Source organism: Silurus meridionalis, chromosome 10 (assembly GCF_014805685.1).
Source record: "Silurus meridionalis isolate SWU-2019-XX chromosome 10, ASM1480568v1, whole genome shotgun sequence".
Classification (NCBI taxonomy): Eukaryota; Metazoa; Chordata; class Actinopteri; order Siluriformes; family Siluridae; genus Silurus; species Silurus meridionalis.
The window spans coordinates 2,472,442-2,528,802 of record NC_060893.1 but is presented as its reverse complement, the minus strand read 5'-3'; the positions used below and the strand labels follow the sequence as shown (position 1 = coordinate 2,528,802).

At 38.7% G+C, this 56,361-nt stretch overlaps 1 protein-coding gene across 2 annotated transcripts; it reads right to left on the bottom strand.

Moving 5' to 3' along the window:
- Positions 1–18,827: 18,827 nt before the first annotated feature.
- On the bottom strand, positions 18,828–44,224 carry lrrc17 (leucine rich repeat containing 17). Of its 2 annotated transcripts, none has more exons than XM_046860239.1 (4): positions 44,061–44,224; positions 36,228–37,047; positions 22,844–22,999; positions 18,828–19,506 (listed from the first exon to the last, which is right to left on the bottom strand). In XM_046860239.1, exons 2-4 carry the CDS (start codon positions 36,946–36,948, stop codon positions 19,076–19,078), a joined length of 1,308 nt encoding a protein of 435 aa, XP_046716195.1. In that variant the 5' UTR covers positions 36,949–37,047; positions 44,061–44,224; the 3' UTR covers positions 18,828–19,075. The 2 variants fall into 2 exon arrangements, with proteins under 2 accessions (XP_046716195.1, XP_046716194.1); XM_046860238.1 differs by having other exon boundaries at positions 36,228–37,031.
- Between the last annotated feature and the right edge of the window lie 12,137 nt (positions 44,225–56,361).

The window sequence follows — 56,361 nt, the reverse complement described above, 5'->3', positions numbered from 1 at the left end:
TCCCCAGATGTTTGCAGACTGTTATAAAAAGAAGAGGGGACACCACACAGTGGTAAACATGGCCTTGTCCTAACTTTTTGGAGATGTGTTAAGGTCAAGAAATTTAAAATCAACTTATTTTTCTCTTAGCTCACATAGCCAATTCACGAGCTGCCCTTTCTTTGCATGCCTGTTTAGCTTCTCGCTTAGCAGCCTTCAGGGGACACATTCATTTCAGTGCCATCATGTCAGAATGCAGAAAAGTTGGATTTTGTTTATCAGTATGTAGACTCTTCATGCTTTCAAGAGGGTGGGGACCCACATTTAAACACTGATAATAACTGGTTCCACTTCTGGTAAGTGACAGTTTTTTATATCCAATGGACAAAGAGCCTTGTTTTACGCTGCCTGTCTATTTGCTTGCTCTGCCTATAGCTAGCGCTGGCCCTGTTAGTACTGTTATGTGCCCAAAGTGAGAGTGAATCAGTGATTTTTAGAGCTGCAATATTTCAGGGCATTACTTAGACCTACTACTTGCACTAGATGGGGGTGTCACTCTTCAAAACTCCAGACCATTCTGGAGGACCAAGATGATGCTGTGTATTAGGAAGAAAATTCATCAACACACACGAAAAAAGATTGATAACAGAGTAGTTTAATGAACCATCTCCAATGATCACCATGTTTCCTCATATCTGAATTACTAAACCACTCTCAATTATTTTAGAAGAGTGGGTTAAGAAACAATTTCTTACATTTATATTATGTAGTGATCTGGCCACTGATCTGATCCAATTTTTTCACTATTCAGAATGTTCAAGATGTATCTCTTCCATTTGGTCATGAGTTCTATTTGACAGTTTGAATGGTTCTTTTCACTTTTCCCCTTATTTATATGTTTGCAAACATATTTTAAGTTTCTCTTGGTGCTTTGCTCAAAAGAGTTGATGTGTATTTCAATGGTTCTTCTGTGATTATGCCATCAAGTGTAACAAAAGTATCTAGCGTAAAAAAGTTATATGAACATGAAGGATGAACTACATCTGACAAAAGTAAACATTAAAGTGAAGGGGGAAAAAAACAGCTCCTTTTCACTCCTGTTCCAACTAAGAAGGTTGACCTGGGTGGATCAGTGGTGGTATAGAAAGTGTACTCATCTGCTATTGGATGTTTAAAACAACTTTCCTCACCTGATATTGTGTTCCTTTCATTCCAGTCACATGACCAGACAGGCACTTTTAAATACACCCTAGTTTTGTAGAAAAATTTAAGAATGATGTTCCTCAACATCAATATCATAGACTTTAAATATTTCATTACCTACAGTACATAATATCATCAAAAGATAAATAAAAATAAACCTCTGTGTACAAGGTATACATTATTTAGAATTGGAATTTATAAACATTTATGTTTAGTTAGATGTAGGATTAGTTAAGCCTTTAATCGAGGCTAGTTTTGTGGTGCAACATGCTGCCCCTTTTAATGGCTTCATGAACTACAGTAGAAAAATGTATTATAATCATCTTAGAGCTTAAAGTGTAGTTACAGTATGTGTCTCATATGACTAGGAGAGCAAGTCTTTGTGGTGTAGTAACAGCCACATGTTTTTCAAGATCATGTCTAAGTACTAACCCAGGTTTATCTGAAATACGAAAACCACAGCTGCCGAACATGTTGCCTCCCCTGTTTTCACCTAAACTGTTCACTGTAAGCTTTACAGGGTCAGTGTTTATTTACAGGCTGCTGTAGTAAACTCTTGAGTACTCTTGTCAACATTAATTACTTCAGCTGCAGAAATCTTAAACTGTAGTCATTGAGAAACATGTATTGTTCTTTAAAAATCACTTTTGCTGTCTTTCCCATATTCAAGAAAGACTGTGTGCAAAAAAATAAACTCCCAGTTAGATTGTTGTGTGCCCAGAGTGAAGAACAAGGGTGGATCTGTGATGGTTAGAGATACAATATAATTTCATTCTTTAGGGCCATTACTTGTGTTAGATGAGCACATTACTGCCAGAGGCTTCTAAACCCCAATTCTGGAGTTCCTTTCTCGAGTGGTTTAAACAACTCAAAATCCATCTGGCCACTAGGCATTCCCAAGACAGATAACCAGGATTTGCAGGATTTGACATTTACCAGTTTTAAACTGGTGTAGTATAATAACTGGTATAGTTTTAACTACCATTACTTGTACTAGATGGACTTTGACTGGAAACCCATTTTATTTGCAATATAACAAAGAAAACAGCAAATGTTTAAATGTAGGAATGTACCATTTAACATAAATATATAATGTCATTTTGAATTTTTCGCTCATACAAAGATTGGAGGAGGCAAATAAAATGTTTGTAGGTTGGGTGGTACTAAAGAAATAAACAGCTAAAGGCTCATTTGCCAAAGGTGAGTAACATAATTTGGTAGAAAAAGAGCATCTTAGGGAGGCAGAGTCTCTCAGGACTAAAGATGATTTCAATAAGATGTTTCTCAACATCTAAATACTGAGATATTTCTTCATCAATAGTACATTATATCATCAAAGGTTTCCAAGAATCTGGACACATTATGTTGGATTGGGAATTTATTTATTTTTATCTTCAGTTAAGATTAGTTTTGTGGTACAAACTGCTGCCCCACTTCTTGGTCTCATGAACTAGTTCAGAAGAACTAGTTCCATTTAGTCATTGGTTGTATTAAACCACTGAAATTGTTTCTTTCTTTTTATGGCTTCTTTATTTGTTGATTTTCTTGTTTTTTGGCAGATTTCAAGTATCATGGGGTCCTTTACAATTTTTTTTTAACAAAAGCTAGAGCATGTATTTGGGGTGAGGCTACATGTTCAAAACTGCTTTCTCTGAGTGAAATGACTAGTTCCCAATCACTTTAGAGGCAGGTCTAGATTTTTCCATGGATAAATGTTGAGTTTCAGGTGATGGCTAATATAATTTACAGAGGTTGAATTACCTGTTGTTGAAGTGCATTAAGAGCCATGGCATCTGTGGTAATTATGCGCTTACCCACTGGCACTGCAGTCGTCCAGAGTGAAACATGAGGGTGAATCAGCAATGGTTAGGGGTGCAATATCCAACAAATTGGTTAAGAAACTATTCTGGAGGACCATATGCACCCATTAGTTAATTGTACTCTAAAGGTGGTGCCATGTATCTGGATGATAATGTGCTAATACAAAGATGGATAGTAGAGTAGTTTAATGAATGTTTAAGTGATGCTGACCATTGTCCATGGCCTACAGAGTCACCATATCTAAATATCATTGTGCCAGGGGTGGGTATGTTGGAGGCAGGAGAAACAAAAAACATTGTCTTCCACTAACATCATGCACTGACCTGACCCATGTTGTGCAATGGGGATGGTTAATAATCCCCCTAGCCTTGTATTTATCATTCCTAAGACAAAAAACTGATGCTGTATTTAAATGCAAAAGAAGGTCCTACACTATATTAATAAATTATTGTTGTCTAAGACCATGTATTTCAGTTTCATTGTCTAACTCCTGTTTCTGTAATTGTAAGTGTGGATGTTCAAAAGCCTGGATCTCTTATAATATGGGGTTGCATTATAGTTGCATCCACAAGGTTTGGAAGTGTGTTAATGGGAATTTTTACCATTCTTCCAGACGAGAAGGCCTGGATCACAGTCTCCACAGTAATTTATTCCAAAGGTGTTCTATAGTGTTGTGTGATGTAGCTTCCTGTTACGCCGGGACAAACAAGGGCGGAAGCTGTTAATGTATGTATATGGTTTTTTTTTATTCCTTGTTTAAAAGCAGTGAGTAGGGGTCATTCTCATCAGAACTACAAACACACACTTTAGTAACCACATTAAGGTAATTTCTCTGATATGGCGAGCATCCAGCTCATTCAGTGTTTGAAGTGAGACATAGTAAAGTCAGACCTTCTCTTTTGCTATTGATAATTATATATGTGAGAAGTGTACGTTAGTTTGCTCTTTGACGGAGATCCCAACATTAGAGCAGCATATCCAGAGTATAGAGAAAATTAGTGAGTGTGAGAGCAGTCCAGCTTCTGCAGGAGAAAGTCTGGATGCCCTAGGTGAAATTAGCATTCCCTTGAATCTGGCATTAGAGTCCTCACAGCAGGGAGAGTGGATGACGACTCTGCGGCATACTCGAAAAGCCAAAGCTAACGCTAAGGCTCATCCATGGGAGCACCATTCCTCTCCGCTTCACGTGTCCAACAGGTTTGATCTCCTCAGTGAAGCACCCGCCAAGAAACCTGAAAAAGCTCTGCTTATATGAGACTCTATTCTGAGGCATGTGAAAATTAGCGAGACCTTTAGGGGCACCAGCAGCACAGGTCAGGTGTATGCCAGGGTGCCAGACATAGCAGGTCAGCTTAGGTTTTTAGGAAAGCACAGGTTCTCTAAGATATGCAGTCTAATAATATACGCCTTCGACAGTCAAAGTTGCTAAGAGTAACATTATAGAGGTGTGTAAATTAGCACAGGCAATGTCCGATGCAGTCATATGCTTTGGCCCCATCCCAATGCGGCATGGCGATGTAGCCTACAGCAGGTTATAGTCACTGAACTGCTGGATGTCTGAGTGGTGCTCTAAAAACAATGTGGGCTTCATAGATAATTGGAGCAATTTTTAGGGCAAGGCTCTTCCCACTCCCACTCGGGGAGGTGCTTCTCTCATTTTTTGTAGTATAGGTCATAGTCTCAGAACAGCACTAGTTACCCAGTGACTGTCCAGAGCCAAGGCCAGAGAGCAGACAGCCAGGCTAAACCAACCATCTGCTAGCTGCATGGAGCCATCACTCAGGGTCCACCAAAGACTGTGTCTGTCTCCTGAGCAAAACCAATATGTAGAAATTCTCCTAATTCCTAAAGAAAGTAACCTAATTAACATTAAATTAAATAAGAATGAATGCACAGACAGCACCTCTGATCTAAAGATAGAATTGTTGAATATAAGATCTCTCACTTTAAAAGCGCTGACTATAATCGGAATTATTACCGACCAGGAGTTTAATGTAATGTGTTTGAAATAAACGTGGATTAAACAAATATCTAGCATTAAATGAAGCGAGTGCTCCTGGGTATAGCCCTGCCCTGTCTAAATAGCTATTTATAATAATAATCTAAGCGTCACACAAAAAACTAAAACACATGTTCTTTACACCAACATAAAATATTTAGTGTCTGAAAGCAGGTCTAGTCAGTAAATTCCAATCATTATTATTTATAGACCCCCAGGGGCCCTACTCTGATTTTCTCGTAGAATTTGCAGGTTTCATCACAAATCCAGCTACTTCTTGAGACAAAGCATTAATTGTTGGTGACTTTAATATTCATTTTGATAATCAGGAAGACTCCTTAAGAAAAGCAGTTGTGTCCATTCTAGATTCAGTTGGAATTAATCAGGATTTTATAGGACCCACTCATAATGGTGGACACACTTGATTTAATATTAACATTTGGATTAAATAAAAATATTGTAATAATTTAACAGTCTGAAGATATTTCAGATAATTAGCTTATCTCTATTAATTAAAATATTTTAAATAAATACTAACTATTGAAATTGTGTTAAGCATACATTCACTTCAACTACAGCAGCGAGTGTAATCAATAATCTTCCGGAGTTGTCAACATTAGATCTCTGTCTGACCTTGCAGAGCTTGACTGGGCCACTGAATGCCTAGAATCAACGTTCTGTTACACTCTAGATCAGGGGTGCCCAATACATCGTGTGGTTAGATCGCATAACATTAAAAAATTATAATAATTTATGCATTTTTATTGTAGATAGATAATTTTGACTTGGTTATTTTATAAGTAGCTCGCATGCTAAAAAAGTGTGTTCACCAAATCGACAGCATTTCATATTGCATGGAAGGAGTTATAGAAAAGCTCTTACATTAGCATATTTCTCCACCCCTTATAGAAAATAACAAGCATAATCCTAGAATTTTATTCCGCACGGTAGCAAAATTAACAGGAAATAAAAGCACTGCACTAACAAGCACACCATCAATAAGGAGTAATGATTTCATTAAGTTTTTTAATAATAAAGTTGTAAACATCAGGCAAAAAATCCAGACGATTAATATAAATCTAAACTATTTTAAAAAATAACCCTGTAGACAGCAGTGTAATTATAACAATCAATTACAAAGTTTTACCCAATTCAAGAGAATGGCTCAATTATTTATTTTCTCATCAAAATCATCAACCTGCATTCTCGATCCCTTACCTACAAGTTTCTTTAAACAGATAATTCCAGAGGTGATTGAACCAGTTTTAAAATTGATAAACTCTTCCATTAACATTGTTTATGTACCTTAATCCTTCAAATTGGCAGTTATTAACCCCCTAATCAAGAAACCTGACCTTTACCCTGTCAGCTGTCCAACTACAGGTCAAAATCAAACCTCCCCTTTGTCTCTTTTCCTGGTTTGCTTGAACAGCTGTCTCCTATCTTAGGTCTTATCTGACTGATCACTATTAGTTTGTTAATGTAAATGGTGAGTTATCCACACATTCTGAGGTATTTGTCTTAGGCCCACTGCTTTTCTCTTTATATATGCTGCCTGTGTGTAAAATTATACATTAACATGGTATTCAACTCCATTGCTATGTTGGAAAATCTCTTGTATATTTCTGCAAAGCCAGATGAGAGAGATATTAGGAGATTAGGAGTCAAGATGGCGCCACGGTCAAGACTGCTTTGACTGCACTGATTGGAGTGTCTTTGAGGCTGGAACTGACAGCCTGGATGAGCTGACTGACACTGTGACATCCTACATCAGTTTTGTGAAGACATGTGTGCCAACCAAAACCTTCTGCAAGTTCAGTAACAACAAGCCATGGTTCACAGCCAAACTGAAAAAACTTCGACATGCCAAGGAAGATGCATACAGAGGGGAGGACAAAGCTCTGTACAAGCAGGCCAGGAACCAACTGACAAAGGAGATCAGAATAGCCAAAAGAAGCTACTCTGAAAAGCAGAAAAGCAGGTTTTCAGCTAACGACCCTGCATCAGTGTGGAAAGGCCTGCAAAATATCACAAACTACAGGAGACCACCCTCCCACTGAAGCAAACAAAGACCTGGCTGACGACCTCAACACCTTCTACTGCAGGTTTGAGGACAATATCTTCACACCTCTCATCCAACCCAGCCCAATGTCTGCCCCATCACACCTCTGGATTCCTCTCTTACAACTCCTTCCAGCACTCAAGTTGCGCTCACGATTTGTGAAAAGGATGTGTATCGGCTCTTTCAGAGACAGAAGACAAGGAAGGCTCCCGGCCCAGATGGTGTCTCCCCCTCCTGTCTCAAAGCATGTGCTGACCAACTGGCTCCCATTTTCACCTCTATCTTCAACAGATCACTGGAGTTGTGTGAGGTCCCCTCTTGCTTTAAACTCTCCACAATCATCCCAGTCCCCAAGAAACCCTCCATTACTGGACTGAATGACTACAGGCCTGTCGCTCTGACATCTGTCGTCATGAAGACCTTTGAAAAGCTGGTATTGGCCCATCTAAAGAAGGTGACAGAACAGCTGCTGGATCCCCTACAGTTTGCATACCGAGCAAACAGATCGGTGGATGACGCAGTCAACATGGGGCTAAACTACATTCTGCAACACCTTGACTGCCCAGGAACATATGCCCGGATTTTGTTTGTTGACTTTAGTTCGGCTTTCAATACAATAATTCCGGGAATCCTCCACTCCAAACTCCTAAACCTTACTATACCCCCTGCCATCTGTCAATGGATCACCAGCTTCCTGACAGGCAGGAAACAACAGGTGAGACTGGGAGGTGTTACCTCCGGTATTCGGACAGTCAGCACTGGTGCTCCTCAGGGGTGTGTCCTTTCCCCACTGCTATTCTCCCTTTATACGAATGACTGCATATCAAGTGACCCAACTGTCAAACTCCTGAAATTTGCAGATGACACCACGCTCATTGGACTAATCCAAGATGGTGACGAGTCTGCATATAAGCAGGAGGTGAAGCAGCTGGTGCTATGGTGCAGTCAGAACAACCTTGAGCTAAACACACTCAAAACTGTGGAGATGATAGTGGACTTTAGGAAACATCCTTCAACACTACTCCCCCTCACAATATTCAACAACCTTGTGTCCCCTGTGGAGAACGTCAAGTTTCTGGGCACTACCATTTCCCAAGACCTGAAATGGGAATCAAACATAAACTCGATTCTGAAAAAGGCCCAGCAGAGGATGTACTTTCTAAGGCAATTAAGGAAGTACAGTCTGCCACAGGAGCTGTTGATACAGTTCTACACTGCAGTCATTGAATCTGTCCTGTGCTCATCAATCACCATCTGGTTTGGAGCAGCAACAAAACAGGACAGAAACAGACTGCAGAAAACTGTTAAAACAGCTGAAAAAATCATTGGTGCCCCCCTGCCCACTCTCCAGGACTTGTACCATACAAGAACCAGAAACCGGGCAGGAAAAATCATTAATGACCCTTCACACCCTGGACACAACATCTTTCAGCTCCTCCCTTCTGGCAGGCGCTACAGAACTTTGTTCACTAAAACTGCCAGACACAGGAACAGTTTCTTTCCCCAAGCAATCACCCTCACTAACAACTGACCATAATTATATTCCTGCTCATATCTATGAGTACTGCACAGAACTGTCACTCATCACATTATCTGTATATGTTGCACACACTATTGCTTCTATATACTGTACAAAGTTTTATAGTAAACTATCTCATCATACCTGGCACACAATACTGTCATTTGCACCACCATGCACTCCCACACTTTATGTACATTACTGGTCTGTATCCCTATTTATTACCCACACTGTCTATACTGTCTCATATTGTCTGTATTGTCTTGTATAGTCTGTTTTTGTCTTGTTGTGTCTGTTTTGTCATGTATAGGTTTTTATTTATGTCTGTACTTTTGAGAGTAACAAACAGCTGGAACCAAATTCCTTGTGTGTGTCAACACACTTGGCCAATAAACCTGATTTTGATTCTGATTCTGATATGAGAGCTTTATAACTTTGAAAAGTGTGTAAATGACATTAGACAGTGGATGCTTGATAACCTCATTCTGCTCAACTCAGATAAGACGGAAATACTTTTACTAGGACCACATGCAGCTAGAAGTAAATTTTCAGATTACGTAGCATCTCTGGATTGTTTTTCTATCTCAGTGTGTACAGCAGTCAAAAACCTTGGTGTGATTATTGATCCGAGACTTTCCTTTGAGGCTCACATGAATAATATTACCAGGATCGCCTTCTTTCACCTTAGAAATATTGCTAAAATTAGAAATTTGGTTTTAGAACATTTGAACCTAGATTTCCCACAACATCGCATTGTTTTTTGGAATTGGGGTTTTGTATTTAAACGCTATTGTGTTGGTCGTTGTGATGTCGTTTTGGTTCAATGCCATTTTGCCCTGTTCATTTTTACCACTACAGTAAACTGAAATCAAATAAAGGAGGAAGCAAGAAGTGTAGTGTGTTTAATATCTAATGATGTCACAATAAAGTTTTTTGTTAAATGTAGTGTTTGTTTAGCCTTTAATACAGACTGGTTTTGTAAAACAACGTGCTGTTTAAATCTTGTTTTCACCATCTAGGGCAGGACTTTTTTGTTATGATCGTCTGTTCCATTAAGTCATTTATTGTATTTAATCATTTAAATGGTCTGTTTGTTTGTTTGTTTTTCTTATTTACTTGTTGGTTGCTTGCTTATTTACTTGTAACCACAAGTCTCTCCACTGACTGCTTTATTTGATTTCAGCAGACTGCCTCATGTGAGATTAGACAATACTGCATCTTTGTTTTCACAGAGTTGTGGATCAGTGACAGAAGATTCAGGAAGACTGGTTTGCTTTCATTTGTACCGACAGAAATATAGCTGTGTAACGCATGTGGTGGAGGCTTGTGTGTTTTTCATTACACATCAAATAGTGAAAAGACTAATAGTTTCTGAATACTGATCATCACTGAAGGAGTTTTTTATTTACCACAGAAATTCACCACTATCATTAGAGTTGGGGTGTGAAATTACAATGAAGCCAAATGACTTGACTTGTTTTGAGTAGCAAAAGCAATACTATTGTTCAGGAAGGTCTATATTCCTAAGTAAGTCTTCAATTTATAGCAGGGCAAATATAAAAAGACTAGACATTCAAGGAGCAGATCTGCAGGGATCATTAATATAAAGTGTTTTGATGAACTGGGACATTTGTATGCTTAACAGTTTGCATAAACAATTTTGCATTTAAGCAATTACTGCACATTTCAACAATGATGGACCTGAAATGTTTAGACATGAGGCCGATGAGGATGGGTTTCCTTTTGATGTCCAATATTAAAAGTGCTCTACAAAAAAATTTAATTGAATTTAAACTGTCTTTAATTAGGGAAAATTAGAAAAAACTGTTGAAAATTGCCTTGAAACAAGTGACTTAATTCAATGAAATGTAAAAATTAGTTAGGTCTACAGGCCCACAAGAATTAGGGTGCATACTAATCCAAGGGTTTTAGCAAAGCTTATTAAATATGCATTTGGTAACCACATGGGAAATAACCAATGCTATCAGTATAGAAGTATGCAAATTAGCAAGACCATACATTGATGCCATGATAAGCTTATAGTAGTTTATAGTCACTGATCTACTGAATCATTTAAAACAGTAATTTTTGGTCTGAAAAGTGCTGCTATCATATCTTAATTCATAATCTTGTGACAGGCCTAGATTTTGTCTATTCTTGGAACAGGAAACCATTGATGCCACTGACTGGCCCACAAGTTTCACTGAATCTAGTAAAGAAACTCAGGGACATGATGTATCAGAGTATCCAAAGCCACCTGGTAGCACCACAGACTGTCCAGAAGTTCACTTATGCCGAGATCCAGGTCTAGGAAAAGATCCCCCAGGACACTGTTTCATCAGGATCATGCCCAGATGTTTTTGGAAGTGAATACAAGGATATTAAGGCCATACACCCAATTGATTTACATTATGAGCTGCTGTGATGTAATTCATGCAAGCTGGATCAGCCTGTAGTTAAACATTTTCACTTTGATTTTTAGTGAGAGTTTGAATCCAGCCCTCAGTGGGTTGATTTTGGTTTCTATTGACCATTGTCATATCAGTATATCCAGTATATCCTTTACTAGATACTAGACTAGACACTATTAGAATACAGCATGACCCAGTAATTGCAGTGGACACACACTTCAAATAAATGTATGCCAACATAATGACAATGTGAAAGAAGTGTGTTTCAAATTTGTAAAAAATAATCCAACTAAAATATCACATGTAGATAAGTATGCACAGCCTTTGCCATGACACTGAAAAGTGAACTCAGGTGCATCCTGTTTCCACTGATCATCTTTGAGATGTTTCTACTTGATTGGAGTCCACTTGTGGTAAATCATTGGACATGGCCCACACGTGTCTATATAAGTTCCCAAAGTTAACAGTTCATGTCAGAGCACAAACCAAGCCATGGAGTCACTATACTATACTATACTATACTATACATTCATATGCACTACACTATACTATACTATACTATACTATACATTCATATGCACTACACTATACTATACTATACTATACTATACTATACATTCATATGCACTACACTATACTATACTATACATTCATATGCACTACACTATACTATACTATACATTCATATGCACTACACTATACTATACTATACTATACTATACTATACTATACTATACTATACTATACATTCATATGCACTACACTATACTATACTATACATTCATATGCACTACACTATACTATACTATACTATACATTCATATGCACTACACTATACTATACTATACATTCATATGCACTACACTATACTATACTATACATTCATATGCACTACACTATACTATACTATACTATACTATACATTCATATGCACTACACTATACTATACTATACTATACTATACATTCATATGCACTACACTATACTATACTATACATTCATATGCACTATACTATACTTTACTATACTATACTTTACTATACTATACACTATACAACACTATACTGTACATTTATATACACTATACTTTACTATACTCTACATTCATATGCACTATACTATACACTATACTATACATTCATATGCACTATACTATACTATAATATACACTATACTTTACTATACTCTACATTCATATGCACTACACTATACTATACATTCATATGCACTACACTATACTATACTATAATATACACTATACTATACTATAATATACTATACCATACACTATACTATATCATACACTATACTATACTATACCATACATTCATATGCACTACACTATACTATACACTATACTTTACTATACTATACCATACATTCATATGCACTATACTATACTATACCATACACTATACTATATCATACACTATACTATACACCCATATATACTATACAATCATATATAGGAGGAGGAAAGAAGAGAGGATTTATGGTATTGTATGAGGAAGTCAGGTGTATCAGAGAAGTGTGTTAGGGTGGTGCAGGACATGTATGAGGACAGTGTGACAGCAGTAAAGTGTGCAGTAGGAACGACAGACTGGTTCAAGGTGGCGGTTGGACTGCAAAGATCGGCTCTAAGCCCTTTCCTGTTTGCAGTGGTGATGGATAGGTTGACGGACAGGGTCAGACAGGAGTCTCCGTGTACTATGATTTTTGTGGATGATATTGTTATTTGTGGTAAAGGTAGGGAGCAGGTTGAAAAGAGTCTGGAGAGGTGGAGGTACGTGCTGGAGAGAACGACGCCTTTGGTGAAGCTCAAAGACCGAGTGACGCCCTCCGCAGGGTTTATAGGCGTGAGATCGTCCTCCGGGAGCTCAGAGGCGAGACATCACCTTGAGTGGAGCTTGGTTGTGTGATGTCGTCTTTAGAGGGACTTGGAGGCGAGGCATCGCCTTGGAGAAGCTCGGGAGCAAAACGTGGCCTTGGGAGGTGCTCAGGAGCGAGACATCGCCTGGAGAGGGGCTCTGAGACGTGACTTCCCCGAGAGGAGCACAGTGCCGTGGCCGTAACGTGGCTTTGCCTTCAGAGAGATTGTGAGGCGATCCGTCGCCTTCAGGGAGACTGTGTGGCGAGCCGTCGCCTTTAGAGAGACTGTGGGCGACCCGTTGCCTTCACTTACGCGGCCAGGCGGCAGTTCGACTTCACCTGGATACCGTGGAGCGGAACTGAGCTCGCCTGGAGACCTTGGAGCGGAACTGAGCTAGCCTGGATACTGTGGAGCGGAACTGAGCTAGCCTGGATACTGTGGAGCGGAACTGAGCTAGCCTGGATACTGTGGAGCGGAACTGAGCTAGCCTGGATACTGTGGAGCGGAACTGAGCTAGCCTGGATACTGTGGAGCGGAACTGAGCTAGCCTGGATACTGTGGAGCGGAACTGAGCTAGCCTGGATACTGTGGAGCGGAACTGAGCTAGCCTGGATACTGTGGAGCGGAACTGAGCTAGCCTGGATACTGTGGAGCGGAACTGAGCTAGCCTGGATACTGTGGAGCGGAACTGAGCTAGCCTGGATACTGTGGAGCGGAACTGAGCTAGCCTGGATACTGTGGAGCGGAACTGAGCTAGCCTGGATACTGTGGAGCGGAACTGAGCTAGCCTGGATACTGTGGAGCGGAACTGAGCTAGCCTGGATACTGTGGAGCGGAACTGAGCTAGCCTGGATACTGTGGAGCGGAACTGAGCTAGCCTGGATACTGTGGAGCGGAACTGAGCTAGCCTGGATACTGTGGAGCGGAACTGAGCTAGCCTGGATACTGTGGAGCGGAACTGAGCTAGCCTGGATACTGTGGAGCGGAACTGAGCTAGCCTGGATACTGTGGAGCGGAACTGAGCTAGCCTGGATACTGTGGAGCGGAACTGAGCTAGCCTGGATACTGTGGAGCGGAACTGAGCTAGCCTGGATACTGTGGAGCGGAACTGAGCTAGCCTGGATACTGTGGAGCGGAACTGAGCTAGCCTGGATACTGTGGAGCGGAACTGAGCTAGCCTGGATACTGTGGAGCGGAACTGAGCTAGCCTGGATACTGTGGAGCGGAACTGAGCTAGCCTGGATACTGTGGAGCGGAACTGAGCTAGCCTGGATACTGTGGAGCGGAACTGAGCTAGCCTGGATACTGTGGAGCGGAACTGAGCTAGCCTGGATACTGTGGAGCGGAACTGAGCTAGCCTGGATACTGTGGAGCGGAACTGAGCTAGCCTGGATACTGTGGAGCGGAACTGAGCTAGCCTGGATACTGTCATATCAGTATATCCAGTATATCCTTTACTAGATACTAGACTAGACACTATTAGAATACAGCATGACCCAGTAATTGCAGTGGACACACACTTCAAATAAATGTATGCCAACATAATGACAATGTGAAAGAAGTGTGTTTCAAATTTGTAAAAATAATCCAACTAAAATATCACATGTAGATAAGTATGCACAGCCTTTGCCATGACACTGAAAAGTGAACTCAGGTGCATCCTGTTTCCACTGATCATCTTTGAGATGTTTCTACTTGATTGGAGTCCACTTGTGGTAAATCATTGGACATGGCCCACACGTGTCTATATAAGTTCCCAAAGTTAACAGTTCATGTCAGAGCACAAACCAAGCCATGGAGTCACTATACTATACTATACTATACTATACTATACTATACTATACTATACTATACTATACTATACATTCATATGCACTACACTATACTATACTATACACTATACAACACTATACTGTACATTTATATACACTATACTATACATTCATATGCACTATACTATACTATACTTTACTATACTCTACATTCATATGCACTACACTATACTATACTATAATATACACTATACTTTACTATACTATACATTCATATGCACTATACTATACTATAATATACTATACCATACACTATACTATACTATACTATACTATACATTCATATGCACTATACTATACTATACTATACACTATACTTTACTATACTATACATTCATATGCACTATACTATACTATACTATATCATACACTATACTATACTATACTATACTATACTATACTATACTATACTATACTATACATTCATATGCACTATACTATACTATATCATACACTATACTATACTATACTATACTATACTATACATTCATATGCACTATACTATACTATACTATACTATACTATACTATACTATACTATACTATACACCCATATATACTATACTATATAATCATATATACTATACAATCATATATAGGAGGGAGGAAAGAAGAGAGGATTTATGGTATTGTATGAGGAAGTCAGGTGTATCAGAGAAGTGTGTTAGGGTGCAGGACATGTATGAGGACAGTGTGACAGCAGTAAAGTGTGCAGTAGGAACGACAGACTGGTTCAAGGTGGCGGTTGGACTGCAAAGATCGGCTCTAAGCCCTTTCCTGTTTGCAGTGGTGATGGATAGGTTGACGGACAGGGTCAGACAGGAGTCTCCGTGTACTATGATGTTTGTGGATGATATTGTTATTTGTGGTAAAGGTAGGGAGCAGGTTGAAAAGAGTCTGGAGAGGTGGAGGTACGTGCTGGAGAGAACGACGCCTTTGGTGAAGCTCAAAGACCGAGTGACGCCCTCCGCAGGGTTTATAGGCGTGAGATCGCCCTCCGGGGAGCTCAGAGGCGAGACATCACCTTGAGTGGAGCTTGGTTGTGTGATGTCGTCTTTAGAGGGACTTGGAGGCGAGGCATCGCCTTGGAGAAGCTCGGGAGCAAAACGTGGCCTTGGGAGGTGCTCAGGAGCGAGACGTCACCTTGAGAGGAGCTCGTGAGCGAGACGTCGCCTTGAGAGGAGCTCACGGGCCTTCTGTCACTCTCCGGATATGGGACGTCGTCCGCAGAGGGTCTTGGACGGCGATAAAGCTCTCACAGGGTCTCCACCCACTACTTTATTCTCGGAGAAGTCCAGTAGAGCGATGGTGCCTCCACCAAGACCTGGGCTGGTGTCTTCACTCTCTGAAGGCCTTGAGACTGCCAGGCCGTTCTTACATGCACCTGGAGGCTTGGTGTCACTTTCAGCGTGACTTGTGGACGGGACATCGCCGTTGGAGGAGCTCAGGAGCGAGACATCGCCTGGAGAGGGGCTCTGAGACGTGACTTCCCCCCGAGAGGAGCACAGTGCCGTGGCCGTAACGTGGCTTTGCCTTCAGAGAGATTGTGAGGCGATCCGTCGCCTTCAGGGAGACTGTGTGGCGAGCCGTCGCCTTTAGAGAGACTGTGGGGCGACCCGTTGCCTTCACTTACGCGGCCAGGCGGCAGTTCGACTTCACCTGGATACCGTGGAGCGGAACTGAGCTCACCTGGATACCGTGGAGCGGAACTGAGCTAGCCTGGATACTGTGGAGCGGAACTGAGCTCGCCTGAGATCTTGGAGCGGAACTGAGCTCGCCTGGAGACCTTGGAGCGGAACTGAGCTCGCCTGGGGACTCTGGTGCAGGGCTGAGCTTTCCTGGAGATCCTGGGTGGAGCCGAGCTCTCACGGAGCAAAATGGAGCTCTCCTGGAGGACCTGGAGTGAAATGGAGCTCTCCTGGAGGACCTATAGCAAAACGTAGCTCTCCTATAGGACCTGGAGCGGAGAGGAGCTCTCCTGGAGGACCTGGAGTGGAGAGGAGCTCTCAGGGACACTTTGGAGCGGAGAGGAGCTCTAGGAGACACTCTGGGGCAGAGAGGAGCTCTCGGGGATGCTCTGGGACAGATCCTGAAGCGGAGCTAAGATCTCATGAAGGTCCTGGAGTGGAGCTAAGCTCTCATGGAGGTCCTGAAGTGAAGCTGAGCTCTCCTGGGGACTCTGGAACGGTGCTGAGCTCTCCTGGGGACTCTGAAGCGGAGCCAGGCTTCTCTGGAGGTCCTGGGGCAGGGTGAAGATCTCTAGGAGGTCCTGAGGCGGAGCAGACCCGTCCTGGAGGGCCTGGAGCAGGGTGGAGATCTCCTGGAGGACCTGGGGTGGCGCGGAGCCGTCCTGAAGGGCCTTAAGCAGGGTAGAGATCTCCTGGAGGTCCTGGGGTGGAGCGGAGCTCTCCAGGAAACTCTGGTGTGGAACGGCGCTCTCGAAAGCGGGGGAGAGGTAATCGGGATCCGCCGTAATCATCCCGAGTTCCCTGGTGGGAAGCCGGATGAACCGGGCGCATGAGCCGAACTCACCTCCAGCTGGGCTCCACAACTCACTGGCAAGAGAGAGGGATTCCCCAGACAGTAGAGAAATGTGGAGCCAGTCTTTGCGCTTTCCGTCGGGAAGCTGGACAAATTCAACTCCAGCGGAGTTTGGCGGCCGCTTCATCACGGCAGAGCGAATCCTTCCTCCGAGGTCCGGTTCAAGCCGGGACCACGGCGGTAATCCGATCATGTCCTTTTCCTTTTTTTTTTTTTTATTCAGGGGTCCGTTATTCTGTTAGGCGCCAGTAATGGAGGTGGCAGCCGAATCACCAGCAAAGTTTAGCGAGCAAACACACAAAGTCCAACACAAACACACGCAGTGAAAGGGTTAATCCGGTGGTGTGCTTTGAGAGCGCAGCCCACATAAGGTGTGCGCGAGCAGGGAAGCGCAGCGCTGGGCAGCAACGGGAAAACGTGGCTCAAGCAGCGGGAGGAGCAATAGAAAGCAGTACCGGGAGGAGCGGGGTAATCCGAGATGCACTTCGGAAAGGAAGTGGAGCCGTGAAAAGAGTGAGCAGGCTACGCATACGCGAACGCATACCACCATGAACCTACAATAACGGACAGGGAGTGTGGGTGAATGTGGGGTTTATATAGGAGCTGGGATGAGTGAGTAAATGGGCCTCAGGTGTTCTCTATGAAGCCCGATTGCGAGCAGCTCCATGCGGACGGGGCACGCACGAGAGAAGGAGCAAGGTGCTTCGGGGAATGCCGAGGTTTGACAGCCGTCGAAGGGGGCGTGGCAGGGGGATTCCTGACACCAGGACATTTTGGAGACAAGGTGATGGAGGTGAGATTGAGATGGTTTGGACATGTGCAGAGGAGGGACATGGGGTATATCAGTGGGAGAATGCTGAGGATGGAGTCAACAGGAAGGAGGAAAAGAGGAAGACCAAAAAATAGGTTTATGGATGTGGTGAGGGAAGACATGCAGGTGGTTGGGGTGAAAGAGGCAGATGTACAGGACAGGGGGGTATGGAGAAGGATGATCCGCTGTGGCGACCCCTAATGGGAGAAGCCAAAAGAAGAAGAAAAATAAGAACATGGTAATTTTTCCACTGTGTGATGAAGAAAGGTTTGTCTTATCTCAATTTATGCACATAATCAGAATGTTGCAGAAATAAGACATGCCCCTGTTTTGTGTTATAGGGTTTGCAGTGTGGCCAATTTTGGTGAAAACTATACAGAACTCGAAACAAAGCTTTACATTTAAATTGGGCTAATCGAAATGACAGACTTTGCTTTTTAATCCTTTTTATGGTTTATAATTATGAGAAAGCTTCATCTGGTCAATTGAGGGGTTGGGGGGGTTGTCAGACTGAAGTGTGTTCCAGTATAATTAAGATTTTAGATGAATATTAAACTCTACTAACATCAAAGAAAACACTGTGTGCTAAACATCATCCCTCATCTGCAAGTGTTTAGAATATAGCCAGAGTAGCTTTATAATTAGGCCCTTCTGCAGGACATCAGACTTCCTTGTTAAAGACATTTATGTGGCACTTACATTAAAGGGTTCATGTGAACATGCGAATGAAGAGCATGTGTATGTTGTAAAACCAAATGAAATTTAGTGCATATTCTCTCAGTAGAAAAAAAACGATCTTTTTTATTAACTAAAAATCCAATAGTAGAAAAAATACATTATGATTTTTTTTTTTTTACAAAATAAAAAACATAGAAAGATGAAAGGCCATTATATCTGTAACAACAATAACGAGGATCTAGAAGGTTTCTTCCCTGATCAAGTGCAGACTAAATTAAACTTGTTCTATAGGAGAATATTGCAGAACATTGCAATTTATCAGGAATCATTACTCTAGTAGTGGTGTTTTTTTAATTCAGACGGAAAATCTTAAACTCTTCCAGCTTGTGTTCCTTATTTTGTAGTGGGCTGGGCAGCAGGTCTGGATCCTCACCAATCTCCGCAATCAACTCTTGTGATGTGATGTCTGTAGTACCAGTTCTGTGCAGGTCCAGCTGCATGCCTTTGGGACACTCATCATTGTAGGTCTTGACATAGCTTTCAACAGACCAACCTCGGAATTCCTCCGGCTCACTGCACACCAGGCCTGTGTGTTCCACTGCAGTGTGGTGCTTTAGCCAGTAGATCAGGTAATGAATATTATAATCACAAGTCCAGGGGTTGCCAACTAGATACAGTGTCCTGAGGTAGTAAAGGTCTTCCAGAACACCATAATTAAAGTAGTGCAGACTGTTGTTAGAGAGGTCCAACTCTCTCAAGTGCAACAGTCCAGCAAATGCAGCTGTGAAAATAGAAAGAGAGAATGGTTGGATTTGAATTCTAAATACTGAGGTTTTAAACTAAATAACAAGAATTCTAAAAATAAGGAAACTAGTTTATTCATCCAGATATTAAAGGTTAGCAGTATTTAACCTTTGGGTGAGAGGCAGGGTTTAGCCTTCATAGCTTCCTTTGACTTAATTCATATTCAATTTTTTTATGATTTCTGAATGCAATTCATAGTACCAAATACAGGTAGTCCCCAAGTTACAATGATTCAACTTTTAAGATCTTATGATTGCGATAACTACAAAAACATTTTAAATATTAACATTTTTACATGGAATTAAAATGTTCCTGTGATACTTGGGATGTTGGGATACTGCTAGGATGTAGGTATTGCCTTACTTGATGCCTTCAAGCCTAAACTTGATGTTTCAAATACTAATTTACTTCTCTCCTTTTTAACGGCATTGCCAGACACTGAAACAGAGCACGTTCGGCTCCATGTGCTCGCTGCCACAAACATATATACTGTATAGTTTATACATTACAGTACTGTAAATTGTTCTGTTTTGCTCAATTATGTACTGCAATTTGTTATTTTTTAACAAATTACAGTAAACTACCCCGTACTGATCATCATTTTATAAGACTCCTGGATAGGCTAGGCCATTTGTTAATTAATTTCAAGGTAAACATTGTTTCCATCTGTTTTTAATGCCCCTCCGTGAGTACATTCATTCTATTGTGTTTGTAAGTGTTTTTACATTCAAATAATGCTCGCATTTTTAAACTTGTGAAATTAACCTTTTTAATTGACATTTTTCCTTAGAGTCATAATTATTAAAATAACAGGGTTTTTTTTTATTACATATACAAATGTCATCTATGACTAAATAAAATTTATAAATTAACTTCCAGTTATTTAAACACAGTTAAATGTTCATCCAATGAGATGTTTTACTTATTGTTTTTTGTTTTGTTTTTTGTAACAATTTTTCTTTTATTTATGATTGGAATTCTGATTCTGCCATCCGAAATAATTAATTATTATAAATTCCTGGATTATAAATAAAACCAACTGGCAGACCCACAGTACCAATCATTCCCCACAGGAATTCCTACATGTCTGCTGGGTCTGTCCAACAAGTCTGCCAATTTGTTTAGGAAAATAAAATAACACCATGTTAGGGGCACATTTGAAAGTCTGGATCGCTTACTCTGTGTGTCAATATTTAGCTTGGATTGTGTTTCTGTGCCTGGAGACTGATTCATACATGTTGGATGTCTAAAAACAAATCCATTTCCAGAGAAATTGCCATTCCAGTTGTTTATATGACCACGGTCTAGTTTTTAAATATTGAACTAATTTAACAGCTGAATTAACAGCATGATACATGATTTGAATTGATTTGGAAAATAACCTGTATTTATTCACTTAAATAATTATTTATTTAATTATGGAATCTTTATTAGCTTATGCTTACTCAGCTTCAGAGGATTGTGGGAAAAGCATACTGTAAGAATTTAGTAAGAACTAAAGAGCATTGTTTGAGAGCACTATTTGGCACTATTACAGTTTTTATTTTATATGTTTTTGTGTCAGGTGATATAAAATATATATTTAGTTACGATTAATAACGTGTTAACTCATGACAATCATGCGTTTAATGATTAAATATTATTATATACAGTATATATATATAAATGTTGGATTAAAAGTTATTTTCTAGTGTAAGTTATTTTAATTATCCTATAGAAGTTATATTATATAAATTTTCTTGGAAGCTCTTAGTTGGAGAAGCAGTTCCCTATGGAACATGGAGGAGACGCAGATGAGGGTGTGCTAGTTAAGCTACGACAGAGGGGATTTAGAACTGCACTCCTATCAATTCACCTGGGGAATCTCCACTCATTGCCCAAAAAAAGAACGGACTGCTTCTTCACAATGGAACTAACAAAGACTTAGTATTAGTATTAGTAGTGTCAGAGAACCACCAGATACAGTGTTACATTGACCTACGAGTGCATTAATGTACGAGTTCTCCAAGGTACGAGCGGTCACTCAGTCGATTTTTTGCTTTGTTACCCGAGCAAAAACATGAGGTACGAGCTCAAGAAGCCGCTGCTAGATGGCGAAGCGAAGCAAGAAAGTGAAGATTGTGACGAAAATTAAGATAAGCAAAGAAGAAAAATGTAAAGTTTAAGGATACGTAGTGTACAGTAGTGATAGTAAAAAATGAGTTTTCCCTCCTCCATCGCTTATTGTCTCTACAACCCCCGCTCCAACGGCGTCTTCGTTAGCTCAAGTCGTCTCATCTCCAAGGTAAATACACTGCATAAAACCTTATTATATCTTTACATACTCTTTCTACTATGTTTTTATACAAGATTTGTTATTTAGAAATGTATTTTCCTAATTTAATAAAATGAAACATAAAAAACAGGTATATATATATATTTGTTTTGTTAGAGAAAAGGTAAGTAGTTTTTTAACTTTAGATGGGCTAGATCATTTCACTACCATCTCTTTACTATTAGCCCCAATCTCTGGGCAAAGCTGATTAGCTAGCAGAATCTCTTGGAGGTGGTCACTTCCCTTCCCTGATTCTAAGGTAAGCAACATTTTTTGGAAAACATTCAAAACAGTTTTTCAAGTGTACACACAAAAAGCTTGTGCATCTCTCATTCTGCTGAGGCTCTTGTCTCCCCCCTTTTTTCCTCACCACTGCTGCCGAAAACAGAGAACATTTCCTAATGGAAATTACAGATAGAAAGCACAGCCCAACACAGCACAAACACCTCATACCAATTGTAAAGCATGGTGGTGGAGGGATGATGAATTAGGCCCGCTTTGCCACCACATAACCTGGGCAACATGCAGTCACTAAGTAGACTATGAATTCCACTGTGTACAAAAGTATTTAAGAGTCAAATATAAGGCCATCTGTCTGAGAGCTGAAGCTTAGCTGAAACCGGGTCATGCAACAGAACACCAGCAAATCTACAACAGATTGGCTGAGAAAGTAAATCACAGTGTTGCAGTGGTCCAGTCAAAGTCCAGACTCATGTTCTTTGTGTGCTTGTCACACCAGCAAACTATATAATGAAGGTGACAGAGACGTACCCCAGTTGGAGAATTATAATGGGGTATTATAATATTCTCTCTCTAAATAATGTTTATATTACACAGTCAGGTTTATCTGTTTGCCAATAATTCAAGGAAGCAAATTATTCTTTTACAAACTCCTAGCAATTAATTATTATGGAGGATTCCAGAACTTTACTCTGCACTAAACCATTGGCTTAAAGGGAATTCCTGAATTAAACATCCTGGGAAAGTTCCACTGCCTCACCTGTGTCTATGCTCCTCAGACCGTTGCTGCTAAGGTTCAACAGCTTTAAGTCTTTGATGTTTACGAATTCTTTAGGCTTCAGCTCCGTTATGTTGTTAAAAGCAAGATCCATTTTCACAGTGTTTTCTGGGATATCAGGTGGCACCACCTTCAGCCCTGGGAGAGAGAGAATATAATTAATAAAAAATTACTTTAAAAAGTGAATCTACAACAGAGAAAATGCAGCACAGAAACCTGATGTATGTGCAATGGAGAGCTGATCATCATGTACAAGTTGTCAAATAGTTTCAACATTTTTGGCGGTTGAGCTCGTCATCTTCCAGTAATATTCTTCTGTTCTTGAAGTGTGTGTTGCTCAAAACACCTCGAACGATTTGCTGCAGCATCACTGTATGTAATTTCAAACATCTCTTTGGCAGATTTGCCCAGTTTCACTCAGAATTAAAGTTTAGCTTTTTGTTCTAACCTGCTGTTCATGATGCGATTTAAGACATGGTAACACGTGGTCAGCGTAGCACCAGTTAGAACCATTAATCTTGAAACGTTTTGATTCCACCTCGTACTTATGTACCTATGCCAAAATATACAATATATAAAAGGTGTAAACTAAGACTAAAATTAACTGCATCGGTGGCTATATTCACTTTTGTATTTATATTCAGATCTAAACCTTTCAGCATGGCTTAAACCAGGCAGTTTTATTTTATCAATTTAAATATAAGCCCTACACATATGCTATTAGAACTTCAAAAACACTGGAAATGCAGCAACGCTGTGGAAATGTCATTGGTCTAGCATTCTGGCTCTGGTGGTAATTACCCTAGTGACAACAAAACACACTTATGTACATGCATAGTCAAATTAAAGTAAGTATATTTTGGGTTTGTTTTGTAAATACAGCTAAATTAATCCTTTCTATATTTTCAAAAAAGCAGCAGAGGGAAGTAACAAAGTACAAATACTTCGTTGCTGTACTTAAGTAGATTTTTCTGGTATCAGTATTTTACTTCACTATTTATTTTTTGGACAACATTTTACTTTCACTCGTTACATTTTTACACAAACATTTGTACTTTCTACTTCTTACATTTTCAAAACAGGAGGTTTTAATCTATTTGGTGAAATGTCAATATTTTTTCTTCTCATTGCACCATTTTCAGCACATCAACGGATTTCCTGTCATTAAAAAGCTTTTTCAATCCACTGGTGTATCATTTCCTGGCTCTCACACACCACAGATGTAGACTAGTAGATGTAGACAAAGCAAACAATCAGCAAGGCAGAAGGCAACAAGAAGTATGGGGTTAACGTGGATGAGACAGAGGGAGTCAGGGATGAGAACATGACTGAGAACAGAGACTTTCCTGATCACCTGATCGTCATCATCTTTTCTCTGTTTGTATTCTATATGGTGGATGTGCAGCCTGGATACATTCATTAGATAACAAAATGTTTAATTTGTTTTGTATTCATATATGATTTAAGCCTGTCAAAATGCTAATTAAATCTAACAGCACTGGTTTTTATTATCGCGTGATTAATGCAGCGCACATTTCTGTTTAACCACTTTTATAAAAAAATATAAATAAATAAATATAAAAGAGGTGAAATTAAAACCTCCAGTGCAAAACACGTTTATTAACAATGTCCTTTCTTTACTCAGATGAATAAACTCCACCGAAATCTTTTTTTTACTGATGCGGCAAATCTCAAACCCACCATTACACACACATCTGACAATTAACCCTCTGGTGTCGACAAACGCGCCGGCGCCTTTTGTGTCATTTTTTCCTTACAATGAATCTTTTTTAATCGTACAGATAAGAGCAAAACATCACTCGAATCTGTAAAGTGTCTACTTTTATTTGTATACACTCATAATAACAAAACACTGTGCTTTTGAGAAATAAAGAAAATAGACAGGGTGCAATTTCTGCCATCTCTGTCATCTCTCTTCACAGACACACAAATAAAACACCCTGAATCTCATTAAATATTTGCCTCACAGACATAAATATATGTATAGAAAGCTCGAAAAGTAACATTTAAAAAAAATCAATTCACATTGAATACAAATAGGTAGTAGTAATGGTTACTTTTTATTTAAGTACATGTCAGAGCCCAAACTTCATTACTTTATTTATTAAAAAAGTGTAGTCACTTTTAGAACATTAAAATTTTAAACATGAGTACCTGTACTTCTACTTAAGTGAAGGACGTGTGTACCTTTGCCACCTCTGTCAAAAAGTGTATATTGAAGCAATGCTGTGATACTTCAGTATGCTATTAGGATTTTATAAGGAATAAATGTATGCATTACATATTAAGAGACCATACACAAAATTACTTTGTTATTTTGCTCTACACATGCCTAATAGTGATGGGAAGATCAGATCATTTTAGTGACTCGGTTTCTTTGAATCTTGTGTCATCAAAATTAATGAATCTTTTTTTTTTTTGAGTCATTTAGTTTATTTCGTTCCTTTGATCAGAAAAAAATGAAAAAATAAAATGTAAAATTTTTAATAAGCAGATCCCAACACATCTACAAACACTTTAACTATAGTTACAATAATGAAAATAAGACAATGCAGCTAAGGACAAATTAGAGTAGCTTCACCTCTCACATCTTCTGGTCCATGTCGTTAGTTCCTTCCTAGTTAGCGAGACTGGTCGATGATCTTTACGGAGTGGCCAGGCGTTGATATGTCACCAAAGAAATCTTGATTTACGTCGAGCGTGCCAGTTAAGGCATTATTCACTTACAGTAGTGTTACTAAAAGTGCACTTGAGGACAAGGAATTTAACGTTCACTTAAATTCACATGTTCATGGAACTCTGGATCAACATTCCACATTCACTTAAGGAACAAATTTTACATTTAAAGGGGAAATTTACTTTATTTTTATTATTTAAAAGAGCTCTTCCTTTTATTGTTTCATCATTATTGTGTCAATATTGTTTATGGCGGCATTTATTTTGCACTGTTGTAAGGAGGAAAATAAAATTGTCGGCTGTTCAACTCAACTGGAGCTTCTCTTGTGAATTAGCCTTACTTACCTCTCACTGAACCTAGGTAGATGTTAGCATCTACTCTCTACTGCCATGGGATCAATGCCATAGGCGCTACATAAAACCTGGCAAGCCAGCCAGGAGATGATTCCTTTGTAGTAGAGCTCTTTGTTGAGTGGAAGGGGCATTTTGTTACCATGTTTTTGAATCACTCAATTTGTGAAAAGGATAAAATAGAACATGGATACAATCAAATCCAATTTTAAAGTGCCAAATTCATTTTTAGTGAGTGGCTTGACTGGTGATAAGTTAGACAATTAGGTTCCTGAGTACTTAGCAATGTTCGGTTCTAACTTAACTCATTCTTATTTAGCTGAATTGCAGGATATTGATAAACAAAGAGCCACCAAATGTCAGAAAATCTTTAAAGATGAGTTAGCTAGAATAGAGGGGTCCAGTAAAAGACACTACACAACCCAACCAGATGTGACAGTTGCTAGCAAAAAGCTTAACAGCGACATAGACCCCTTGAACAACTCACCACTCCTGAAGTTCAAAAGGTAGTTGTTCAGCATGTCATCAAAAACAGTGAATTGTCTCCCTATTACTATGGCCATGGTAAACTTTTTCTGGAAAAAATCCATGCCACACATAGAATCTGATTATGACACATGGCATAGCAACATGGCATAGCATAGAATCTGATTATGACACATGGCATAGCAACATGGCATAGCATAGAATCTGATTATGACACATGGCATAGCCATTTGTCCAACTTACGGATGACACCCTGTCTGCCAGACACATTGTAAGGAAAATAGTTGAAAGCCTCCTTCCACCTGCTACTAATGTTGTAAAGCATTTTGGGTCTAACGCAACCCCCAAAGATTATATTAGTCTGCTTGACTCAGCATATGGCATTGTTGATAATGGAGATGAGCTCTTTGCTAATTTCCTGAATACCTATCAAAATACAGGTGCAGATAATGCTAAATAAAGTAATTAGTAAAGGAGTTATTGTTGGCAGTGATTTAGAACAGCAGCTGATTAAGAAGTTTTGCAGAGGTTGCTGGGACAACAGTTTGATTACCTTGAGCAGAATGAAACAACACTTGGGCCTTTCTAAAACCAAAGCCCAGGCATGTTCTCTAACAATGAAGGATTATGTAACCAATGATATGGACATAGCAATTGCAGCAGACGCAAAATCCTCTGCCAGTACACACAAGCAGGAAAAACAACTCGCCCAGCTGCAATCTTAGGTGGCTTCTCTGAAAGCATCCCTGAGTGATAACTCCAACCAGACCCCTGCTAAGAAAGCAAGACCTAAAGCTAACGTCTCTACTAAAGAAAACACCTTGTGCTCAGGCGAATTAAAGCTCACAAAGAATCCTCGTCAGGGCTACTGTTTTAAGTGTGGTGAGGATGGCCATATTGCTTCATCTTGCAATAATGAGCCAAACTACGATTTGGTTGAAATTAAGCGCTATGAGTTTAAACTAAAAAAAAATAGGCCTGGGAAAACAGGCCTAAAATGTTTTTTAGTTTAAACATTTAAACAAGAAGGGACTTTCAGAAACTGAGATTAAGAATCAATGTCCCAAGATTAAAACACAGTTTCAAGCATCCAACAATTCTCAAAAAAGAAAGCACGAGATGACATTGCCTAAAGGGCTAGTAGTACAGAAGTGTACTGCTAATATCATTGTGTCAGGAGTCACAGTAATTTTCTCCTTGACACTGGGTCCCAAGTGACTACCATATCGTCATCCTTTAATGACAGCAAATTGCAAAATCACCCTATTCAACCTATAGATGGACTAGATGTTGAACGTGCTAATGTTCAAAAGGTTCCAACCTTGGTAAATGTTTCCCATCTAAATAGAGCCTGAAATTTCTACTTTGGTGTTAATAGTTCCAGACGTGCGCAGTGACTTGCCAGTACTCATTGGAACAAATGTCTTGGATGTCTTATATGAAGAGCATTGTCAGGGCAAAAAAACAAATGACTTGTCATCTGTCTGTGGTTGTAGGCAAATTCTTTGTACACTTAAGCTCAGAAAATAATTTAGCTCAACTGGAAAAGTCTGCTTGATGAATCTTAAGAGCAAAGTGTGGCAAGTGCTACCTGCTCAAAGTAAAATCCCTCTTGACTGCTATGTCAAGGCTTGTACATTTGGCGAATGCGCAATTGTAGAACAACCATCATCATCAGCTCTGCCTGTGGAATCCTTGTAGAGAGCTGTCTTTTGGTTTTGCCTAAGCAACAACCCCATAAATTACCAGTGTGGGTTAGAAACGATTCCTTCAAATCCTTCAAAGTACATATATAACCATCTGTATATTATATTCATAGTACATATATTTATCTGTATATTAATAGTACATATACATATGTAAATTACTGTTTATAGTCCTATATTACCATTCTATTTAACTTATGTAAATCATGTAACACTATATATCCTGCACTTGCTGCTATTGCACTCTGGTTAGACCCAAACTGCATTTCGTTGCTTTGTACTTGTACATGTATAATGACAAAAATCTAAATTAATCTAAATTGTGCCATCGCAGAACTTTATACTCCTGTGGAGATACATGACACCTTTTCTTCTTCCGACCAAAAAGCTGTTTCTACAAAATGCTGTATTATGGCTTCTCAGTCAGTCAGCGAATATATTAAGCCAAATCTAGAATTAGATTTTGGTGGTTCCTCTCTTTCAAATAAGTAGAAAATAGAATAACTCAAAATATCAGCGCTTACACTGATGTCTTTGCCCAGCATGATCTTGATTTTGGGCATGCAACTAAAATCAAACATCATACCAATCTAAAGGATGAAACACCCTTCAAGCAAAAGTCTAGGCCTATTCATCCAAATGATTATGAGGCCATAAGGAAACACCTGCAAACCCTTATAGATGCAGGGATAATACAATAATTGGAATTCCTCTTACTCTTCACCAATTGTGGTGATTCAGAAAAAAGAATGGAGAAGTACGCCTCTGCATCGATTATCGTGAGTTAAATGCATTAACGATCCAAGATGCATACATGCTTCCAAACCTTGAAGAGGCTTTCTTGCTGGATCTAGGTGGTTATCGGTAATGGATCTTAAGTCTGGCTATTACCAAATTAAAATAGAGGAACGTGTTAATCCTAAAACCGCTTTTGTGTGTCCCTTGGGGTTCTTTGAATTTAATCGTATGCCACAGGGCATAAAAAACACACCCAGTTCCAGCAAGGGAAACTATGCACTAGCACTAACTAGAGGGTTAGTGCCCTCTATACCTGGCCACAACCTCAAACCTTCACCAAGCTCAAATCTTTTCTTGGATTTGCAGTATATTATCGCCTTTTTGTAAAGGACTTTTCAAAGATAATCCAGCCTCTAAATGACCTTACCAGAGGCTATCCACCTTGTAGGAAGGGCAGAAAGGCAACATCTTGTTCCGGATAGCACTTTAACCTCCTACGACCTGGTGTCCACATACGTGCACATTAAATTTTTTGTTGTGTGCACCATAATACTTAATTCTGTGTAACTGGAACCTGTTCTACACAAACGTAAACACTTACACTGCCTATTGTTGCCCAGACCATAGCAATGCCATTTCACGCACTCCCAGACACCGGACCCAGCGGGTTGATGGCTCAAACAATGACCCTAAAGAGCCAACACCAGGACCAAGCTTTCAAGGACAACGCAAGCAAGGACGAGGAGTGCGCTGGAGCGCTGCTCAACATACCCCAAACCTAGCCCAGTTTGAGCCTGAGAAGGAAACTGAGCAGGACAGAGAAATATGTGTCTATCAGACGAACAAATATTGTTCGTGAATACAACCACAAGATGGGTGGGGTTGACCTCACAGACAGGATGATCAGCTACCATAGAATGAGTGTCCGTACTAAAAGCGGACTCTTCGGATGCTCATGCACTGCACAGATGTTGCTTTAGCCAACAGTTGGCTACCGTACCGCCAAGACCACACAGTACATGGCACACCAAGAAATGGCATGATGCAATTTCTTGAATTTTGAATGGAAATGGCTAAGACATTCTTGGCCCAACATAACAATACACAGAAAGACAGTACAGACCTCTCAGAAAAGAGACAACACAGACCATTCAGAGCCAAAGAAAAAGCGCCCTGTGAAGGAAGTGCCTCACATCTCAGTCCGCAGAAGGGCTAATGCACATCTTCCAGAGGTGGTCAACCTGAAGAATGCAGTGCGCTGCAGAGTGGCAGGCTGTTCTGGGAAAACTCGAGTCTGTTGTGTAACATGCAAGGTGTTCTTGTGCTTGCTAACTAAACACAATTGTTACACAGTCTTTCACAACGGTTAAACGTGATCAACTGTTCCCACAGACAAAAAGGACATTCCTAGTTTGAAGTAATTTAAGTTTTAGAGTGTTATAAAAAAGCAAAAGCGAAACATAAACAAATTGTTAAGGATTTTTGGATATGATAGCTTGTTTCTTACAAATTTAGTTTTTCCATATCCATGTTCAGAAGTTGAAACAGTTATATATGCAACGGTAACAATGAAAAATGTTCAGGCACAGTGCTCAGACTGTAATTAAAAGATATTTGCATTTTGTTACACAATGGTGTCTTGATTGTTTTCTGCAGATACAGACCGAGTGTCTGCATAAGTGGACATCATTTTTTTCCAGAAAGAGCTTCATGTTCAAAGAAAATATATGGTTATTATAATTATTGGTTCTTCCTTACCCCAAATAGCTGGAAGAAATCTAAAATGCAAGCCAAACCAAAGCTCGGGTCTTAGGAGGTTAACTTTACAGAACCATTTGCTGATCGGTGGACAACGCCTGCCAAGAATCTTTTAAGTAAATCATTGAAAAGCTTACTTATGCACCAGTGCTCAGATTTGCTCATCCAAAATGACCGTATGTTCTCCGCACGGACGCCAGTACCTTAGGGTTAGGAGTTGTCCTATATCAAGTGCAAAATTATGAAATGCGTTATTGCCTATGCCAGCAGAGGGCTCTCGCATAGCGAAAGTGTTATCCAGCTCACAAGCTGGAATTTCTTGCCTTGAAATGGTCTATTATATTGAACTCTATTCCAGAGAAATTTCAAGACTATCTCTACGGAAACACATTTACAGTTGTCACTGATAACTATCCATTGACATTCCTTCTGAAGTCAGCCAAACTGGATGCTGCCACTTATCGCTGGTTGGCTTCACTTTCTACATTTGATTTTAATATCAAATACGGTGCTGGAAAGAGCAATCAGGATGCAGATGGCCTCTCAAGGCAGTCTCTTGAACCTTTGGCCAATGACTCTAACTCTCAGGATGAACTGGAGCGGATAAAACAGTTCGCATCTCATCATCTGTCTTCATCTCCTGATCAACAAAACTTATCCGCTGACATAATTGGCACCTTGTATAATCGGCACATTCTGGTAGACCCTGAGAGTAAAGAACCATTCATTGCATTGGTAGAATCCCTTGCCATTCATGCTGATGCAGTGCCTGATGTTTCGAAGAAGAAGGAGTGTCCGGTTGTTGCACCATACCTACCTACAGTGAGGTAGAACTACAGCACCAGCAAAGGTCCGATCCAGTTATTGGTCTGTAGGAAGCTGGAAATAAAACGACCCCCAACCTTAGTGCTGACTCCCTAGAACTCAAGTTAATACTCAAAGAGTGGAAACAACTTGAGCTGAAAAATGGACTCGCCAATCTGAGGGAGAGATCACGTACCTGTTTGTGGTGCCTGGCCCACTAAGGTCCACCATTCTCATGTGTCTCCATGATGATATGGGGCATATGGGTTTGGAAAAAACTCTTGACTTAGTTCGGTCAAGGTTTTATTGGCCTAAGATGGCTACGGATGTGGACTGAAAACTCAAGTTCTGTGGACGTTGTGTTAGGCGCCTAACATGGCCAATTCCCCCAGGACCAATTGCCTAAATTCAAGTTCTCTCGCCTCCCTCTTCCAACCCCCTTGTGTATTTTTTTACTGGTAAATAATCCTGGGGTCACAGGTGGATGATGTGAGGGGTCTGTTGGTGTTGTGAGGAACCTGGCATTTCCAGGATCATTGGCATGTGATGGAGATAAGAGCAGGGGTCAGGATCTCTGATACATCACAGGCTGCCCTGATGGAGCGGGGATGTTTCACATAGCATGAGTATCCAAGGTGGTACATACCACACTTTGGTAGATTCAGGTGCATAAGGATGTGGGGGCATAAGTGTATTATCCTAGACAGATATAGTCTGTGTCTTCACCTACTTTAATGTTACATGGAGACATGAGAGTATCCTACGCTGAAGATCAAACTGGACACCAGAAGCTAAATGCTTTCCAACAGGCTAACCATAGATGGAAAATCTTCCACAGTAATTGCTCAAGGCTCTGGAACAGTTTGGTCGACATTGGTGGTCTCTAAAAGCTTTTATATTCTAAAAATACTTTCTGTAATAGAGCTAAAAGTGGTCTGTTTTGTACAGTGTGTGTAAAGTAGAAGTGGTAGATACAAATGAGGCAAGTGATGATCATAAAAATCTCCCTTTGTTTATTATATGAGTATTTTTGGCTTTGCGTGTCTTCAAACACAGTCTATAAATGTCATCTTGTCCAGCAAACCTGCCTAGGATTGCTAATGGCTTATTCCCTTAAATAAACTGGTACAAATTTTAGACAGCACATTTTGAATTAAAACTTTAATGGTCATGTGAAACTCATCACTCATCTCGCAATCTAAGGAAATGTCATCAGGACCTGAGCATGGGGGCAGAAGAATCAGTAACACATTAAACAGACACAGCACATGTTTTCAGTCTGAGCCCCCTCTTTACCAGAATGTCTGTTTTATAGTTTAAGGGTCTTCATAGTCAGTAAGAAGCTTTGCAGTCTTAATAGCTTAAATTCAACTAAACAAATGTTTTCAGATTACTGGTAATCTTAACCAATGATCCTAAAGTTTCTCTATTCTCTTATCATGAATCATATGCATTTCATAGAGTGCTATGTTTAGTTTTATTGTGTATTGTAACACCTAATGTTATTTCAGCTCAAGCAAAAAGCTGAAACTGAAAAAAGAATACAATATTACTTTGTCTGTTACTGCATTATTCTTTCAGAAATTGATGTGGTGGATTTTATGTTTTGTGCTGAGAAATAAAATCCCAAGCCAGCAATCTATTCGATGGTTCAGGACATAATGAGATCATGGAGAGACTTTTTTCCCCTCCGCTGCAGTGTTGACTCAGCTTTTCTGAAGTAAGCCGAGAAAGCCCAGACCCTTCTGTTGTTCATTTGACAGCTCTTACTCCATAAAGACAAGCTCCTGCTGCCAAAGATATAAGCCACCAAGTGCTGGCATTGGCTGTAGTCTGTTGCTCTTTATGGTCATATTTCAGTACAGTAATACAGCTGGTATGAGGTTCTGCCCACCTGACTTTGAACTTATGAGCACACACCATGTACAATGCTGCTAAAATTTACTTTTTGTAATTTAACTTACAACATTTTTTAATCAAGAAAAGCAATTTGTTTTCTGGCTAAACATTTCACAGGCTTTGAAAGTAATTTTTTTTACTGAATACTATGATATTAAAGTAAGTCTTTAATCATGGCTTAAATATATTAGAAACAGTCCTCTTGATTTCAGTGAAACAGACACAGAAGAGACAGTGTGTGTGCTCTGTTTCAGCTTTGATACAAAACATCTCAGGGGTTGCCAATTGGATTCAGGTCTGGGGAACGTGTGGCAAAGTTACTGGCATCAATGCCTTCGTCATCCAATCTCACCCGAGCCCCTAGTGACTTCTCACTATTTAAACCAGAGAATCCATGACTTAGTTGTTGGCAGCATGAAGCAACAGGGAGCCACAAATTTTTGCAGCTCATTATAATCCAAAGGCTGACAGAAAACACTCACCCAGTAACAGTTTTTCTCACTTGCTTTGCATTTCTCATTCTTAATCATTCTTCATAAGTGCATTTTTTCAAAACAGTTTGCAAAAACAGAACACCAGAATTTCCTGCAGAAGCCTGTGCTTTTCTTAAAATCCTTAGTTCTTCTCTCAAAAGAACATCCTATTGCCATCAATATAACAAGTCCTTTTGTCATTGTTTACAAACAAGATCATCAAAATGTTTCTACATTTTGTCAGTGTGATGGTGCACGGTTTCAGTATTTCCTGATCTAAACTACGGTTTGGATTACAATGACTGAAAATGTACAAGGCCGAATTACTTCTGTTCGCCATCTATGAATTTCAACAGTACAAATGTACACATTACTGTGTGAGATAATGATTGTAAGAGGGCGAACAGGATTCACAATTCTACTGTACTGTACTAGAGTTCGTTCATTTCCTGGTTCTTCATCTAATTTTAGAAGTTGTAATTCTGTGTTTTGGTGACAAACAGCAAAACACAGAATTACAACTTCTAAAATTAGAAGACACATATACAAAAAAGTTCCACATTATGACAACTGGTTTAACCATTTTGCATTCAATGACTTATGCAATGAATTAAAGCTGAGATGTTTTGGGGGTTAGAACTATTCAGGTGAAACCAGTATAATATATTTAGATCAACACGACATAAACAATTGATAATGTAGGAAATAGCAGACACTTGTACACAAGTGACATCATGATGTGGATGTTGAACGAGTAGTTTTGAGAATTTGCTACAAAGCAACTGAGAAAAACTGTAATAGCACGTTTTTAATGGCTGGACATGCTTATTTTTGGTGTGCAAAAGTCAGTCTGCCAATTCGCGAACTATCTCAGATGCTTCAATCCATTTGACTGGCCAAAAAAAAAACCTTGTTTGTGAAAAAATAGCTTGAAGCATTGCCTTTTTGGACATTCTCCACGAATAACATAGCAGAAACACTGTTTTGATTAATCCCTATAAAGAAATCCTGTTTGAACAAGTCATATTATTTATGTCAGGCACCATAAGCAATCTGTACAAATTACCTGGGATTAAAGTAATCCGTGCCTGCATTTATCATCCAGATGCAGCATTTTAATCATATTATTATGTATCCTTATGATTCATAAGTCCCAGCACAAGGACGGATAAATGTATTATTAGATCATTAGCAGTCCGGGAGTTATATATTAATATATTTCAGACCTGCAAGCAAAACTTTCACTTTAGGTGACTTATCACAGAAAAACTTGCTATAGAACCAGTTTTCTTATTTAGATGGACTATCACTAGTGGTTCGAGCGGTGCTAATGAAACCAACACGAGAATTAAAGCAACTTGCTTTGGGGACCAAAAATCCCAAAGTCACATTATAACATACAGTCAAGTTTTCCCACATATGAAGAAAAATGTCTGCAGTCAATTTTCAGAAGTGTTTTCTGTGTAAAAGATTGTTTTCAGCCAACATACGCCTTGTGTTTTTTGGTTGCTAAGCCATGTGTGTAAAATATATTAGTCGACCCTTACATTACAGAACATTAATCACCACCACCTTAAAGCCCACAACATAGTAATGTTTACAGTGTTTCTTAGTTGCAATTGTCTGCCAGTTGTCATAATGTGTGAAGCTGAAATTTCTTTTAAACTTTTATTTGTAAATGTATCTTGAATTGATGAATTGTACAGATGAATCTTGAATGTTCATTCCTTTATATCAGGAAATTCTAAGCTTTCATACTGACATGACTAGATATTTTAATGATTTTGTTTGTAAACAGTGACAAAAGGACTTGGTTTTCTTTTGACAGATGAACTAAGGCTTTTGAGTAAAGTACAGACTTTTGTTGTGCTGTTTGTACAAATTGTTTTAAGGATGCACTTGTCATTTATGCACTTGTTTTAATATTTGCACTGGTTTGCAAATATTAAGAATTATTTGAGAATTACTCCAAAGCAAATTAGAAAAACTGTTAAATACTGCTTAAATACAACCATTGAAGTTAGTTGGTTGTTGTAGCGTACACAGTATCATATAAATAAGATGCATTTTATAAACAATTAATAACAAAATCTTCACATAAAATTAAAAAACTTTAACATCAGAATTTGTAGATAGATAGATGGATAAATATTATTTTAAATAAATATTTTGCTTCTCTTATTTCACTCGCTTTGGTCAAATACAGTGTTCCGAGATTCTGTTATTTCTGAATATTGGCTTCTGTCATAACTTTCCTTCTAATTTTATACTATTCTTTTAAACAGTATATTAAATAACTAGTTTGTGGTTTAAAACATGTTGACGAATCCACAACTGAATCTATAGAAATTGGATTTTTCATTTGACCAGAATTAAACCAAACCGTTGGACACTAAACATGCAAACTTTAACCCAGTTAAAACTTAAAAATAATATCATTTGTGCTGTTCTCACCTCTGCCCCTGCAGTCAACCAGTGGTTTCGGAGAATCTTGAGTGTCGCACAGCAGTGAGGATTCAGAATGATGTCTTGGTAGAAGAAATTGCGACTGCATGCGTGGTAAGCACAGCAACCTGGGATTCATGTTCTTCAGCTTCTGCCCCCACAAATCTGTGGGTTCTGCACATTTTGCAAAGTTACCCATGTAGCGGTTGCTTGGCACCTGCAGGAAGCGGACAAGGCTGTCCAGCTGGCAGTTGCATGTCCATGGATTGTCATGAAGGCGCAGGTGTCTAAGTCGGGGCATGGGTATGAGCATGGCTTCAGAAACAAATTGGAGCTGGTTGTGCTGTAGAAGTAGGGTGGTGAGCTTACTGAGACCACTGAAAGCACCTTCCTCAATTAGTGAAATTTCATTCAGCTGCAAATCCAAAGTAAACAGGTTATGAAAATGACTGAAGGTCTTATCTCGGAGCACATTTATTCTGTTCTGTGCCAGCAAAAGGTGGTCGATATCCTCTGGCCAACCGAGCAGGACAGCAGTCAATTGACAGTCCTGGCAGTCAAGATACTTATCCCCATTCTCTACATACTCTTTGCAGCCACCTGGAAAATGTATAACAGAGTTCAACTTGTTTCTGCGCTGAGATCTTTCTTGTCGTTGTTTCTTTCCGCTCCTTGCCCCAGCCACTAAACACACCAGAACCAACAGCAGCAAAACAGTGACGAGTCGCATAGTGAGCGTTATTCCTGGATCAGCTCAGACCTTTTGGGAACTTCACTTCTGTCCGAGTGAACAGTTGCAGTCGCCCGCCGTCCCTGCAGAAACAAAAGTCTACTTACACAGAAAGAAGAAATTGCTTTTAAAAGAAATGAAACTGAAAAGTAAATAACGTTAAAACATTTAAGTCTTGATATGAAATGAGGAATTAATCTTTAATATGTTTAAAAAACAACACACCTTCCTCTTATTCCACAACCAGGTCAGTATTTAATACTGACTCTCATACATGTGCACCTTATCTTTTATTTATAAATATGAATAATTGAACGAATAAATGAATGAATATTAAATACGCTTATTAATAAAACCAATAAAATGATAAAAATGCACATTTGTGAATTCTGATTCAAAATTTAATAGGAAAGAATTACACCTTCAAATTCACTGAAAACAGAAAACCTTCAAACATCAAGTTTATTATTTAATACAGTGACTAATAGGGGTGTAACTGTATACGTATTATTTTCGGTTCAGTACACACGTGTACCTAATGCAATCCTTTTTTTAGATGCGGAACAGATTATACCTGGGTTCCCCCACGGACATAGAAAGTTGCAGAGCACAAGTTTGTTTAGTCTCTGCCTCGCACTTTGAGCGCATTTTTTTTTTCTTTTTAAACTTGAAAACATACACAACAATGAGATATAAAAAAAAAAAAACTAAAGTTAGCGCAGTGTTACTGTGGCTACTCACTCCATATAAATACAATTTGTTTTAATGCTAAAGAATCAATAGTCCAGCTTCAAGAATTTCTATGAAAAAAAAACCTGACAATTCCACATATCGAGGGAGTGAATGAATGAAGGATGGAAGGAATTAAGATATTTGTTAAAGTATTCTGGAATAAGCAGAACAGTTTTGTAGATCATAACTTTGGAAAACTTCTCATATTTAGGGGTCGCCACAGCAGATCATCCATATTGATGGTCCGCTTGTTTGATTTGGCACGTTTTTATGCTGGAGTCCCTACCTAACGCAACCCTCCCCATTTATCCGGGCTTGGGACCGGCACTAAGAGTGCACTGGCTTGTTCAATGAAAATAAAATATTAAATGTAAAACACACACACACATCTGTATTACCTAAATGGGGTCTAACAAATGTAAACTATTATTTAAACAGTTACATTTGTGCCAATTTAATTAATTACTCAATTCACTCAATATAATAAAAAGTGTATTGCATTAATTGTTAAATTGTTTAAAAAATGTAAACTGTCCAAATGTGGATGATCACAAATTTTAATAATTTTATGTTTTGCATTTCTTCCCCCGAAACTGTACCGGAATTGAACTGAACCGTGACTTAAAACCAGAGATTCGTACTGAACCATGAATTTTGTGTATCCTTACACCCCTAATGACTGATGATCTTTCCACTGTTTCCTGCTGCATGGTGTTTGTGCAGACTTTACCAATGTTTCATTCCCACTGTCCCCAGTTTAGAGAAATTGCCCCAAATGTATTTTCTGTTGTCCTTTAGATAAAATAGAAATAGTTATAAGGTCAGATCAGGGACACATGCCAGCTCAAAAAGGCTGTTCTGTGCTTACCATCCCTGATTCGCTCAATTTGTGTCCATATCTTGGGCAAGGGACAGGACCATGTAGCTGTAATGCTGCCTAAACTGTACCATGCATGTTGTAATTTATTGCCATCTCGAGTGCAAAAACCAGTAATGGACAGCAAAAAAGTAAATGTAAATCGTTACTGTATGTAAGTAGCTTTTTCGTGTATCTGTACTTTACTAAAGTATTTCATTTTGAGGGAACTTTTACTTTATCTTCAATACATTTCAAGATCAAATATCGGACCTTTTTATTTTGTAAAATCAGTCGTTCCTTTTTATTTATGATGGATAAAACTTAAACCAAGCTCAAACCAAGTCACCAATCAACAATCAGTGTCTGTCTCATGAATGTTATTCTATTAATAGATCAGTGTGCTGAGAGTCACATAAGAGTCTTTTCACATAAACTGAGATGATTAAGTCAAGTGACAAAAATTATAATAGGAACATTATATTCATAATGAGCCCTAGTACGGTACTTTGGATACTTAAGCAAAATTGAAGGCAAAAACTTTTGTACTTTTACTTAAGTGAAAGTCCAAAAGGAGCATTTTAACTGGAGTGATATTTAACTGAGTGGATCTGTACTTTAACTCCACTACATGGTTTGTGTACTTCACCCACCATGTCAAAAATCATTTTAAGGTCAAAATAACAGTAAACAATTTCTTAAATCAAATAATTTCAGCTACTAAAAGAATGATTGCTATGCTGTTCCTATGTGTGCTATTTTGAAATGTCACCATGTGTGTCACCGTGTGCTGTATGTCATAAAATAAGATTTTTGGTACAGATCAGGTAAAGTCATAAAGAATAAAAATGCTTCTTTAACACAAATACAAATAAGCAATAATCAATAAAGTTATAGAATTTTAAAACTTCAGGTAAGATGGTAATAGCAGCAAATACAGATGGCAATCAGTTCAGCACAGATAATTTAATTAACATAGAACCAAACTGTAGCACTGAATTGTGTGTAGAACCTGCTCTTGCTACAGACTCTATGCGGCTGTTCCTCCGCCACTGACTTGCATCGCACACTGCACATGCTTTGTGTTGGAAATGCTATGAAATTATGTCTGTAAGCCAGGCTGATGGGTGATCCAGTTGGAAATCACCATAAACTGGAGAAAATTAGCCAGTTAACTAAATGAGTTGCTCTAGCTGTTTCCTTTTTGTAATAATTAGTTTTCAGATCTTTTGTTTGTATAGTTGGAGATGTGAGATTGGACCAGGGGTTTGATTCTGGGCCTTTAAAATGCGCAAGCTTTAGGGTATTTATGAAATTTGTTAAACCACGCATTAAATACACTATATGGACAGATGTTTGTGGGGGCCTGACTGTAAGACTGCTTCTTTTTGACACTTTTTCTCTATTTTCTGTTTTAATAACATCCACTCTTCCAGGAAGATGTTCCATTGGATTTTGTGGAGATTTGTGCGAGATTCGTTCAGCCACAAAGGTTCTGATGTAGGTGCATGCAGTCCTAGACTGCAGTCAGCATTCACATTGATCCCAATGCTGTTCAATAGGGTTGGAGCTCTACAGCTGAAGATCTTACATTCCAACATGTATCTACATGGAGCTGGCACAGGGGTGCATTGTCATGCTGGAACAGGTTTGGGTCTCCTATTTCAAGAGCAGGGAAAATTTAATGCTGCATCCAAAGACCTATACAATTGTGTCCAACATTTTTGGGAAGAACCAAACATGGCTGGAAAAGCTGGGTGTCCACATGCTTTTATTAATATAGTGTATATTTAGCTTTAATAAAATGCTTTAGCCTCCAGTGTGGAAATTAGTTTTGCTTTGTGGAGAAAGATAATGGCTCAAATTGCCAATGTAAACATGCTGTAATATGGGAAATATATCCAGACACATGAATACATCATTTGGAGTTGGGAAAAGGAAAGGAAAAGGGAAAGATGAGATTTTACTGAGAAACCAATTTGAATACAAGATTTTCATGGATCATCATTTGAAGGTATATTTAGAGTCACTGAATTACAATTTTTTTTAGCTGCTTTGGAGCATTTCTCAAATCATCCTTAATATTTGTAAACCAGTGAGTGCATTCTCCAAACAAAATGTACAAACAGCACAACACATTGGATTGCTTGCAAAAGACAGAGCTTTTCTCAAAATCCATCCATTCATCTCTCAAAAGTAAGTATTTGTGTCAACAAGCATCTCATTCCCATCAGAAAAACAAGTCCTTTAGTCAATGTTCACAAACAAAATCATCAAAATGTTTAGTCGTGTTGTCAGTATGATGGTGACAGTTTCAGGATTTCTTGATATAAACTACGGTTTGGATCACAGTGACTGAAAATGTATAAAATTTGAAAGATCTGTACGACATCTATGAATTATAGCAGCACAAATTAATTTATTTGATTGAATATTTGATTTATATTGATTGCGAGAGACTTGACAGGAATTACATTTTTACTGTACTGTATAAGTGTTTGTTTGTTTCTTATTTGTTCATCCATTTTCAGAATGTATAATTCTGTGTTTTGCTCTGTCTGTATTCACTCTCCAATTGAAGGTTCACCAGATTTACCTTTGACTTGTTTTAGAGAACAAATAGATTATTGGTTGATCTGATGCTGTACACTCTCCTTCATTAGTGACATTCAAGATTCATTTGCACAATTCAACAATTCAAGTCACATTTACACATTCACAGTTTTTGGGAACTGTGAATGTGTCTTTCCCAAGACCTGAAATGGAAGTCCAACATAAACTCCATTCTCATAAAGGTCCAGCAGAGGATGTAATTTCTATGCCAATTAAGGAAGTCTGGTCTGCCACAGGAGCTGTTATGCAGTTCTACCCTGCAGTTCATTGAATCTGTCCTGTGCTCATCAATCACCATCTGGTTTGGAGCAGCAACAAAACAGGACAGAAATAGACTGCAGCATAGTTAAAAGAGCAGAAAAAATCATTGGTGCTCCCCTGCCCACTCTTCAGGACTTGTACCATACAAGAACCAGAAACCGGGCAGAAAAAGTTACTACTGACCCTTCGCACCCTGGACACAACATCTTTCAGCTTCTCCCTTCTGGCAGGAGCTACAGAATTTGTTCTGAAGCCAAATTCCTTGTGTGTCAACACACTTGGCCAATAAACCTGATTCTAATTCTGATTCTGATTCTGACATGACTACACATTTTGACGATTTTAAAGAATGACAAAACGATGTGTTTTTCTGATGGCAATGACATTTTCATTAACACAAATACTTAATTTTGAGAGATGAACTGGGGATTTTGAGAAAAGTACAGGTTTTTACAGAAACGAAATCAAATGCTTTGTGCTGTTTGTACAAATTGTTTGGAGAAATGCACTCACTGGTTTGCAAATATTAAAAATGATTAGAGAAATGCTCCAAAGCACCTGAAAAACTGTAAAATCGTATCACCCATGTGTAGGTCAAACCTCTGAGGTCTAAAACAAGATATTTAAAGTGTCTTTAAATATATTGCAGAATTGCAGAAAAAAATAAAGCAAACAAAAATTACAGACTAAAACCACAGGCAGATTTTTTCACAACCAAATACAATGCAACACAACATTAAAGCATAAGATGATTCAAAAAAATAAAAGAGAGCAACCATAATATATAACATTTTCTCAACAAAACTGTGGCCTACTTTCCCAAGTTACTCAGCAGTAGGCAGCTGCAGCGGTGAGAGATAATGACAGGTTTAAGAAAATAATGACGGCCCACAGAATACGCAGCTCTTCCTCAAATGGCATTCTATAAGCTTATGAGTGTACAGTATTTTATGGCCAAACAAGAATTTCAGTACTAAATATTGTGGTTACATCAAACTGTCAGACAGTGGCGCCAGACTGTTTGTTGCTCCAGGCAATATTAAGCGTACACACACACACACACACACACACACACACACACACACACACACACACACACACACACACGTTTAACATAATTATGATACCAATAATTTTGTATTTGAAACCTGCATGCAATTATCACACAACTCTAAATAGTGCTTAATTACATCTAAGGTCAAAAACCAGTGTGTCAAAATTCTGTATTATTTCCTGAGTGCAGTAAATTCAGCTTTGGCCCTTTTGTGTGTTCTGTTTAAATTCCCTCTACACAACTTATCTTAGTATATCATACTCAGTAAGTCACTCTATTTAATCCCTGCATACAGGGAAATTAGCAATATCTATGTTTCCAGAACGATAAAGAGACTCTTGGCAAGACTTGCACCATTAATAAATGACACCACTCTTAGCACAGAGGTTTTTTTGCAATTGAATTCACAGCTGGAATACTATATGATAGAAATCCAGTGTTTAAATTTCCAATAAACCATTATGAACCATTGTGTAGAAAATCATGTCTATCAGCCATTTAGAACAATAAAATAATGCCGCATAAAATCAGGGCAAGTACTTCACCAGCAAAACATGCAATGCATAGTTCTATCAGGAATGAGGAATGATTGAACATTTGCAAACAGCTGGTATTGATTAAATTTGACAGCATTTAGAATGAACTGAAACAAATCTCTGACAATGCAACACTCCATTTTCCTGGGATAATAGAGAACCAGAACACATATAGGCATGTAAACATTTACATAAAATCATGCAGAAGTTATTATTCGCAGTACTGTACAAGATAGGGAAAAGTTTCTATCCTTTCCTGCCACCCAAAATGTAGCTTGTCTAATCTGTTTGTCTGGACTAGACAAGTGCTCTGCTACACACTACACCACCCCCAATTACATAACCATGACCAGATACATCAATCAGCGTAGTGCAGACAGAGTGGGAAGAGCAGAACGAGGCATGAGGATAGAGTGAGAGAGCAGGAGAGAAAAATAGAGAGACAGAAAGAGGGAGACGGAAAAGAGAGAAAAACCTTCAACTGTCTAATTAAAACCATTTGAGCTTTCTGAATGAAGAGGGGGAAAATGTCATACAAACAACATTTCAAACCATTGAAGAGAAGAACCAGAAAAAACTCTGAATGAATTAAAACCATCCTGTTCTTGAACTCTTCTCATTTCATCTGTACACTTTTAAACACACCTCGTAGTGATTACCTGATATTTGTTTGCCAGTCTGTTCCATGTTTAATTCATTAGTCGGAATCAGTGCCTCGAAAAAGCAAAATCAAATTCCTTTGTACCTGAAAAGCATTTGAACTTCTCCTTTGTTCAATAAATGAACTCTGCACATGATGTCTTCCAGTGTACAATCCATGTTGCAAGTGAGATCGTTCTAAACTACAGTTGTAAGCATGCAAGAAATGTGGCAGCTTTCTACACACACACACACACACACACACACACACACACACACACACACACACACACACACATTTAGCTCTGAATGGAGAGTTACTGTAAGTCCTCATCATCTGGCAATGGAGTTTCCCTCCACAGAAAAGACCCCCCTTCTGCAAACACACACACACACACACACACACACAGGGTAAGACTACCTGGTCACAGGGAAGCCCAGTCGAAGCCCAGATGTTTCATCCAATTAGAAAACCAAAGTGGAGGCTTCTATGTTTTGTATTCTGTCCTAAGCACAGACTCGTGCTGGACTCCAGAACAAAGCCTGCTGCTCAATGTGTGTGTGTGTAAGTGTGTGTAAGTGAGAAGCTTGGGGCAGTCGCAGAGTTCAGCAGGTTTTAAATTACAACACAGTTCCTCTGTGTAGGCAGTCTAAAGCGTATACTCCACAGTGATATAACAGACCCGCCTCCAGAACACGGTTTCCACTGCAGTGGGTCAAGACCTCAAGGGCAGAAGGTCTTGTGTGTAAAGTGAATGACCTCGTCACATGTAGAAAACAAGGTTAAAACCATTTAATCTTGTATTATAAAGCTTCCATTCTTTTTAATGATCATCTCTGAGTAATACCTTGTAACTTTTGCTCAAGGTGACCAGTTTGTTTTATTGTTACTGATATGAATGAAAATAACATGTCGTGTGAATTAATACAAACTGATTCAACACAAGAAAAGATGTTTTGATTCTGTTTATAAAATGCATTATCTAAAACAAGAACTTGTGCAAAGTAACAGCTGCCCTGGAATGACATTCTTGGTCAGTTTCCAAACTTTCTTCGTAACTGTCTCTGTCTGTGCCAACTGGCATTCAATCCTCTGATAAATGGCAGTTTCAAGTATTTATTTATTTTCTAGAGATTTCCAGCTTTCTGCAGGATGAAGAATGCATTGAAGCTATTGACCTTATATACACCAATTAGCCATTAGATTTTAACCACATGCCTGATATTGTGGAGGTCCACCTCATGGAGTTCTGGACTCCCAATACCTTGGAAGTGCACTGTAGAACAGTATCTGTCACCAAGACATCAACAGCAAATCCTTTAAGACCTGTTAATTTTGAGGTGAATCTTTTATCAATCGTATGCTTTATCGGTTCAGCTAATCCCACAGACCCTTTATCTAACTAAGACCTGGGGAATTTGGAGGCCAAGTCAACTCTTCAGGATTTTCCTCAAATCGTTTCTGAAATGTTTTTTTTGCAATGTGGCAGGGAGCATTATCCTGCTCAGAGAGGCACTTCTGTGGGATCAGACCAGATGTGCTAGTCTTCTAAACCTCTGAAGAGGCAGGATTCATCTTAATGTAACATTGTTTGTTTAAGGAGACACACACATCATTTATTTATTTTATTTGCTTTTGCATGCATAAAGTAAATGCACAGGGTTAGTGAATGATGACAATGAATATGTTCAGAATATACAAAAAACTGTTTTTGTTTCAAAGCAACAATGCTTTGGAGAATTTCTCAAAACAATTTGTACAAACAGCACAACGCAATAGATTTCCTGCAGAAGCCTGGTGTTTTTTTTCAAAATCCTTCATTCATCTATCAAAAGTAAGTATTTGTAGTTAACATCTCATTCCCATTAGAATAACACGTCCTTTTTTCATTGTTCACAAACATGTTTCAGTATTTCTTGATATAAACCACAGTTTGGATCCCAATGTAGTGAAATTGCACAAGGCTGAACTTCTTCTGTTTGGCATCTCTACATTTCAGCAGCACAAATTTATTTATTTGATTGTAAGAAACTGAACAGGATTCACACTTTTACTGTGCTGTACTAGAGTTTTATAGAAATTGAAGCTTCACACATTATTAACTTTCTTTACAGTTTTTATCAGTTGCTTTGGAGCATTTCTCGAATCATCCTTAAGATTAGCAAATCAGTAAGTGCATTCTCAAAACAATGTGTACAAACAGCACAATACATTGGATTTCTTGCAAAAGCCTGTTTTTTGCTCAAAATCCTTAGTACTTTTCTCAAAAGTAAGTATTTGTGTCAATGAACATATCATTACCATCAAAATAACAAGTCCTTTAATCATTGTTTACGAACAAGAGAGTCAAAATGTTTAGTCATTTTTTTCAATAAGACAATGCTTTATTTTAGTATTTCCTGATCTAAACTATGGTTTGGATTACAAGTATTGAAAATGCATGAGGCTGAATTGGCAACTATGAATTTCAACAGCACAAATTTACACATTACTGTATGTTGGATATTGATTGTAAGAGACTGGACAGGATTCACACTTTTTTATTTTTCTTTACTAGTGGACTGACTAAAAATTACAGTATAATTTCACTGTGAGAAAATAAAAAGACACAAAGGTAAACATACGAAACACTAGGCAGAACTGCACATGCTGCACTATACAGTGTAATCTGTCTCTACCCCCTGACGTCCCAGTCTGTCTGGCCACAGATTTTCATTCACATCACAACAGATATCATGATTGACAACATGGTCCACAATATTGGCTCTAATTTCATCTGAAATGTGTCTGTCTCTGGCCTCTTCTTCCTCTTCCTCTATTTTGCCTCCTGACCCTCCCAGCTGCATCCTTATTCCTGGCTCTTGAACATGTTCATTTCCTACTTGTTCATCCATTTTCAACAATTGTAAATCTGTGTTTTGCTTTTTTTATAAACACTCGCCAATTACAGTAAAGGTTCACGAGATTCAGCCTTGACCTATTTTAGAGAACTAGTTGATTATTGGTTGATCTGAAAGTGAACACGCCCCTTCATTAGTGACATTTAAGGTTCATCTGCACAATTCACTGCATTTATTTATGGAGTATCCCACTGCTACATTTATATACTCGTCCCAACATTTAACTAATGGCTGGAAAGATTCAGTATAAAAAGATTTGTCAGTACGCCTGAACAATCCGAGGACAGCCTGCTTCACTTCGTCACCAGGGAACCACCACGAACGGGATCGTCACTAACAGACGTACGGCCATCTTTGAAACGTTTACGTTATTCAAATGTCCACCTCCTAAGTGTCTCATCAACGTTCAGTGCTTGAAATTTTCTGTAGATATCTGCAGGTTTTAAGCCTGCACTTAAATCACAAGTAACTGCTGGAGTGGTAGGAGTGGTAGCTCAGTGGTTAAGGTGCTGGGTTACTGCTCAGAAGGTCAGGGGTTCAAGCCCCAGGATCGCCAGCTGGACACATACTAGTGCATGTAGTACCGCAATGCTAGCATCCATTTTTGACCTGTAACTTTAAAAGGTTTGACTTGAAGCCCTCTAAATTCTGCTTATGCTCATAAAATTCAATAGCTACTATAACTTTTATGAATAGTAATTTTTCTTTCTTTTGTTGAGGCATGCAAGTGCACTTCTGATCTGTTCACATTAAGTTGTGAAAGAACACATTTGTCTGGTGTGAATGAAAAAGATCTTTAATATCCAGCACCTCAGCCATCACTCCCACAGTGTACTCGATGGTGTCATTGTAAAACATTTCATCACAAACATGTCCACAAACAACACATTTATAAAAGACTTGAATGCCTTCTGCTTTCCTCTTGTAAAAATTGTTTGAGTTTATATGAGATGTGTATATAAATCAAATCTTTATGGGCTGGACTATTTATTAGGATTATTTAACTACTGAAAGGATGCTGAAGATGCCGATCTTTGAGAAAAGCCCGATGTGAAACTGGACAGCACTGCAAACATAATCATCATTATCAATTCCTTCAGCCAAGTTTTGCTGGCACATATGAGGTGGTATATAAAGTTTTGAGACTGGCCCTGCTTACAAGAAAGTACTTTATTTATCTACATTTACACACTATCACCTTCAAAATAGTCCCCTTGCACAGCAATACAGCGCTCCCAGCCTTCCTGCCACTTCTGGAATGTGTCTGGGAAGTCTTCTTATCGCGATTCTCACTAGATCTTGGTGAAAATGGTGTCAAAATGGCGATCATTGAGCTGGATTTCATCTTTGGGAAGCGGGCAAAGTCTGCAGAAGTCAAATCTGGCAAGTAGGGTGGGTGAGGAAGTGAGACCATGTGGATTGTTTTTTTGACAGTTATCATGTAAGTTGCTGAACGGTTTTGACATTTTTGGTGGTTGATGGTGTTGAAGGTCTTCCTGATCTCTCGTCGTCCTCCAGTGATGTTCTTCAGCTCTTGAAGTGCGCGTACCACTCAAAACACATCGAACGCCTCTTAGCAGCATCGCAGGATGTGAACGTCTCTGTGGCAGATTTGCCCAGTTTCATACAGAATTTCATGTGTTTGCTTTGTTTTAACTTCCTGTCCATATTGAATTCCCAAAAACACACGTGGTAATAACACCAGTTAGCACCATTAGTCTCAAAACTATTTAATACCTTTAAAACCTTGTATACCAAAGCCAAGTACCCTTTATACAACCTGGGCCAGTTGTTCCAGCAGTTTCCAGGTGTGGCTTGTTTCCCTGGTCTCCTGGCACAGTGCCAGGTGTTTTTTTTTTTTTTTTCTTTTGGGCCAGCCCCTGCAAGTTTCAGGTACAAAATTTTTTTTTCCCATGATGTGAGTGGGCTTGCAGGGAGTGTGGGGCGTTACATGTTTTTTTTTAGGTGCGATGTTTTCAAAATCCAAACAGGAGCAGAGAAAAGGTGATAATATGCACCCTTACATTATTCCGGTCTATACTTGCAGGGAATGTGTAATTATTCAGCCTTATACAATTCTGCAGGTCGTCCCGTGGTAGGATTGATGATGACTGTGATTTATTTAGGCATCATATAATGTTTCAGTAAAGATTTCAGAGGGTTTGTTGTGGAATTCACCAGTTATGTAAAAGGCAATAAAGAAGCATAAATTAGCCTGATGGCTTTACTTAGTTTAGAGCCCAAGCTCTAGTCAGTGCCCTTTATTCTATCCAGGGGAACATGTCATTGCTGGGGAAGGACAGTAGTACTTGTTTAGCAAGAATTGTTCTTTACAGATCTTGCAGAAAAATCAAGAGGGCATCCCCAGGAGGATATTAAAGGGTCTTAATGGGCACATATTACTCACAAAAGTTATAGACTGGAATAAAATTTTGTATTTTTGTAATCTTCAGCTATCCATGGTGATGAGTCTGTGACAGCCTGATAGAAACTTAATGTAATCTGCTGTTGTAGCCCATCCACCTCAAGCTGAACTGAAATAACTTTCTGCTTACCACAGTTATTAATATCCATCCTGGCAGCTTGATCCCCCCCTGGCCATTTTCCTCTGAAGTGGCTTTTCCACCCACAGGACTGTTTCTTACACAATTTTTAGATTTTCCCACCAGTGAAAATCCCAGAAAAGTCAGAATCTTCTGAAAACCCTGAAATCCTGAAACCAGACCATCTGGCATCTAAAATGTTAATAAAAACAGAATGTAATGATTTGCAAATTTCATAAAATTTAAAATAAAACAACAAAAAAATTAAATGTTTAAAATGAGAATATGTACCATTTGAAATAAAAAAATATGTTAATTTAGAATTTGATGGCTGAAACACATCTCAGTTGGGACAGGGCCATGTTTCCCACTGTGTAGCATCACGTCTTCTGTCCATATACACCTGGAAACCGAGGAGACCAGTTGCTGAAAAAGTGCAAAATGTGTGTTGTCCCATATGTGTCTGATTCTAGCTGCTCGACAGTTCTGGGTGTCCTTTGTTATATTTTTTGTTTTATGATGCAATGCAAATGTTTTCAAATGGAGAAAGGTCCAGAGTGCAGACTGGCCAGTGCAGCACCCAGGCTCTTCTGCTATGAAGTCATGCTTTTTGTAATAGATGCAGTATGCAGTTAGCAGAGGTGGCCAAAGTACACACATCCTTCACTTAAGTAGAAGTACAGATACTCAAAAGACTGAAAAGAAAAAAAAGTGACTGAAAAGTACTGACTTCTTTTTTATTCAAGTTAAAGCAAAGAAGTTTGGGCTCTGACATGTACTTAAGTAAAAAAAGTACCGTTACAGTGTCCGTAAATTTTATACAACAATAAGGATACTTAATAATCCATATCTTTTTTGCCTGTCACCCATCTTCTCCATCTCTCTCCTCTCTCTCTCTCTCTCTTTCTCTCTCTTGTTCGAGTTAAACATGCTCCAGTGACCACTGTTCCTGCCTCTCTTCTCTCCTTGGATCCGACCACTTCATCCTGGCCTGCCTATGGATGGTGTTCTCTTCAATTGGAGGCCAGTTTGTGCAGCTGGGGATGGTTTCTTATCAACAGCCTGGGGATCCATTAAATAATGAGTAACACAGGGGATGGATTCTGACTTTGGATTTGACCACCATCACTGCACCCCACATGGTTATCTGTAATAAATGGACATTCTGTGCCACCCAGATGAGGATATGTTCCTTCTCAAGTCTGGGTTCTCTCAAGGTTTCTTCCTTATGCCATCTTGGGGAGTTTTTTCTCGCCACAGTCACCACTGGCTCACTCACCAGAGACAAACTTACTTATAAAGAACATATTATTCATTTTAATCACCACATCATCTGTGGTGGACTTCACATCATAATAATATACTGATATAGAATAATTTCAAATGTTGTTATCTAATGAATGTATCCAGGCTGAAGATCCACCATATAGAACACAAGCAGAGAAAAGATGATGATGATCAGGTGATCAGGAAAGTCTCTGTCACGCATGGCTTCTTCTTTGCATGATATAGATATTACCTGCAATTTGTGAATGACATGGCAAACTGTTCACAGACACTGATTTCTGGTGGTGTTAATGAGCCCATGCAGTGATTTCCATCACAACACTTTTGGATTTGGGGTTGTATTCAAGTGTATGGTGAGTGAACATTCAGGGTTCAATTTAATAGTGTCCAGCTCAGAACTGTGGTTTGAAAGTGAAACCATAATCTACATAGAATGATGATCAGTGTGAACTGGATTGGATCTAGTAAAGGTAAATATCTGGTAAATTTAACTCAGAATAAAATTATTTATGAATCTGAAATGAGCTTTTTTTCCATGCTGATAATACACAGCTGTATGTTTCAGCAAAGTAGAAAGAAACCAGTTTAGGAAAGAGTAATGTGATGGACACTAGACACTGGATTTGTATTGAATGAATTTGAATGTAAGTAATGAAGGCGAGTGTACAGCATCAGATCAACAATGATCGGTGAATCTCATGAACCTTCAATTGGAGACAGACAGAGCGAAACACTGAATTACAATTCCTGAAAACAGTCAGGAAATGAACGAACTCTAGTACAGTAAAAGTGTGAATCCTGGTCGGTCTCTTACAGTCAATATTTACATTTACATTTGCGGCATTTGGCAGACGCCCTTATCCAGAGCGACTTACAACTGAGCAGGGGAGGGTTTTAGGGTTTTGCTCAAGGGCCCAGCAGTGGCGGGATTTGAACCTGTGATCTTCTGATCCAAAGCCCAATGCCTTAACCACTGAGCTACCACCACCAATAGCTCACATGTGTACATTTGTGCTGGTGAAATTCATAGATGCCAAACAGAAGAAATTCAGTCTCGTGCATTTTCAGTCATTGGAATCCAAAGTGCAGTTTAGATCAGGAAATACTGAAACCGTGCTCCGTCACACTGACAACACGAATAAACATTTTGATGATCTTGATTGTGAACAATGAAAAAAAGAATGTGTTATTCTGACGGTAATGAGATGTTCATTAACAAATACTTACTTTTGAGAGATGATCGTAAACACAAACTAGTTTAATGTCAGTAAAGTCGACATTTCGAAAGCAAAACCGTCACTGTTAGTGTATATCAGAATTTTCAAAACATCTGTGCAAATTAAAATGGTTTTATTGACAAGTGATACTAGCATTTCATGAATTTCTCTGAAAAAAGTGATATTTGTTAAATATAGTATTTAGTATATAGTATAGTTGAGATAAAAAGAAATAATATACGAATTCTTTTATTTCTTACATTTACATTTAGACAAGTTCAACTTAGCACATGATGCTTTTTTCCCATTTCTGCTGTTCCTTGCAGTGGTGTGAAGGATTTGTGTAAACGTTTTTAAGTTTTTAAGTCAATTTTTGGCTACTTTCTAGTTTTACTGAGTTTTTAACATATAAGCAACTTTTACTCTCTACTCAACTACATTTATGATTCAATAGATAGACTTTTTACTGCACTAGACTTTAATTGACATTGAGCATCACCAATTACATTTTGCAAGCCAGCTTTATCTGCCATGGTTTAAAAATGAGGTGATGTTTAATTTTATATGTCCATTAAATACTAATGATTCGTCTACTGTGTGACATGATCCTGTAATTTTATTTGTTTACTGAACATCTCTTTTCACTAACGTGCCTGGGTGTTAAGGACTAGTGCATTTTTGAGACTACATTTGGTACGAAATATTAAAGTACTGTTCAAATCAGATACTCAAAGTCTTAAAGTCTTATTAGAATTGGTGACATATAATAGAGGAAGGTTTTGCAGTGAGGTATCTATACTTTTACTTAAGTATGATTTTCAAGTCATCTTTACACCTCTGGTTTCTTGTAGTGATGTTATATTGATTTATAAAACAAGTAAAAAACTGTTTAAGCATTTAGGCATAATCAATACAACGATTAGCCATATCCTGGGAAAGAGTGTAGGAATGGAAATATAATCAGCAGAAAGAATCACAAGAAAAGCAGAGATAATCCAGGAATAGAAAGTCCAAAGTATAGGGGAAAGAAAGAAGCTTCTCATAACATATGAGTTCATTGATTAAGAAGGTTGAGGTTTCATGTTTGAGCTTGCTCGGCTGCTTTTCTACAAGAGGCTCAGTTGATTATTGATGATGAAACTAAAGTTAGTGGTAGTAAAATGAAGTTTAGAAATTCTCTGAAAATTTCTACCATTCACTTACTGTTATTAAAGTAGTTAATTAAAATCTTTCAGTGTAAGTGATATGAATGATATAAAATGTCATTGTATGCCAACATGGTTGGTTGAGAAATGTCTCGTTTAAAATCGACCGATGAATAAAAAAAAAAGAAAAAGAAAGTTAATGAAATCAAACTACATTGAACAAACCAATCATTAAAAAAATACACTTATCAACAAACATTTCCTTTATAAAGCTGCAAGTGTAAAATCTCAAACAAAGCATCATTGCAGCCCATCATCAGCTGTGACTTTTATATCAGTTTACTTTGCATCATCTGGGTCATGTGTTTGCACTGAAATCAGAAAATTTTTTGATATGACAGTGTGATTGAATCAATAAAAATAATAATGGCTGTCATTACATTTTCTTCCGGTAGTTCCTGCAAATGCATTATCAGGTGATAATAACCTGATCTCAGTATCAAAGTCCAAATGTGAGTACTCACAGTTTACACAGAAAACTAAGCATACACATGAGATCCCAGATCACCTGCCACATCATATGCATTGTGCTATTAATTTAGCAACTTGGCGATAATAATGCTAACTTTTGTTAATAATTTACATACTCTGGTTTAAATATACTGTATATAAACTAGAAATAATTCATATAACATTTCAAACATTTTAAATGGTCTATTTTATATGAGCTCTGGCCTGGAGATGACAGCCATGTTTCTAGATCATGTTCACATGTGGCTTCTTCTTTGCGTGGTAGAGATTTAACCTGTGGATGACCTTTCAAACTGCATTCACAGACAATTAATTCTTGAGATGTTCATGAGCCCATTTCCATTAAAGAAACATGATAAAGCTGATTTTCGCCCTTGTCCCTTGCACATGCATTACATTTTTTATGACATTGTGTTGATGAACATTATTCTGAAATTGTTCACCAATTTGTTGATTACAGTTCTGCCTGTCTTTACTTCTGAGTGACTGCTTCTCTAAGATACACTTTTTATACCCAATAATCTTACTGACCTGTTATTAATTAAACTAATTGGTTGCAAAATGTCCCTTTTTATTAACATTTACTTTTTCCAGCCTTTTTCCAGCCCTTTGTTCCCAACTTTATTGAGACATGTTGCAGCCATCAAATTCAAAATGACAAGTTTTTTTTAATGGTACATTCCTTAATTTCCACATTTGAGGATAAATACATATGCACATATGCTTTCCATGTTTAATTGCAAATAAAATCTGGGTTTGAAAATTATTCAATTGTATTTTTATTTTTTTTCATGGAATTTGGATTAAATAAAGATCTACACTATATTGTTAAAAGTTTGCGGACACCTGGCATAAGTACAGCATGTGCTTTTTGAGCACTGCGTTTACATTTAGTCCCAATTTGCTTTTATAATTCCTTCCACTCTTCTGTTCCACTTGATTTTGGAGTGTGCTTGTGAAGATTTGCTCTCATTCAGACAGAAGGGTGTTAGTAAAGTCAGGCACTGAGGTAGCTGATGTGAGGAGGCCTGGGGTAAGTCAGCCTTCACATTTATCCCAAAGGTGTTCAGTAGGGTTGAGGTCAGAGCTCTTATACAGACTGCTCAAAACTTCCACTCCGAACTATATAAACCATATCTTCATAGAGATGGCTTAGTACAAACCCGATTCCAAAAATGTTGAGACACTGAAAAAATTGTGAATAAAAAAGGAATGCAATAGTTTACAAATCTCATAAACTTATATTTTATTCACAATAGAATATAGAAAACATTTTAAATGTTGAAAGTGAGACATTTTGAAATGTCATGCCAAATAGTGGCTCATTTTGGATTTCATGAGAGCTACACATTCCAAAAAAGTTGGGACAGGTAGCAATAAGAGGCCGGAAAAGTTATATGTACATATAAGAAACAGCTGGAGGACCAATTTACAACTTATCAGGTCAACTGGCAACATGACTGGGTATAAAAAGAGCCTTTTAGAGTGGCAGTGTCTCTCAGAAGTCAAGATGGGCAGAGGATCACCAATTCCCCCAATGCTGCGGCAAAAAATAGTGGAGCAATATCAGAAAGGAGTTTCTCAGAGAAAAATTGCAAAGAGTTTGAAGTTATCATCATCTACAGTGCATAATATCATCCAAAGATTTAGAGAATTTGGAACAATCTCTGTGCATAAGGGTCAAGGCCGGAAAACCGTACTGGATGCCTGTAATCTTCGGGAAATCACAACATGGGTTGCATGAGTGCGTGTGGCATGGGCAGCTTACACATCTGGAAAGGCATCATCAATGCTGAAAGGTATATCCAAGTTCTAAAACAACAAATGCTCCCATCCAGATGTCGTCTCTTTCAGGGAAAACCTTGCATTTTCCAACATGACAATGCCAGACCACATACTGCATCAATTACAACATCATGGCAAGTCAGTGAAATATTATGGAAAGAAGAAAAGGACAGAATGCAGAAAGAGATCGCATTTCTGAAAACTAACAACAGTATGCTAAAATCATCTGTTGAATCCTTGTTTAATGATTTGGAGGAATCTAATGCTGCCTGTCAGTTTCTGATAAAGAATGGCAGAATGGAGGAAAATCACAGTCAAAGGTTGGTAGATGTTTCACTGTATAACCGAGTTCCAGGAATATTAAATTTGCAGAAAGACAGTGATGAGGGTTTGGAAAGAGAGTCTCAGTTACTCAATAGTAAAGACTCTGACTATAAAGTTAGATTTCCAGTAGCACCAATTCACGTCACTACGACTGTGAGAGCTAATGAAAGAGGGGAGGAGCCAATGGTCTCGACTCTGGTCAGAGGGTTTAGCCCCAATGAACTAGAAACCGTGATCAAGAATATTGGGAAATTTGATCCTGTAAAACAGGATCCCTTAGATTTTCTGAAAAACCTTGAACGATATGCCGACATTTACAAATGTACGGATGGTGATGCATGCATTTTGTTAACCCTTTGTTTGCCTGACACCTTGTCTGGAGCCTTAACTAAGAAAGTAATGGACAGAACTGCAAATAAGTTTGAGAGGAAACAGGCACTGCTTGAAGTGCTAGGGCTGATGTCAGTTAACTGGGATAAAATAGCTGACATTCATATGTGAAATGGGGAGCACCCAGTGGCATTTTCTGAGCGATTATTTGATGCCTTTAAAACTTTCAGTGGCAATCCTGATATTACTCAGAATGATGTGAGCTTCAAATCTGCCTTGATTAAGAAGTGTGATCCCCTCACCCACTCTGCTATAGCAATGCATGTAACACATTTATCTGAATACAATGACATTATTACTAAGATGATACAGTTTTACAGTAGTAATTCTAGTTTAAAGACGTCTCATCCTGTATCAGCAGTATGTGTTAAGAGGCCAGATTTAAGGCCACAGAAGAATGGGAGCAATTGAAGTTGCATCATAAGCAAAGTAAATTTTGTTCCTTTTGCCACAAGATTGGCCACGTAGTCCACTAATGCTGGTCTTTAGGAAAGGGACGTCCACCACCCTATTTCCTTCGACGCAGAAATATGCATTCTGATAACCCAGATCAGGTAACTGTGCATCTAAAAGAAACTTTATGTGAACTCACATAATTT

What these genes read in the sequence shown, in the direction of transcription:
- lrrc17 (XM_046860239.1), bottom strand. Translation starts at nt 36,948, where the DNA reads ATGCGACTCGTCACTGTTTTGCTGCTGTTGGTTCTGGTGTGTTTAGTG. An exon ending in GGTTGACTGCAGGGGCAGAG is followed by an intron (nt 23,000 to 36,227) that starts GTGAGAACAGCA and finishes TCTCTCTCCCAG; the next exon opens with GGCTGAAGGTGGTGCCACCT. An exon ending in TCTGAGGAGCATAGACACAG is followed by an intron (nt 19,507 to 22,843) that starts GTGAGGCAGTGG and finishes CTATTTTCACAG; the next exon opens with CTGCATTTGCTGGACTGTTG.